The 69,312-nt window shown below is 48.5% G+C and overlaps 3 protein-coding genes and 1 long non-coding RNA gene across 6 annotated transcripts in view; 3 read left to right on the plus strand and 1 right to left on the minus strand.

Moving 5' to 3' along the window:
• The first annotated feature begins 7,690 nt into the window (after positions 1-7,690).
• Positions 7,691-30,347, plus strand: DMBX1 (diencephalon/mesencephalon homeobox 1). 2 transcript variants are annotated; one of them, XM_068690884.1, is made up of 5 exons: positions 7,691-7,815; positions 20,531-20,696; positions 24,725-24,903; positions 26,196-26,550; positions 27,006-30,347. In XM_068690884.1, the coding sequence occupies exons 2-5, from the start codon at positions 20,543-20,545 to the stop codon at positions 27,404-27,406; spliced, it is 1,089 nt and encodes a 362-aa protein (XP_068546985.1). In that variant the 5' UTR covers positions 7,691-7,815; positions 20,531-20,542; the 3' UTR covers positions 27,407-30,347. The 2 variants fall into 2 exon arrangements, with proteins under 2 accessions (XP_068546985.1, XP_068546986.1); XM_068690885.1 differs by lacking the exon at positions 7,691-7,815 and adding an exon at positions 10,429-11,071.
• A 24,456-nt stretch (positions 30,348-54,803) lies between these two features.
• Positions 54,804-57,368, minus strand: LOC137860364 (uncharacterized). The gene is made up of 2 exons (XR_011098861.1): positions 55,422-57,368; positions 54,804-55,084 (listed from the first exon to the last, which is right to left on the minus strand). It is a non-coding gene; the product is annotated as an uncharacterized lncRNA (long non-coding RNA).
• A 191-nt stretch (positions 57,369-57,559) lies between these two features.
• Positions 57,560-67,119, plus strand: LOC137860363 (fatty-acid amide hydrolase 1-like). Of its 2 annotated transcripts, none has more exons than XM_068690537.1 (15): positions 57,560-57,895; positions 59,106-59,219; positions 59,785-59,928; positions 60,241-60,374; positions 61,108-61,314; positions 61,716-61,756; positions 62,317-62,441; positions 62,582-62,767; positions 63,592-63,689; positions 64,062-64,161; positions 64,442-64,482; positions 65,010-65,049; positions 65,508-65,616; positions 65,819-65,964; positions 66,057-67,119. In XM_068690537.1, exons 1-15 carry the CDS (start codon positions 57,716-57,718, stop codon positions 66,183-66,185), a joined length of 1,794 nt encoding a protein of 597 aa, XP_068546638.1. In that variant the 5' UTR covers positions 57,560-57,715; the 3' UTR covers positions 66,186-67,119. The 2 variants fall into 2 exon arrangements, with proteins under 2 accessions (XP_068546638.1, XP_068546639.1); XM_068690538.1 differs by having other exon boundaries at positions 62,642-62,767.
• Positions 67,120-68,706: 1,587 nt separating this feature from the next.
• The window catches only part of LOC137860433 (vitamin D3 hydroxylase-associated protein), a 13,554-nt gene continuing 12,948 nt past the window's right edge, over positions 68,707-69,312 (plus strand). Inside the window, exon 1 of the mRNA XM_068690675.1 lies at positions 68,707-69,242. Within this exon, the coding sequence (XP_068546776.1) occupies positions 69,033-69,242 (210 nt within the window). The 5' untranslated portion in view covers positions 68,707-69,032. The remainder of the gene's footprint in view (positions 69,243-69,312) is intronic.

The raw sequence follows: 69,312 nt of genomic DNA on the forward strand, positions 1-69,312 counted from the left end.
TGCCTACATCCAGTAATAAAGAGCAAGTCACCTGTAGGTAAAACTCTTGTAAAATATATTTGATACTATAATAGTCTGGAGATAGAGTTATATGCAGCTGAGAGAGGCAGAGGGATGACAAATCATCTCTAATAAGGTGTTTACCTAACATATTTCATGTCAGGTGCTACCCAAACCTGCATGAGGCTCATTTTCCTTTCCCCTCCTCTGTCCCCTCTCGGAGAAAGGGGTAGGCACAGGGATGGCATCATGGTGCCTGCAGCCGATGCATCCCCGTGATGGGGACCTGGGCAAACCCCCAGCTGGTGGGGATGCAAAATTGGAGTGGGAATCCTGCAGAGCAGAGGCTCTGAGCAAAACTGGCCACCCGTTGCAGAACAAACATCACCAGTTCATCACCCCCATGGTCTCCAATGGTCTCTGATGGGGGAAAATGGGAAGAAATGTATCCTCCAGATGCTCCAAAAGCAATGCACAACTTCGAAGCCCAAACCCACTGGTGCTGGTGGAGGTGTTCACTGGGACTAGTGCCGCACTGCTGCTCGAGGAGGGAGGGATCACTTTCCCCAGCCCGCTCATGTCCTTGAAATTTCTCCTGTGGAAAATACGGCCAGCCCGGCTTTGTGCCTGGGAGATGGATTTTATCCCCCAGGAAACATATCTATCATTTTGCTCAGAGGTAGGTACGAAATAAATGCAGTCATGCATTTGAGCATCCGTTACCGAAGGACTGAACTTAGTGCTAAATGATGTAAATCTAGATAAATACCACCGCTTTTGAATAAATTACGTTGGATTTACACCGACGAAACCGCAGCCAGCTGTGCTGCCAGAACAGGCAGAGCTCGCACTGATGTCTGGAAGACCAATATGTGGGTATTTTCCTGAAAAGATGGGTGGGAAGAGCCAGTTCTGGGTGTGATGTGCCTGTTAAGGGCTGGATCTTCAGTCCCAATGTCACAGCCCTCCCTTGGCTTCAGTGACACGGGGTTGGGTCAAAACTCCTTTACCTTGAAGCGCTTCCATTACCTGCAGCCATACAGGGGTGCATTGTGTAGTTCCCAAAGGAAGCAAATCTCCCCACAACAAAGGTCTATTTCCTAAATTTCTGGGTACTGCAAAGAAGTGGAGCAGAGGTTGAGTTTCCTCTGCTCCTGGCTTGGGTCCGGCTCCAGAGAGCAAGAGCTAGGCCCCCAGTCAGGAACTGAATTTAAACACCCTTCTGGAGCTTCTTGGGTGTAAACAATAAAATAGAGTGCAGCAGCCATGCAGGTTGCTATTAAATATGTGAGGAAAGGCTTTTCTGGTGAGGAGGTGCCTGTCAGAACAGCACCCCTGGAGCCTCCAAGAACACTGCAGGACACCCAAACCACAGGGCGAGGAGGGACATAAGGGAGGTCCGTGAGGGTGGGTGGCTGGATGTGCTCCTGCCCTCCTCCGTCAGGACCTGGCTGAGCAGCAGGACATTTTATGGTGCTTCACCATAGGTTTTCTGTAAAAAAATTCTCAGCAGGATACGTCTGGAACTGGCTTTCCTCAGGTCTGGTGAATGCCTTCCTCAGAAGGTCTCAGACCCAAGGAGCTAGAAGAGGTCTATGGCAACGTGGTGGTGAAGGCCCAGCCTCTGCCCACAGAGCACTCAGAGGAGGAGGAAGAAGGTGTCTTGTGCCCAACTGCAACAGCTGAGTCAAACCACAACTGCCCGCATTTCAGCCCTGCTGGTATTTTTTTTTCCCCCAGGCTATTTAGTTACTTTGAAGGTGGCTCCAAATTCCTGATGGAAATCCAAATGTTCCAGAAGGGGGATATTGTTGAGCCATCTCCGCTCATTTAGCAAAACAACACCTGCCCTGGCCTTAGACTGATGGATAAAATTTGTTTAAGGATGAGAAGCAGCCCAGGCACTGGATGGTCCCAGAGCAGGGGAAAGCCACAGGTAAATGCACGACTTGGAAAAGAAAATTAATATTATTGACAATTAAAAACAGGAGCATTTCTACTACCTTATGGCAAAATTTCCATGTCAGCCAGGGGGTCACTGATTCTTTCTGGACAGCCTTTGACAAGAAAGGCAGAAAACCACCCGTGTGCACCTCCATGCTGGCTCTGCCACCAGCCCTGGCCAAGCAGTTTGCTGTTGCTCATCACCTCTCCTGCTCCCAGGCCCCTGTTGGCAGGAGGCTCTGAGCACAGCTGGGGTTCACCGAGGAAAGAAATAAGCAGCTCTGCCCGTCATAACTATACTTTAAATTCCCTGCACGGGAGAGACTTCCCCTTTGCATTCTCTCAGCTAACACTTTTGCCAAGAACCAGAGGCTGAAAAAATTGATCTCTTTGGCTGTTTTCACCTAATGCTCTTGGTAGATTTGATTCCTTACAGGTATATAAATATATATATTTTAAATAGGCTAAACTAAGAAATGGTTTATTGCAGTTACAAACCGCAGTTAATAGCAAAAAGAAATTCCCTTGGCTGCTTGTGAGAGAAGGATGAAGCCAAAGAGGCAAAATGAAGCATTTTTACTCAAACATACAGAGCTGGTTATTATCACAATTAACACAGAGCAGGAGCAGGAGAAGCTGAGCTTGCCCCACAGTTAGTGATATTCAGCTCACCTTCTTGAGGCACAAAATTATAAAACCACATCCTGCTGCCATCCAGGCATAAACTTCCTGCAGCAAGGTCTAGGAGGGAAGAGATCTCTAACTCTTGTCAGAGGGGTGAAAGCTTGATGAGGAATTGGAGGAGGTGGAAGAAAGAAAGCAGGAGAGAAGGTGTTGGGTTCCCTTTAAAGCAGGTACCTAAATCTGAGGATATTTTTTTAAACCCTCTTTAAGATGAAGGCTCTGCTAATAACATGTCCAGAAGATGGCTCCTGGCAAATTGCTTTGTTATTCTTGTCAAAAAAAAAAGTCCCTTGGAAGCAGTCAATTTTAAACCATATATCAAAATGATTAATTGCCCTTAAATGAGCAGATGTTGAAGTACCCTTGAATGGGGCTAACGCCTTTTTGGATTGCAAACATAATGTATTCATGGACTTGGAAAAATATCATTAGGGCTATTAATTAGCTATGAGCACCAAAAGCTTTGGTGACTCCAAGGTGTTCACTTTTTTTTTTTCTTCTTCTTTTTAAAACTTAAGGGGGAACAACTGGTTTTGCAGGAATACGGTTAGCAGGTATTTTTTAATGCTGTGCAGAAAACCTCGTGAAGTGGCTCAGGTTTGGGGAAGCTGTAAGAAATACTGGCTGACCCTTAAACATGGGGAGAAACTAGCCACAACAGCCAGTGTGTGTTATGGCAAAAGGACTTACAAAGGGGCGAGCACAAATGGAGTGGAGCAAGGAAAGGGAAAGGGAGGAATAAAAATAAAACCTGGTATCCAGGAGGCTTCTGAGGGTGTAATTCTGCTCTCATCCAAGGGAAAATGTGCTAAACTGCAAACATTGAATGACGGTTTGAGTCAATTTGGGAGCAAAAGGTGTTTTGTGTCCTCCTCATTTGGGGAGAAATGAAGTTTTATTACATAGTTAACCCCGGAGGAAAATATATATATATATAAATTCCTCTCCCCACTAATCTCACTTTCCTCCAAACCTCCAAGAGCAAAAGGAGAAATGTAGCAAGCTGTGGCTTCAGACTTTTTAGTAACAGAAAATCCTTAAATGTGAGCCTGTTTTGGTCTCTTTTCAAATACTGCATCAAATATATTTTCAATGAATTCATGAAAGAAAAAAAAAAAAAAAAAAGGAGGCAGGGGAGAGAAAAAAAAAACTTTTTAAATCTGTTTAAGTTTATAAACAAGATTAAAGAAACAATGTCAAGGGTCTTATGGAAATGGTGATAGTGCCCCTTTAAATAAGAGCAAGTGGAGATTTTCTATATCACTGTGCAGTTTAAATCTTTCTTGATGGACCGGACACTAGTCCTCCTTAAATCCTTCAGAAAGCTGCTTTAAGGAAAAAGGCTGCGAGGAATTTCTTCTCGCTTTAATTGCTTAAGAAACGGTTCCCACAATGAGCTGTGGCCTAGATTTGCCTCTCATTTAAGTTCTGATTTTTAAAAGTTCACAAGTTAATCCCCTTTCGGTCTCACACGAATGCGGTTGGCGTCGGGGACAAAGTACTGGACAATGTCTGGAACATTTCAAACCTCCCAAAAGATGCCCCATACCAAAAAATAAAACAAAACAAAACAAAACAAACCCCAGCAAAGTGGTCTTGATTTAGTTAAGTAACTATCTTAAGACCTTGTTGCCATTATAATTTGAGGGAAGAATAAATCGTCCTGCACTGTATCTGCCGTAGGTGCAGGGTAAGGAGGTTTCTCAGGGTTTGCAGTTTTCTTCCTCGTCCATCTTTCAAGGATGGAGCTTTATTTCTCTTCATTCCACATGAAATTAAACCTCCGCATCACTTTACTGTTCTGGCAAGAGGTGGAAGAAAATTCCCCAAAACTAAAAGGGAGAGAAGGAGGGAGTTAATGCGGTAGCTGTTTAAAACATAACCAGCTTGGCTTTGGTTTTAGTTGTTCTGAGCAAACAGCCACGATTTTTGTGCGAATGCAAGCCCGGTTACACTCCTTTATAGCACATACCTACTTACTTTGAGTGGGAGGAAAAAAATACCAAGATAGGGAAATAACATTTCTTCCTAAATAATATGAGCAAAGCGCAATTTCCTTCCAAATTTATGCTCTGATCGTCCCGTGGATTTTTTTTTCCCTCAAAAAAAAAATCACTTTTCAGCTGTCTTTCCCGACCAGCAGGTGAGGGTGCTCAGTGCCTACGTGGAAACCTGAAGTTCCCTGCTCATTTGGGGAAGATGCAAGAAATGGCTTTAGAGGGGAGTTGGGGGGACGTGCGGGGACCCAGGCTGTCGGCCAGGATTGTATCGTTCACCCCACGGCGGTGTAAAATGTCCTTTCTGCCTGGGGAGCCAGGAACCCCCCAGCCCACCCAGCGGGGGTGCCAGATGTGGGCACCTCTAAATTTCATTTTCCTCCGCGATGCGAAACTTCCGAGCAAAAATCGCCCGATTTCCGCCCATTTTCTCCACTCGGCTTTCATTTTTTTTTTTTTAATTCATTACTTTATTTACCGGTTAAATTATTATTATTATTTTACCGAGGGGGTGGGAACAGCCATTTCTCGCCCAGCAAAGCCGGGGTTTGCTGGCGGACTCGGTGCCAGCCGCAGTTTTGCGGAGCCCCCGGGGGAGGAGGGGGGGACGGGACGGCTGCAGGGGGTCCCCACCGCATCCCTCCCTCGGCTCCCCCGTTTTGGGGAAGAAACCCTCGGATTTGGGGCACAACTCGAGCCGGTCTCCGGATGTTTTGCCCCTATCGATACGTTGGGGAGGGGGGAGAACTGCGTGAAAGCAGCTGTGCGGGCACACTGGGGATGCTCGCCTATTTACTCGTTTCTGCGGGACTCGCTGAATTAACCGCAGATATTTATTTCGAGGGGCTGCTAAAAGCGCAGAAACCCCGCCGCTGGAGAGCCCGGCAAGATTTTCTGAAGACAGAGAGAAACTCTTATTAATTCTTCCGGGGTGGGGGGGAGGGAGGGAGGGAGGGAGAAAGAGGGGAATTAAAACTAAGGATTTTTCATCGAAGCAATCCCAAAATCTCCCGTGCTTAATAGCTCAGCGAGCAGAAAGGCGAGACAATGGTGTAACCGCGGGCGGAGGGGCTGGGATTTTTTGTGCCTGGGCTGCAAGCACCAATTCAGTAACAACAGAGGGGACCTCGACCCCCCCCTTCCCGGCACACAGGGCGGGGGGGTCCTTTCCCCGTTAAATTCAACCACGGAGCCCTGCAAAGTTTGCCGGCCGCTTGGGCGGATTTTTGCACCCCGGGGCTGCCTCCTGCGAGCTACAGGTCGGGGGGGCGGCTGCCCGGCAGGCTTGGGGGGGCTTCCAGGAGGGTGGCACGAATTTGGGGGGCATCCCCCGCCTGCCCCCCTCCCGCCCCCGCCGCAACTCGTTGTGGTTAGCGGAGTGGGGACGGTGCGGGTCGCAAACCCGGTGTGGGTATGCGGGGGGTTCCCTTGGCACAACCACCCCAAAAAGCAAGGGGAGCAATTCCCCGTGGGCTTTTTTGGGGGGTACCCACGCAAACCGGGCACGGAGGCCCGAAAAATTGCCCCGAAAAGCGCAAACCGCGACGGGAAAAGCCGAGTTTCGCCCAATCGGTTTCCCGGCCGAAAGCGGGCGGTTATCAATTATCGGGGCCGGGGGGCGGCAGGGCGAGGGGCTCCCCTCCTTCGTGGGCAGCGAGGGCTGGAGGAGGCTGGAACAGATTTAAATAGATTCACCCCCACCCCTTCCCCGGGACAATCACTTGGTTCCGCGTAACCCCTGGAAAAAGTCCTCATACAATAAAAATAAATACAAGAAAGTGGCACTTGGAGCCTCTGGTGTCTTGAGACAGACCGACCCCCTCTTTTTTTTTTTTTTTTTTCTTTTTTTTTGGTCAGAATTTGTACAAAATATCAAGCTCAAATTAAAAGGTCCTCTCCCCCCCTCTTATTCTTTCTTGTTCCCTTAATTCCTGTCTAAACGGTTTTGCTCTGGGAGAAGAAATCTTTTCTATAGGAGGGAGAGAGGAAAAAAAAACCTTCAAGAAGAGAAGGGTATTATTGTTTTAATCCTCTTACCCGCAGTCATTTTAAAACAGGGTGTTTTGGAGCCTGAAATGGCGTCTTGTCTCCCAATCCCATCCTAAATCCTTCTGGGCTGGGAGAGAATCTAAAGGCAAGGAGCTGGCATCTATTAGCAATCTCTCTAAAGGCTTTAAACTGCTCTTTCTGCTGCGAAGGCATGGCAAAGCTGAAAAGCAAATACAACCCCGCTCCAGTTAGTTAGCTCTGCCAGATAACCAGCCCGACCGCTGGACGGGAAGGTACCTGCGAAAATCCCGCAGAGAGGGGAAGAAAGAAAAAGAAGAGAGAAAAAAAAAAGAGAGAGAGAGAGAGAGAGAGAGACGGGTTTCCTACTTTTATGCCCCGAAAAAAATATGTATATATTTCGGGTGAGAGTGTTAAAATGAAATAAAATAGAGTAAAAGCGAGGTGATGCGTTAACCCGTCGTTTCTTCTCCGCAGAATTATCTGGCCTCTGCTCCTCTCTCTTCCCTTTCCCCCTCCGAGCCCCCCGCTCCTCAAAGCCCCCCGCTTTCTCCCCAATTTTTTCTGCCCCCTCCCGGCCCGTTTCAGAGACCAGCCGAGGGGTGTAGGATCAGTCTGGGGAGCTGCGACGGCTCTGTAATTAACGCTGGAAGATTATTGCCCCCACAACACACCCCAGCTCACAGGGGGATATCGGGGAGAAGAAAACTTCAGGGTCTGATCCAGCGTGGTGCTAACCACGGGGCGGGGGGGGCACGGCTTCCCTCCCCTATGTCTCACGGCCCTCATCACCCCCCCGGCCCCGGGTCTAGCCCTCCTCCCTCCAGCGGCATCCCATCCGCTCCCGGGGATTTAATTAGGCGTTTACACCTCGGCTTGGAGTAAATGACTGGTAAGAAGAGTTAGGGGGGGAGGATGGAGAGTAGGGGGGGGGGGATGTATCAGCAGCCCCGTTTTGATTGACAGGATGGAGAACCATTGAAAATCCTGCTGGGTAGCTCCCGGGTCGCTCTGAAGCTCCTTTTAAAAATCCTTCTTCAATGCAGCCTCCCGGTAGATGGCAGCTCCGCCGGGCGCGGAGGCAGCGCGCAGGCACCGCGGGCGGCCGGGGTAGGGCGCGCCGCGCTCCCACGCGTGGCGGCGCTCCCACGCGGGCGGACAGGCTGCGCCGCCGCCGCCCCAGGTAAGACCCCCACCCCCAGGCTCCGGATGTCCTTGGGGGGGGGGAATAGGGCACGGTCGGGGGGTCTGCTCGCGAGTGGGGAGCTCTCCGGGGGGGGGATTCCGCGGAGAAGCTCGAAGAGATGTGCGCACCGCGGAGAGGCGCAGCCAGGGCTATAGCGCGAGTCGCGTCCTCTTGCTGTCCCTTCTTAATTTTTAATTTTTTTGCTTTTTTTGGAGTATATCGTGCTTTTCACTTTAATTTTTTAATACGAAACCCCGACTATCAGCCCACACGAAGCCCGCTCCGGTGCGGGTGCGGAAAGCGCAGGGGCCGCGCATCCTTTCCTTTGCCGGGCTCTGAGGGGGGAGTGCAACTTTCCCCTCGATTTACATAATGATGTTTTAATAAGGTGAGAGCCCGCCGGCGGCAGAAACTGCCCCGAGTGGGGCCGGGTGGCTGTGGGGTGGCTGTGGTTTGCTTTTTTTTTTTTTTTTTTTTTCCCGGTGCCGCTGAAGTTGAGTGAGGAAGGGACCGCGTGGCAGGGCACGATTCCGGCAGCGCAAAGGGATGTTTCTACGGAAAATCATCCCCCTGCACCACCCTTTTGCAAGGTTAGATGGAAAAAAAAAAAAAAGGACGGGGACCCGCCTGCAAAGAGCTAGGGGCCCGACCCCCTCCCCGCTCTGACTTTAAGAGGTATATAAATCCCGGACCTGCGCTGTCAGGCTCGGGTGATAAATTAAGGGCTTCGCAGTCGAAACCTATTTACACCTCCATTATAGGGCTAACCAAATGGGGATCAGCATGCATATTTTTACCGCAAGAGATCTCATACATCTCCGCCAGAGTCGCCCCTCGGGCCATGGGATAACAGCTCGGGAAGGGGCGGGGGGGCGCAGCCAGCACTTGGTCGGGAAAAAAAACTCCGTGTCCCGGTGGGTGCCGGCTGCTGGGGCACCGCAAACCCGCCGGGGGGCGAGGGTGACCTCCCGGGAGGGGGGTCCCGCCTGGGGATGGGGGGGGGCACGGGCTCCTTTAGGCAATGCGAAGCGCTCCGGGAAGTTTCTCCGCCGTGGGAGATGCGGTTTAAGCCCAGACCCGCCGTGACTTTCTGCTTTTATTTATTTTTTTATTTCCTTTTTTTTTGGAGAAGGGGCTGGGAGCATTCCCCCCATCGGAGTCCTGGGGTCCCCCCAATCCCTCCAGCCCCCCGGCTTTCCTCAGCTGCTTTTTCCGTTGATTTCCAGGCGGATTCGCGGTTCGGGGGGGAACACCCGTCGGTATGGGGAGGGAGCGGGGGTCAGCGCATCCCAGGCCAAATTCCCGCTGTCCCTAAGAATCTCTTCGGTCGCCGCGAGTCCGACAGCAGAAAGGGGGAAAATCCTTCGTTTTCCAGGGGGATGCGCGCACCCCGCTCCCTCTCCAAACGAAACGCGGAGCCTGGGAGCCGGGGAGGGCTCGGCCCCAAAATCCCTGTCCCATAGAGGGGGGGCTCGAGGGGATTCGGCCCCCAACACGCCTCTCCAGCCGGCCGGGCTCCGGCTGGGTCCTGCTCTCGGGTTCGTCTTCCAGAGCCAGGGGAAAAAAAAAATTAAAATCTTCCCCCCACCGCCCCATCCCGTCCCCTCCGGCGGCCCCCTCCAGTTCCACTTGGTTAGCTCAAGTTTTCCATGTAAATGACAGTAATAAATATCTAATCATGTCCCGCAGCTATCGGCGGCTCGCCGAGCAGCCGGCATTAATGAGACATCCAGGGGAAGGGGGGGAAAGAAAAAAAAAAATCAGAATTGCCAAGAAAGAAAGTTTTTTCCGCTCTCCTTGAACGGTTGTTAAATGCGGAGCCGGGCGGGGGGACATGGGGAGGGGGCTCCCCCGTTCCTCCGTAGGGGTCACACCGGGGCTCGGCCCCCTCCCCTCCAATTAACCCCCTCCAATTAACCCGGCCCCCAGCCAAGCGGGGGGCGTGTGAGGGGGGTGCCCGGCCCCAGCCCCGGGGGGTTGCGTGTGCCCGTCCCTGTCCCGGTTCCCAAAAAACTGCTGGGGCCGCGAAGAGGTTCTCCTGTTTGGGGGGGGGGTCGGGGCTAAGGCTGAAATGAACCCCTGCGAGCTGGATTTGTTCCCCTAACGCTAAACAAATGGAGTGATTACCTTCTTTCCAAACGCATCAGTCATACTACATTAAGTAGCAGAGAGCTAATTATCCCAATTAGGAGGCTGATTTATAATTAATGGCTTGGACCAAGTGATAATTGGATGTTAATGGATAACTGTTTTGTCTGAAGTAGCCTCCCGCTTCCCCGAAGGCAGGGCCGGAGGGCTTTTTCCCCCCTCTCCCTCCCTCCTCTGCTCTCACCTCTGCCGGGAGCACAAACACACGAGGGGGGAAATCTGCATGGGGTTGAGGGGGGGAACCCCAACACCCCCTGACCCAACTTTCCGAGCCCCCCCCCCCGTGGGTTTTTCACCGCCTTTCCCCTTTTCGGAGCCGTGCCCCTGGGGGGGCTGCGCCTCCTCACCCCGCAGGCTGGGGGAGCCCCCCTACAGGTGAGGGACCCCCCCATAAAAGGCAGGAGGGGACACCCCAAAGGGCTGCCCGGGACCGGGGGGGTCACAGCGGGGATCTGCGGCTTCTCCCCTCTCCGTGTGACTCCCTCGCACCCGAGCAACCAAGAGCTTTTAGGGCCGAAAATTCGTGAAAGGGTAAAAGCGACTTCAGCTCCGAGCTCCCCCGTGACTGATGAGAGCTTGGATTGAATTACACCAACGCACTCAAGGCAAAAAATGTCTGAAATTGGGCTGTCGAGCCGAGCCAGTCGGTGTGGCTTTCCAGCTTTCCCTGCTAATTTCACGAGCCCCCGATGCCCAAATGGGATGTTCTCCTACCCGTGCAGCTCAGGGGGCTCCTGCAGAGATCTCCCCGGCTCAGGAAACCCAGCTGGTCCACCCAGCTGTGCAGATGCTGCTTCTCCCCAGCTACCTGCAGGGCTGCGGAGGCTTCCCGCTGCTCGGGGAGAAGGGCCGGGCAAGTTTGGCACAATGTAGGCGCAGGGGGAGCGAAGGCAGCGGGTTTTGTTCCCCGTGTCATGCCTTTCTCCTTTAAAAGAAAGCTTCGCTGGGAAAGAGGGGATGCTAATGAAAGGAAGCCAGAGAAAGCAGCTCCTCTCCCCTCTGTCCTCCCCACCACCGGTCCTACAAGACAAAGGTGCTGCAGGAGAGGTCCGGGACCAGGCTCTTCCGATGCGGCTACCTGCTGGTTTTGCTGCTGCAGCAATAGGTAAGCCCTTTAGAGAGAAGGAGCCCGTGTTTTCTAAGGCAGCACTTAAATTATTCGGTCTGAGGTTTCTCAGAGGCATCCCAAAATTCAGCTCAGGTTGGAAATGTTTCTGGCGAGGCAGTGACGGATGTCAGCTGGGTCTGAGCCTTTTCAAAAGGTTCCGCACTGATGTCCAGCGCCCATATCAGAACAGAAACATTTGTTCACCTTGCTTTGTTTGGCAGAAACATTAAGTAGGAGAAATGCTGAAGAGCAGGGATAGAATAAAACCCCACTTCACCAATCTGACTCAGCTACTGATAAACTGACCTGCTTCTGGGAAACATCCACTGCCACATGCTTGTTGCACAGCATGGAGAACTGTGAAACACAGCTAAATGCCCAGGAATTAATTCATGGGGCACCAGGGTTAGGCAAGATCCTCAGGTCTTGTTCCTCCAGTCCAAACACTGCTGGAATTGATTTTTTTTTATTATTTTTATTTTTTTAACATTGACTCCATTGGGTTTGGGATCAGGCCCGTGATTTATGATTTCTAAAGCATGCCTGGCACAGCCGAACCTCCTGGAAAGGAGAAGGTCACCGAGGGAGGGATGGGAGCTGGAGCGGGGCTGGCAGGGACCCGCGGTTCTGCCAGCGGTGGTGAGCGGGTGTTTGCAGCCAGGAGCTGTGGGTGGGCCACAGCACAAGCTGGCTTATTGCTGGTAGCTGCTGGCACAGCTCTCCTGGGAGAGGTTGCTTAGAGCGAGTGTTGACTTGGGAAACGCTGCTTCAAACCATCCAGATGACAAAACGTCAAGTATTTTTAGGGAGAAAACACTGCTTGGGAACTCCACTAGGATCCTCTGGGAAGGGGAGGCCAGGTGAGCTGATGGGGTTTGGAGGGGAAAAAATGCTCCTGCAAAGGGAGCTGCAGAAATCGGGTGTGTGCAGCTCCTTGATGCCAACCAGCGGGGTGAGCGTGCTGCAGGGCTGTGCATCTCCCCGCAAAACCCAGCGCTGAGCTGCTCTGCCCATCTTACAGCTCCTTAAGGCTCGGATCACCTGCTGGTGGCCAAAACGTCTTACTTATCTTGGCAAGTGTGTTTAATTCCGTGTATCTATCCAAATGCTTACGGGAAAGGCAGCATCGCATGCACCCATGGTCCTGCCCAGCTGCTGGCTCCAATTCCTGGCCCACTTTTAGGGGGACAAATGTCTTTTTCCAGCCCCTTGTAAAAGTCACAGAGCACAAATAGGTGTTTTTTGTTTTTGTTTTTTAAAGTGGTAGGAGGAAAATTAGTGTTATCCCTTGTAAAAAAGGAAAATTCAAATCTTTGGTCTTATTCTTTTAAGGTATTAAAAGTTCTCCACAGTTTTATGACTTGCTGGAGCTGCCTTTTAGGATTTATTCCTTTTCTTTTTCACTTGCCTGTCATTTTGCCTTATAGCTGATCCTAGTCTGAGCAGAAGGAACTGCCACCATGTATTTTGTGAGTGTAGTTTTCAGAACCCTGCAAACACCACCCACAGGGGCAGAGCCCGCCGTACCTGCAGAAGCGGCCAAGGTTCAGGCTTTCAGCTCCTGTTCCCTACAGAATTAGCTCCTTCTTTTGATCTCTCTAAAATCAGCTTCAAGCCAAATTGTGCTTGGTGTCACAGCCTTACAGCTTTTCAGCTAAGCAGCTGAAAAAGCACCCAGAAGTGTCATTTTTGTGCCAAGGGAGGCAAGCTCCGATGCTGTGGCACAAACTGCTGCGTGTCACAGAGGTGTGTTCCTCTCTTCTCCCATCGTTGACTGCTCCCAGTTTAGCACCCAGAGCTCATGGCTCACTTGATGAATTGGGAGGGGTGGAGAAATTGCCCTCCTGCCCTGCCTGCCCCTTCCTTGTGCCAGAAGCTCCTGCCCAGAGGAAGAGTGGAAGGGCCCCAACGTGTGTCCCCACCTCAGCCCAGCATCCCTGTCCTGGTCACATCACAGGTAGAAACCTCCAGGACATTGCTGCATCTTCCAGGGGCATCAGAGATTCCCCCAAACCCCGCCACTAACCCAAGGGTGTTCCTTCAGGCTACTCAATTTGACCTTGCAAGTGATCTGCAGCCAAATACACTGCAGAAAACTGTCTGGGGGGCAGAGAGCAAGGCGTGAGCCTCCTCTTGTGCTGCCCTGAAGGGCAGGGTTTGGGATTTCTGGGACCTCTCCTGTTGTCCACTTTGGAAAATTCTCTTTGCCAGCACTAAGGCGAATGAACTGATGTTTCTCAAGCAAAGCCATTTTCACTACAGCAAAAGGAAGGGCTGAGCCAGAAAAACCACATACAAATACAACTAAGCCAGAAACATGCTTGTTTTGGAAAGGGTAAGGGGGAAAGTACTTTTTTTTTTTTTTCCCTTCATATAAGCAGCCAAGTTAAACACTTTAAGCCGTTTGTGAAGTCAGTAGTTTGACTGCTTTCAAGCACTTCGAGGCTACTCCACGTGTGGGATTTGGGGAGATGCAGCCGGGGCAGGGCTGTCAGAGCCTGGCTGCGGCACGATGCTGCCTTCCACAGCCACGGACACAACACAGGCAGAGCTGGGCTCTGAGTGCTCCTGCTCCTCGGGGCTGGGCTGGGCTGTGGGCTCAGCTTTTCACTGCGATGTTAGTTGTAAGAAATCTGCCTAAAAATGTGTGCTTTATTTTTTTTTTATTATTTTTTTTTTTCTGTTGACTGAGCTGGAAGCAGACCAAGATCCTGAAACTAGACCTGAAGTGATGTTCAGATTAAGAGCTTTTCTTATTTACCCAGGAAAATTTTTCTGCTTCAACACGAATTATAAAATCGCTTATTGAGGGTTGAATGCTGCTATGAGGGAGTTTTCTACTGAGTCAATCTGCACGCACTGATCGTCACCTGTAAATTACAGCAAGTGAGAGATCCAGCACCACAGTGATGCTTGGTGATGCCAGTCCTGGCCCTATGCTGCAAATCACTGGGCTCCAGGTCTTAAAAATTGTGCCTGCCAAAAGAAATGACAGTGAGGGTGTCTTAATTCTATTTATTTTATTTTATTTTGGGCTGTCCTTCAAAGTGCACCTCCGCTGACACAGACACTAGAAATTCTTTTGCCAGGAACTGTCGAATCAATCACTTGGTGCTGTTATCTGGGGCTCTGGGGAGGGGGGAAAGCCAGTTTCACAAAAGCCTTAAATAAAAATCACAGCGACTGATGAGAGCTACCTCTGCCAGCCAGACCCTGCTACCCCAGCCGCTGGCATCCTGGTGCCCAAGCTGGTAGAGCCAGGCAATGAAGCTTCCCCCACCCCAAAAGGGTACTCCAAGGTTTTTTTCTTAAAACTGACACCCCCCTCAGATCCCCTTGTACTTCTGCTGCAAACAAACAAGCGCTGCAAATGCAGTTGCTGTACTCTTCAGCATCAGAGCTCTGAAAAAAAAAAAGAGAATTATTTGACAAGAACTGCTCTTAAACCGCAGTATTTCCAGTTTCAACTGCTAGCAATCTTCTCGGTTTTCAGGAGAAAAAAAATACATTTTTCATTTTAAAGGGCAGAGGAAGGTCCAGCTGGCTTGCTGCTGAAGTGGGGTGGAACAGTGATAACAAGGTCGGTCGTCGTAGCCAAATGTGAGCTCTGAGGATTTGTGTAATAAGTCAGGTTTTGCTTTTGGTGGGTTGCAACTTGTTCAAATAGACCAGGCGTAATTAAGATCTCACTCTGCCCTAAGAAATTAACTGCCTTTAGGTCCAGGAATGTGCACAGGTGTAAAAAATACTGCAGGTAGATTAGAAAGGGGGAATCGATTTTTAGGAGCTGTTCTCAATTCCTTAATTTCGGCCACGAGAAGAGCCCTCCAGAAGGCTGTTTTTCTGGTGCGTGTTGCTCCCAGACTTTGACGTCTGAATGAGAAAATATGATGTGTTGCAGTACTTGAAGTTATTTATATTTCACCCACTACAAAGGTGAGATTGCCGAAAGTCTGAGGAAACAATCTCACGTGAGGAACAAAAGAGATTTATAGCATGCTGGTTATTATCTTACACGACTTTGGACTTTTATATACCTTAAAGATTTAGGGACATAAGAAAAATAAGATTGAAGAAAACCTCTTGCAAGGATCATTTATTCAGCACCCCCTAGGTATGTAATTCATTTAGTACCAAATACATAGAAACCCTCTGTCTGTGCATAGATGGAGCCTCTTTACTTGGCTGTCAGATAAGCAGGGATGGATTCGTTATCCATCTTGCTGATCTGAAGCATTTCTGAACCAGGACTCAGAGCATGAAATCACACCACACAACAGCCCTAGGAGCGGGGGAAGGTTTTGTTGTGATTTTATTTTTTGACGAGGCTTATTGCCGGCAGTGGTAACGGGGACAGTGTCAGCACAAACCGTTTTCTGTCCCTCCCTGCTAATAGTGACCAGATTCCTGCACTCGGCACAGAGAAACGCAAGCAATGATTTGCACCAACCGAGCAGGCGTTGCCTGCGCTGTGCCAGGCTGGAGGACTGCAACTTTGCTTTTAATGTGCCAGGGCTGCTCCAATTTTTCTGTCACCTGCAGAGCTCCAATTGCCAAGGCACAGGTCACGAGTGAGTGCTGGGTTTTCTTCCACTTTTTATTTCCCCTGATGCTTTTCCCATTGCCAAGCTGTGTCTTGCTTCCAGGTGCAGACCTGACGTGGTGCAGAGCTCTTCCAAACCCCGCGTGCATCTCTGGCTCGTCTCTTTTCATCAGAAATGAACTATGGCATTGAAATTCAGTCCTACCAATGAGGTGTCAAAATCTGGATGTTACTTGTTTAGTACAGCTCATTTTCTACCCCAAACACTGTCCCTCCCCCCCCCCCCTTCCAACCCTCCCCAGTTTTCAGAAAGGTGAAATGACAAAGTAACACTCCATGAAGTCTACCAGTCAAAAGCAGGCTCTGACATGCTACCCCTGACTCCTTCAAGAGGAAAAAAAAACAAAAACAAAAAACAAAAAACAGTTTTCCTTTTAACTTCATAGGTATTATTGCCCCATTTTTAATGGTGGCATCTGAGCATCCCATATAGGTCAGTGAGTTTAGGCTCAGTATTATTTTGAGTTTGGGATGGTTTGGTACTGGGAGGAGCCAGTTGCAGGGAAAAGAGAAAATGGTCCAAAGCCCCTGCAAAGCATCAAATCATACACCCAGCCTCAAATTCATTTCACTCCATGGCATATGCTTGTGTATGGAAAATATGGCAAGTGTCTTGTCCTTGGCATTTTCTACTCTTACCTGGGAAAAATGGCCAGAATAAACACTTGAAGAAAATTCCTCAGTTTCAACCAGGGAGGGGAAAAAAGGGGACACGTGCATTTATTCCAGGATAACACACGGAACAAAACCACTGTCTTGGTTTAAAATTTTTTCCCTCCAGAGCAGGGCTGCTGTGGATGTCCTCGCCCAGGACGGCTCACCGTGGGGATGAACTCTGTGGCCAGCACAGTGACACCTTGGTTCACAGGCTGCAGGGATCGATACATTTCTCCCCTAATGAGTTTTGTCAGTTCTGTATTTTTGTTAAATGCCTTGTGCCGGCTGGCGTGTGAAGCCTGATGCTGACTGACAGCATTTTGTTGGGAGGGGGGTTAAGGGGTGAAATGCAGAGAGCAGCGAGCAGAAAAAATCACCCATCTCAGATTTTTGGGTGCAGTTAATACAGCTCTAGGTCTTTTTATTTTCTTTCTTTTATTTTTTCCCCTGTAGAGTGTAAAATGCAAGGTACTTTGCAGAAAACTTCAGTATTATATTTAAAGAATGTTTTATTGTCCTCAGACCTGTTTGAATTACATGCATACAGAAACACAAGCCACCAGGAATAGGAGTTTTCATCTGGCAAGGAAACGTGTGGCATTCCCCTCATTTCTCTACAGGAACCTGAGGTTTTGGGGGTTGCTTTTGGGGAGAGTTGGGTGGGAGCCGTGCTGCAGCTGGAGAAACGCAGCTCTGCTCCGGGATAACAGGGTTTCCATCCCCGGCTGCTATATGTGCACATCGTTTTGCATCAAATTAAGCATTATAAATGAATAAAGAGGGGTCTGTAGGGAGGTAGGAGCTATAGGTGAAATTTGGGACTGGGGTGGTAATACTGGGCTCGAGAAGGCGAGGAGCAGGGAGCTCGCAGCCTGGTGCTGCTGCACGCAGGTGGCTGCGCTCATCCTGCTCCTGGCCGCGGCTGCTCTGAGGCCCTCCAGCCACCCAGAGACATAAAAGATGCATTTGCAGATTTCGAAAATTAAAACCATCTATACAGCCAGTGGGGAGGGATCAGCTTATTTGGTTGCTTAATGAAATATAAAGATTATTTTAACCAGTGTAAGCACTATTCGACAGCTTGTGAAACACAGCGGTGGCTTGATGAATGGCTTTCTCCATTTAAAAAAATTGCTGCATGATGTCTTTTAAATATTTAATTTATTGGGGTTGGAGTGTGCTTGGAGCTGACAGTTAAGCAGGAGCCGTTTGCTGTCTCGGTTAACTTTGCCTATTAGGTTGAATGGTCTCGCTCAGTAAATGCAAGATATCTTCTTTTCCCCCGTTTTTATACAAAACCTAGGGTGATTTTTGTGCTGCACAAGTGGCTGAGAAGCTCTGCTCATCGCCTGCACCACAGCATGCCAGGCTGTTATCATGAAGGCTGTGATGCATATGGATTGCTCATGAGCCCATTGTTATCATTTTATTTATTTTAACATTTTTTTAATTCATGCACTTTCTCCTAGGCCACTCAGAAGAGTTTGTTCAAGCACACGTGTACACACAGAAGTGTTTTTAATGGTCAAATAACCTGAAATCTCCCTGGAACGAGTGTTTCAGTGGAAGCCTGGGCTCCAGGCACATCACTGGACTGGGTGTTATAGGGATATTCGCTTCCTCTCCCTGTTTGTTCTTCCCTGAATGTGCCAGGTTGGTGAAAAATAACAGCATACAAGGGGATTAGGAAATAAACAGGCATTTCTGTGAGCTGGAGAACCAAAGACACTTGGCCTCCCATGTCTCTCTTAGCCAGGCTGAGCCCTGGTGTGGATTCTCTGGTGTCTGCTAGGGACTGAGCTCTGGCAGCAGCCCAGGGCACTTAACAGGCTGTGTGTCCTCACACGGCTGCACAAAAAATGTGGGAGCTCCTCCACCCTGAGGGCCAAACCTGGCAAAACTGCCTCAGGCACCTCTAGAAGTATCCATGGTGGGACCTGCAGTGAGCTTCAGCCTGGCCTTCCTCCTGCAGGTGATGGGACACGTCTTCTGGTGGCCACGCTGACAACATGTGTCACTAGGACACGTTTTTGTTCCTTAGTACATGCCACAATTCTGGCATTGCTTTCATCTTCCTGTAGCTCAGATAGAGCAGAGCAGTGGCATCCTCGTGCATGGTCAGCATCCAAACCAAAAGCACCCATTGTCACCCTGACTCAGCTCAGAACAGCTTTGGCTTTCTCTTCCACTGGAATGAATAAAGCTTCGATAAGTGTAGATGAAGGTTGAACGAATTATTTTATTTGGGGATGTTTTTGCTTTTCCTAAAAATAAGCTTGGGTAAAATTTTGTAATAAAATATCTTGAAAATCAATTCAAAATTAATTGCTGGGATATGGTAAAGAAGATCAGATTTTTTCTCCCAGTTTTCGCAACTAGCTAGAAAATACGTCAGACCCCTTAGATGCATTTTTCAATAAATCAGCTATTGATATTAAAATTATCTGCATGCACTTTTAAGTAGAAGGTAGCTTTTTGCTTATACCCTTATATTGGATATCATAGGAAAGGCTGTGACTGGTAACATCCTCCTTGGGGCACAGGGATGTGCCTAGCATCCTGCAGAGTGATGTGGGAGGTAGGTGCTGGATAGCCACAGTGAGGCTGGATGGTAGATCACCAAATTACCAGCTTTTAATTACTGCAGCTTCTTGGAGAAGACAATACCAAAAGCTTGGGATACATCATCCCCCAGTTAAAAGGAAACATCCTAGAGGAACAGGAACCACCCTGGAGCTGGCAGGGCATTAGAACAAGCCCCCTCCGCATGGCTTCCTACCTCTGCTTCTGGGCTACAGCTTGGTCTCTGGATGTTAAACAAGTTTACTCTGTGTCCATATGTCCTACATTAAGGTTTTGGGGGAGATTATGGGAAATTGGAGCAATGGAGATAGTGGGACCAGTGATTGTCCAGTCCCAGAAGCTCACCATCACTTGCGTCCATTCCCCCTTCTTCACTGAGGGTCAGTCCTTCATGGTAAAAATTCTCTACATGCAACATGAAGGCCTGCAGGCATGAGTATGAGATTAAAGAGTCCCCACTACTGAAAAAAAAAATACAACATATAACAGCTAGGTACAAAATTTTGCTGTTTAATGTATCGGGTTCCTCTAAAAATCATGGGAGTCAAGCCGCCTTCCTCCAATGATCAAATGATCAATGACCAAAACTGTTTACTACGAGGTCGCCTAGATATCCTGTCTGCTTTCCTAAAACTAGTGCAGCTGGACCTGTTTCTCTGAATGACCATTCTTTGCACTGACTTTCCAGACGATGACTTGCTGGTTTAAGTGGAGTTTTTGGAATTTTCTTTTGTGGCAAATGTTTCACAACATCCTTTCTGATGTCTTATGAACCACAGAAACAGCATCCTGGAGGCCCTCGGTCATTTATAACACGGGTGAATGAAGCATCACTCAGCTTTTGGGATCAATATTAGCTCAGTTTTACAGATGGTCTGTAAAGAAAAACAGCTTGAAGTTTCATGCAGAGCCTACTGTAGAAACAAACAAAAAAAAATATTACTTGTTTTGTTTGTTTGTTTTCCAAATAATTTCTTTGCTATTGAGCTATGAGACTTCAGTATTTATTACAAACCTTAATTCCCTCTTTAACAATAACACCTTTGTCCCTATTAAGCTACAGATTTGTTTTACTTTACATTATAAGTTTTCCCCTATCATTTGGGCTTTGTTATGAAGACCCTTAAGAAGCATGGATGTAAATAAATGGCGTGAGTGGGTTCAGATAAAAAAAAGGGAAAGAGTTTGACATCAGAGCAATGGCAATATTGAACAGCTCACTGTATGCAATGATAGGAACAAAACCCTAGCTAGTTCTGGGATGAAGGTAAGTCAGTACATCAAAAGGAATGAGAATATTATGTCTTTTATTATGATATGTATGTAACAACCCTGAAAAATCCCTTCTCATTTTTTGTTCAGCATGTCGTGTACACACACAGTCAGATGCCAGCCTCTAAGCTTGGAAGCCAGACTGCTGTCTTTAACACGTTAGGTCTACAGGAGCTGTTTTTATTCCTGCCCCAGACCCTGCTGGAGCTGCGAGGCTGGAAACGAGCCTTGCACACAGCAGCTGAAGTTTCATCTCTGCATCTCCAAGGCTCTGCTGAGACACCGGGGCGCTGGAGTAGCGTGTCCCTCAGCACCTCTCTCCTCTGGCCGCTGTTTTCCAGGTTGATGTCGCCATGCAGCACTATGGAGTGAATGGTTACTCCCTGCACGCCATGAACTCGCTGAGCGCCATGTACAACCTCCACCAGCAGGCAGCCCAGCAAGCCCAGCACGCCCCCGACTACCGGCCCTCCGTGCACGCCCTCACCTTGGCAGAGAGACTGGCTGGTAAGAACAACTCATGGCTTTTGGGGAAAAAACAATGAGAAGGGGGTGAGAAGGAATTCAGCCTCACTATGTGGGGTCAAAAAGAGAGAATAAAATGACATTGATAACTGTTTTATCAGGGGAAAGACAAATGTCAGAAAGACTGATTTTGCTCTTAGGAAATAACAGCATAATAGATATGAGCATGCTGTGAGGCAGATTTCCCCACCGAGGGACACAGGTCATCCACTAACAGCCATCTTATGCCATCCCAGAATCGTTTGCTCTTCCACGTTGGTCCTTCTTGCAGCTACTTTTCATTTGTCATCTTATTAAACCTTCTTTTGCATCTTCTCTGGGTCTCACCTTGACCTACTTCTTCCAGGGGATCCCACCCAGCTTGGGTGATGCTTGCAGGTCCTGCTGGCTCCCTGTCAGCTGTTCTTGTGTTTTACCTTCCATAAAAGAGATTTTTTAGTCTCAAAGAAAGTCACATGTGGCATTACCCAGAGGCTGTTATTCACACAGTGTTGTTGCCAGTGGAATGTCAGGGCAGAAGCTGCTGCTCCACAGCATCTGATCTGTTTGGCTATGTTTGACCATGGGTGTAACAGCACTGCGTTCCTACTGTCATTAAAAGGAAGTGCAAAGTCCGTGTAGTTTTTTATGATTTGGTAGAGGGATTTGTTTAAATGGAGAGCTGAAAATATTTGGTATGGTAGGGCAAATATATCTACATTTCTTCGTACTGCAGAATCACCAGATCTGGCTGAGATCATCAAAGTCTTCTGCAGTGCAAATGGTCAGCAGCTGTCACATCACCCAGGTCAGGGCTAGGATGCGGTGTAGTAGACCAGACCTGATGACAGGAGAGATGCAGAAACACTGCATTAGTACCCTGAAGCTAAAGTAAAAAAGGTGCAATGGATGTGATTCTTGAAACCTTCCCAGAGTGGACACATTTTCCCTGACTGTCTAATAATTTCCCGTCTGCTCTGAGCAAGCTTTCTAGCTGTCCGATATTTAAGGAAAAAAAAAAAAAAAAAGGTGGAGTGACTCCTTTCAGCCTAGAATAGGTGAAAGAATTAATCTATCCAGACAAATTTAGCAGGCTAAATTTAAGAGACATAGGTTTAAGGCAAGGTGAGGAAGTAGAAGTTCCAGGACAGTCCTCTGAAGTGAGCAGTACACAAAGGCAAGGTGTCTATTTGGACCGGTGAACCACTGCTGACTCCCAGATCTTCATGCCAGTAATGTTTCTTTATCCATCTGCTAAAGGAGGAGTGACCACCTTACAAGGTTCCTCAGACCACTTACTGTGGCTTGTGGGATCTGTGGGGGGCTGTACGGCAGGGCTGGGAGTTGCTGTCCTCATCAAAAGGGATCCCAAATGGGATCAAGGAGACCTAGACTCTAATCCTGGCTCTGCCACTGGGGTGCAGACTGATGACAGGTGGACACTTTGCTTGTCCTGATAATCCACCTCCCCCTGCCCTCACCCTTTCAGCATGTAGGTGGTCAGAGGGGAGATGATGATCCCAAATTCCATTACGTGCCTCGCAGACCTTGAGTCTCAAGGTGCCCCTTTCCTAGACACAAGATTTTTGTAATCACCTGTATCTGTTACACTAGAGCATGGAGGACTTAACGTTTTTTGACCCTAACTAGGGTAAAAACAGAGGGAGATTTTCTTTAAAAAAAATAAAATAAAAAGATTAAAAACTCGTATTGTTGACTGGGAGATTCAATCAGTTTTCTGACCTCTTATCTTTAAAATTAATACCCCACCTGGAAACCTTTCTGAATTAAATCCCATAGTCCCCTTCTCTGCTTCTTTTTAGTGGGAAAGGCATTACATACCTACAAGCTGGTTCCTTTGCAGCTGCTTCACATTCTGTTACTTCTGAATATCTTTCAGTGCAGGGTTATAGATCTCATTTGCCTTCCAGGGACAGTCAGAATAAAGCAGCGCAAAAGCAAACGACCTTAAGTCAGAAAACAGAGGTTTCTGATTGTAACTGCAAGGCCTCACCTGCAATTTATATTCTCCTTCTTGCACAAAGCCTGAAAACATAGTTAAAACATTAAAATAATTGCTGGTTAGCTCTCGTTGGAGTGGCCAAACTTAATGCATGAGCTGCCGCCTCTGGGGAACTGGTAGGTCTAACCTCTACTCTCAAAATTCAGGAATATTGCAGCCTCCAGGTAGGGTGTTAAACCAACGTCCTTTCTCCTTATTTCTTGTACTTGAAACAAAATGTTAGCTTTGAAAAGCATTTCAGGGTAGCTTTGGTTTCTGCTCCTGGAAGGTTCCTGCTCCCAGCCTGGCTGCACGGTGCGCTGTGTCTCAGCGCGTGAAGGACACCGCTGCTGCCTCCAAAGCTGCAGCTATTACCAGGGGTTTAACTCCCCCAAGAGCCCCGATAACTCGAACACAAAGGTCTCTTGTATGCAACCAAGACTGTATTGTATTTGGCCGAAGACCTTTAGCCCGATCACGTCTTTTCCAGGTTGCCAAAACCACACTGCTTTGGCCGTAGCCCAGAAGGGCGCTACAACTGCTGACCTAGAATGGAACAGCTGGAAGTTTGGAAGAGGAATGCTCGAGCGGTGCAGAGCTGATTTGCTATGCTCGTTAGCTGACATATTTGGAACCCGGCTCTGTGGTTCTGGGACTGGCCTGGCAGCAGGTTTTGTTTTATTGTTTACATTCATGCCACGATGCTCGTGACAAAAGCGCAAAGAAACAGCAGCAAGAGCCTTCATCTGGCTCCACACATTGATAATGCTGATTTTTCTTCCTGTTAGGTTGTTTTCTAGTGTGTTTATCCCTCCCTTCTACTGGAAGTCACATTCTTAACCGAATTAAAAATGATACCAGACACTGCTAAAGCTCTTTCTGCGTTTTCCTCTTTGAGAGCAAACCTCTCGCCAGACTGAGTATTTCATTCCAACGCTGTAGTACAACATGTCCCAACTTGCATAATAAAGGGATTTTTTTTTTTCATTTTAAAATAGCTTATTTTCATTGATTTAAGATCTTTCTACTCCCACTAACTGTTGTGCAATAATAACGCCTGCGGTAAAATAATAAGCCCTTAAATGTGGGCCTCAGATTTTCCCCAGTCTGAATTTCTTCTCTGCCCTCAATTTTGCAAGCGGGGTTTGCAAAGTCAGACCCTCTGAGCAGCATCTCTATTGAGAAGGGCTCAGCGCATGAGCTCTGGGCTTGCAATCAGTGGAGCTGGGTTTGGTTCCTGGCTGCTTTTTCCACCCCAGATGCTGGAGAGTGTCTGTGCTCAGTAAAGCACATGCTTTCAGGCTAAACACATAAGCTCATGAGCTTAAGTGCTTTCCTGAACTGGAGCCCAGAACTGCTCTCCAATATCATGGCTTGAAGACTACGGCGAGCTACATACAAGACACTAAAGAAGGGCCAGCTCAGCCTGGTTTCTGGGAAGATGCATGCCTCCTAATGCAGCTGCAGCCAACAAAACAGGCTCAGGGCATCTCTATTTGAGCTGCATGGCCTCTTCCCAGTGATGAGCACACCACATCATGGCAGCATTAAAGCCTACCAGAGCTCTGCCCATGGCTTCAAGGAGAATATCACACACAGTGTTGGGCTCTTCTCATTACAACAGTGAATCTCCTCTCCTTGTTCTTAATTATGTTTATTAATGAAAGAGCCTTATGCAGTTTATGACACAGTGAGGTCTGCACGTATGCGTGTCCTGCCCCACTGACACTGGATCAGGTTGGCTCACTTCAACCAAATTTAGCATAGGAGTTTCAACAGTTCCCACATCTGTCTTAGGGTTTCTCACTCCAGAATAAGCTTTCTAGCCAGAAATTTTACCTCCTCAGACATCTCAACTAACCAGCAAAATGCATACATGGTTTTTATTAAATCTAGAGCCCATGAGAACACTATTTTGTAGGTTCAGGTTCATTTGGTATTAGCAAGTGCTTAATTCGACTGTTAGCATACAAATTCCAATAATTAAATTGGCCACTTTTCTTGTCTTCCAACGGCTGTACATTTCAAGACATCATTTTGGAGGCACGTTATGGATCCCAGCACCGCAAACAAAGGCGAAGTCGCACAGCCTTCACTGCGCAGCAACTGGAGGCACTGGAAAAGACCTTCCAGAAGACTCACTATCCAGATGTAGTGATGAGAGAGCGGCTGGCTATGTGCACAAATCTACCTGAAGCCAGAGTCCAGGTACTCCTATTTTGTGGGTTTGTGAGTGGGGACTAATTCATTTAATTAATTAATGAATAACCCCCAGAGGGTTGACCATCTCTCTCAATTTTTCAAGATTCTTCTAGTGTAACCAAGGATTTGGGGGGAGATAAAGTTGTCAAAGCGGTTGTCAAAGAGGACAGGAAAAACAACAGCCATAAATGAGAAAGGGAAAAAAAAAAAAAGAGAGAGAGAGAGGGAAAGAAAAGAAAAACCAACCCCTAAACCATTCAACTGAAGTCTCACATATGCTAAAGAAATTCTGAATCCACAAGCATATTTTTTAAATTTAGGATTGTCTGAAGTGTACACTGGTTTTCATTTGTTCTTTCACATTTCTTTGGGGGAAATTTTAGAAACATCAACAGAAGTCTACTTATTTATTTATTTGCAAGGCTTTTCTGGCTTTCTCAGAGGAGCAAAAACCCAAGTAATTCCAGCTGCTCTTTTCCACCACTGTCAATAATTGTAACATCTCAGGCCAAGGTCTGATTTTTTTTTTATTTTTTTTTTAGTTCCAACTAATGCAACCTGCTGGTAGGGAGGTTCTTACATTGTTGGGCTCTAAAACACTAAATAACAAGCTTCTCAATGTTAAATGGATAAGTAGTGTAAAACAAACAAACAAACAATTATTTTATATAAATGTCAATACATTTTGACCTTCGTCTAACCAACTAAACAACGCTAAGGATATTTGCAAATATGCTTTTTCCATGTCTACTGATTTTAGTTAAAAAATATGGATTCTCCCTCCCCTTCCTTAGATTTGGTTCCAAGATATCAGCCTATGCTTGTCATGACTTATAATTATAATGACTTACTTTGACTTTTCCTTCCATAGTTTTGGTGCAGTTAGAATTATTTTAGAATTTTTGCTTTTATTTTAGAAATTAACATTTAGAGCACAGTACTGTAAGCCAATGCAGTATCGTCATACTCAACTATAAGACGTCCTGTTTGGATGCAACAACCTGAACAATTTAGACAAAACAAAGCAGTGAAGTGGCTTAGAGAAGAAATATAAAGGCTGATTCAATATATGTATGTATTTATTGTGCTATTTGTAGAAGCACTAACAGAAGGTAGAGCTCTAAGATCCAGCGAAGTGGAATGATGTTTGGGCACAATGAGCTTGCAGTTTGGGCACAATGAGCTTGCAGTACCTCAGTGCTTTGGGGTCCCCTGAAGCTCCCCAGCTGAATGATGCTACTTTTGGCACTATGTGTGATTTTCACCATTTTTCTCCCATGCTGTTTGTGGCATTGAAGGTTTGGTTCAAGAACCGGAGGGCCAAATTCCGGAAGAAGCAGCGTAGCCTGCAGAAGGAGCAGCTGCAGAAGCAGAAGGACTGTGAAGGGAGCCACAACGAGGGGAAGACAGAGCCACCCGTGCTGGAGACCCAGGCCACAACGCCAGACACTGAGAAGACCCAGAGCCTCCCAAGCGAGGTAAGCACGGACCTCAACCTCACCCTGTCGGAGCAGTCGGCCAGTGAGTCAGCACCCGAGGACCAGACCGACAGAGAGGAGGAGTTTAAGAGCACTTTGGATGAGGCTAAAGTGGACAAGAGCCCTGGTGTGGATGGCAAGGCTTTGAACTGCAAGAGAGCAAGCCCGAAAGCAGGTGAGGGGATGAATCTTGATGGTGGTTGGGGTCTGGACTTGATGTTTCCAAGGGAGATGCTGGTGGTTGGGTACAGCCCCTTATTCCCTATTGTGTGAATGCTTGCAGGTAAGATGCTCAGATTTGTATTTTTGTCCCTGACACTAATTGGGGCCCATAGAGGGCATGATGTCCATTGAAGCAGGAGTGCAGAAAGGGCAAAAGCTTTCTGCTCAGATTAGAGCTTGGGGAGAACAGTGCCCATTAGCAGTGGCAAAGCCACAGTAAAGAGGTCAACCACATGTCTAGGGAATAAGATGCCCGGTGTGGACCAGACACGTTTTAGCCTTTCTGAGCTAGCACAACCCTTCTCTTTTGCACTCTTGGTGCAAGAGAGAAGACCGTGCTGCAGTGCAGATCATCACCTGCACCCAGCCTGTAGAAATAACCCCCATCCCCTCTGCCTCCTGCTACAGAGTCTCCCATCAGCGCGACGGTGACGCCTTCATCCAGCAGTGGCCTGGCTCAGACTCACTCCTACTCCTCCTCGCCCCTGAGCCTCTTCCGCCTGCAGGAGCAATTCCGCCAGCACATGGCAGCCACCAACAACTTGGTCCATTACTCCTCCTTCGAAATGGGGACACCATCCGCCATGCCCTACTTGGGCATGAACGTCAACATGGCTCCTCTGAGCTCCCTGCACTGTCAGTCGTACTACCAGTCACTCTCCCACGCTCAGCAGGTCTGGTCCTCGCCCATCCTGCAGGCCTCCAGCTCCCTCCCAAGCCTGAACAGTAAAACGACGAGCATTGAGAACCTACGGCTCCGGGCAAAGCAGCACGCGGCGTCCCTTGGGCTTGACACCCTCCCCAACTGAGCCACCATCGCCCGCGAGACGACGCACCAGAGGCTGGCACTAAAAGTGTCACTCCTTGACCCCCTGCCCACCCTCATCTCCTCCCGGAGTAAGGTGCTCCCTTTCAGGGAAAACTTTGCATTTGCTAACGTCTTACTAGCACCGTGATTGCGTCAGACATTGCTACCGGCCTGGTCTTTGCTAAATATTTAACGAGGAAGGGGGAGAGGAGGTGTTTAGGCAGATGAACTGTCCCTCTGGACTGCCGTGAGTTAAGCCTGTCACGTTCAGAAAAAGCCCCCCCTCCTCATCCCTGCGATAATGTGCCAACTGTGTTATATACACCCTTTTTTTGTTGTTGTTCTTGAGTTCTTTGGGAAAACAAAGAGTCATGCTTTGTCTTGTACATAGTTTATGATGTTGAAAGCACCCATCACCCATGTGTTACTGTCAGTGTTACAGAACTGTGACCTCTTTTGTTTTTATTCCCCTTTTTTTCTCAGTTTTAGTAGCTAGTATCAGAGTTACAAATCAGCCATCCTCCCGACCTCAGGTCGCAGCTAGTTGCTCTTCTTGGGTCAGTGTCCTAAAGAAAAGATTTGCAAAAGAAAAATGATTTTACATTTCAGCACTCCACTTCTCTCTTCTCTGCTAAAGCCAATTCTGTAACGGCCAGGAAATGATGCAAAGGTGAATTTCCTGCTTAAGCACTTCTGAAAAGGCAAGCGTTTTTCCTTTAATTTTTAATGGCACTTGTTCAAAGACAGAGGACAAAATGCTGCTGGCTAGGGAGAAAAGCAAAATCCAAATTCACAGGATTATTTTTTACTTGATTGTCTCCTCTTTGATCTTCGGTGAAGTGTAAAGTCCTCTGTTTACAAATTATGGGGTTTTCTTTCTGGAGAGCATTTTGGTCTAGCTTTGACAATAGAGAATAATAAAAACTTTGTATGAACTCCCACTGTGTTCATACACCATGAATTATATGGTTCTTTGACAAAACCATGATTAATGCAAGCTGTGCCTAGAAAAATGCTCCGATCACCAAACTCTACCCTCAAGCCCTGCAGCTTCAGAACCTGGTTAGCAAGTGAAAATGTAGCAAGTGAAAAATATCTGAAATGCTGGAGGCAAAGCAGGTGATAAGCAGGGGCTTTGTATTCTCTGGAGCTGGGGAGGAATAGGTAAACTTGCCAGAACAAGGTTTGCAAGTAACCAAAATTCACCGACTACAAAGTGATTTCAGTCAACAGCATGGGTCTTGTTTTACTGGAATAAGGTTTCATTTCAGGAATCAACCCAGAGTGGTTTTCCTTGTTGAGAAGCAATGTTTCTGCTGATCGAAATTACTTTTTTTTTTTTTTTTTTCCAAGCCAATCCAAATTATTACATTTTTTTCCCAAGCCAAAAAAATCCTTTGAACCCACTGCACTGAGCAAAGGAAGGAAGAAATTCACATCTAATCTGATATTGCCTAGGACCAACAATCCAGACCGGCTCTGTGGCAGGTGCTAGGTTTGAATCCAAAGGGTGTCAGCCGGATCTGCCACTAATGAACAGCAGAGCTGGGCTAATTTGCTGCAGACGATCATCTGGTCCATACTTGATTTAAAGAAGTGTAGATGCAGCATGTGCATAGCCTACAGCCCCTCTTGCTCCTGCCTTGCTTCATACCAATGCAGAAGCCATGGGTCAAATTACCTCTTTAAACATAGGGGGAAAAGAGTGTTTTTCAGCTCTACTAATGCCTCTTGAAAAAGCATGTAAATCCTGTAAATTGAGACGTAAGAATAGCCAAGTTTGGTGGGAAATGAGGGTTTTATCCCTCATAAAGCTGTAGCAAGAGCAGAGCTCTGGAGGGGCAGTTCTTTGACCACACCAGATTCCAAAGAAAATGGAACATCTTCCTTAACTAGTTCTGTTCTGCCAAATACTCTAGTTTTGGGGTTTTCTCTCCTGCTTTAGTTTTCCTTACTTTGTCAGATCAGGTCCCGTGACCAGCAGAATTCTTTGCTTTGCCAAAACCAAATGTATTTGTAGGAAGTAGATTTTTGGCTGCCACTTTCAAAGGACTCCGACTAAATTAAAACCTCCAAAGCACATTTACTGTCTCCAAAAAGATCCTTTGAACATCCCAGCTTTCACTTTTGTAACAGTGGGTGCCTGTCACCCAAACTGGGGACACCAGAATAAAGTTATATCATGCAAGGCAGGGGCACAGAGCACAGGAGAGAAACTCACTTGATCCAGCACTAGATTTGTTGTGATCCTCCCTGGGGAGACAGGACCTCCCCACCAAGCCATGGGAGAAGACTCTTCCCTTTGCCTTGGTGCAAAAAATGATTTTAATATTCATCACCTTCACACATCTCACACTACTCTGGTATTTGATCCCCTTCATCCCCTGTGATCCCTGCAACAGGCTGAGCAGACACCAGGAACTTCCCAGATGGAGCATCTGGACATTGGGATGGTGCCAGCCCAGCCCAGAAAGCAAATGGGGGGAAGGGACATCTGGATCTCTGTCATTCCCTGGGGACCTCAGTGCAGTGTTCTGCTCATCTGCCTCTGCCTGGTGCAGCTGTGTCAGAATATTTCTTATGTTGAGATTATTTTTCCTATTCTGAATCAGGATGAAATTATCTAATATTTAAAAATAATCTACAGAAAAAACACTCCACGCCTTAAATCTGTATAAGCCCACTGAAACATTTTATGCCAATTTTGGTTATCTTCTTACAGTCAAAATTAACCAAAATTTCCGCAATGAGAGTAAGCTTACAGGTAATGAGAAAATTGATTTGGAAATGCAAAAACTAAGACTTTAGGCTCCCAGCTTGTAAAAGTTCCATAAAGAATTATTGTCAAAACAGACTCTTTCCTGTGAATTGTTTTAATGCCTGTGGGCTTTAGGACTTTTTTGATTAAAAAGAAAAAAAAAAAAAAAAAAAAAGGAAAGAAAGCAGAACTCAGAAAAAGCATAGGGAGAAACTCCACAACCAATTCGAGCCTGTGTGTATAGTGGGAAGACCAAAGGGAGTGACACTACTTTGTCATTCTTCTTTGAATTTGAAAAACCTAAAAACTTTACCAGTGGGAAGGACCCATGCAAATCTCCCCTGACTTGTGATGGAGGTGAGGTCTGCCTGTTCCCTGCTTTTCCACCAGCCCAAGCTACTTAGAAAAGTGAAGCTGTTGGTGAGCCTCAGAAACAAAACAGAAGGAAGATTCCCTCCCCTCTGTCCCAGCTGTGATTTGATCCATTTTAACAAGCACTGAAGTTGGTGTAACACAGCTTCTTTCATCACAGGCATGAAATGCCTGGAGTGTAACCCCTAGATCCTACCCCATCAGATAGAAGAACTATTATAAAAATAACAATAAAAAATAATAATCCTATGTATCTCTTTTGGATGCTGCACCAACCCAATGCTGGGACATGGCATCACTGGTATGGTTTCAGTCACAGGCAGATAAATGCAAAAAGAGAAGCAACATTTTGTGTTTTGTAACGCAGACATTCAAAGTGGTTTTTTTTATGCATGAAAGGAACATTCCCCAAATAAATGTACAGCATGGCCTGGAGGCTGAGAAAGGATACGCCTGGTCCTTTAAAAACAGTGATGGAGAGACTGAAGAGAATCTCCCTAATTCCTATTCTGAGACAGGTTCTGTATTTGGGGCGTTTCCTCTGCCAGTCTGCTCCCCTCGCTGTGGCTTTGCTGCCATTCCCTCTCCTTGGTGAACCAGCTGTGGATCTAGATCCTGCTTACCGAATTTTTAAAGGTTTTAGCTATGGTCCTTGGAGGATCAGGGCCCACGAGAAAACAGGTTGCAATATTCAGGGTAAGAGTTTGCAGCAAAATTTCTTCTTTGCAAGAGATGCGTATTAATAAATAAAAGGGGTGTTTAAACCATACTCACTGCCAGAGAGAAAAGACCCATTAATGACGCTGGGAGGCAGGAAATAATGTGGTTTTTTGTTTGTTTGTTTTTGTTTTTTTTTTCCAATCCCCTTTTTTCCACGCCTTTTTCTTTTTTTTTTCCATCTAACAAGTTTAAATACCCTTGGTATTGAATATGGGAATAATGAACAATACAAATTTTTCCTGTACATCCCCCACCAAAAATCACCATTTACAGTGTAGGTAATACAAGAAATGTTCCCAAACATGAAAACAACCGTCAGCAAATGGACCCTTCCCTGCATCCCATTTCTCATTTAGGTATTTCATAATGAAACAAATTTACACCAGCTCTAGGGTTCTGCTGATGCACAGCCAAAGGGAGATGTGCAGCTTTGCTGAGGAAACGCCGACATACGTGGGCACAGAGGAGGGAGCTGGAGCTGTTTCTTGTCCCGTGTGCTTCCATTGGCATGACAATTTAAAGCAACTTCAGGACACTTCTGAAGAGTTCATATGAAAAGGATTAAACAAACCTCTGTAGAAAGGAAATGTAAATTAAAATCTACCATATTCTATTAGTTTAATTACAGTAGCTATGAAACATAACTCAATTAGGCTTAAAAAAATTCAATTACAGAAATTTCCTGCTGTTTTTTACAAGCTGTGTTGATTTTTCTATTTCTCCTTTCTTACCCCTCCATGTGCCCCTTGCTGATTTTTTATGATCTGTCCTAGAGCAACACAATACACCTCCTGTGTTTGCTATTGAGTTAAAAAAGCTATTTCTCCGAGTAGATCTACTCTTAACCCAAACCCATAGCAGAGGGGTACGAAAAGATCAGTGCAAGAAACAAACAAATTAAAAAAAAATAATAATCCAGCAAAACAAGATGAAACAACCACAAAATCCCCCGCAACAATGTGCGTGTGTGGACTTCCTGCTGTGTCCCAAATCAGCCTGGAGATGATGAAGCATCCCCTGCTTGCCAGCCCTCGAAGGCGCTCTCTTTCATTCCCAGCCACATGGGCAGCAGTGGCCGTGTTGTCCCCTGCTTTCTTGGGCTGCTTGAGGAGGAGACACACAGGCAGAGATGCCAGCATCTCTCTATAGAACCTCTATAACCTCTTCTATAAATGGGGGCCTCTTATTGATGACGGCTCTAATTAGCTCCAACACTGAGCGTGGCCTCCAGACCTTGTGAGCTCAGGATCCACCCCAGGTCATGAAAACTTTCTGGTTTCAAAAGAACCTACCAGGACTTGTAAAGTAAGACCCAGACACTGCTCTGCACTGCTCCGATGCCACAGGGGAGCAATTGCATCAATTCCAGTGGCACAGTGCCAGATTCACATTGCCATAGGACAGAGCTGAGCCCCAATATTCATTTGTAAAGAATATAAAATCTGTCATGTGTTAACAAAAGCGTACAACTGTTTGGAATAGTCTGGGTTACAAACTAAAAGCCTGTGCAAAAGCTGCGAAATACACAAATGAAACCCATAGGCTGCAGCTGGCACCCTACAAATGGCCAAAGCCTTTTCTAACCATTCTAGCTATCAAGCAGGGCCATCTCAAGCTGGAGAAATTTAGGCATGTCTGTACAATGGAAAATAACTTTTTGGTTTATTTTCTCATGCCTGGAGGCAGTCATTTATTTTTTTTTTTCTCAGCTTCTGACCCAGGATGTCCAGTTAGCTCCAATATGTAACTGTGTTTGTGTGTCAAACCTATATTGCAAAGGAACAAAGGCTTCTAAAGGAGAACAAAAGGAAATCAAAGTAATATACTGTACAGATCGCTGTAAAATTGAGCTGTAGTGTAAGAACTTGTGCTTTAGAATTCACTATCAAGGATCTCAAATGTGTATCATATTTATTTATTCTGGTAGGTAAAAAAAAAGAAGAAGAAAAAAAAAAGAGTTTATATTCATTTCCAAAAAGCTGCAGCATGATGCTATGTACCAATTGTGCCAGTCCTGCTTTCTGTAAAATTATTGCCTGTTTTCATACTCAGCTAATAAAAAAGGGGAAAAAAAATGAGGAAAATTTATTTTTGCACATCCTTCACAAACAAGTACCCAAGTGGATTGGCAGGGTGCAGTTGCAAGCAGGCGGACCTGTTTTGCATCCAAGTAGTGCCACTGGTGGGTTGTGAGAGGTCTTCGAGCCCAAAAAACCTGGGCATTGGGCAATGTTCGGGCACTGGTGCCCACATCAAGACCACAGTTCCCTGCAGATGGCAACAAGTGCCATTGACCACCAGCTGGGGAAGGCTGGGATGGCACCAAAAGGCCATCTGCATGGGGACAGAGGAATCAAATTCATGTGGTTGGGGTCACAGCCTCCAGCTGAGGTGGCAATGAAAAGCCCCCTTTAGCTGAAGGACACCAAAATGTTGGCTACAATACCTTGGGCAGGGCAAGCACAAGGGGCTTCCCTCTGGTCATCTTCCAGCACAAGACAGGAGACAAAGTCAAAGGAGACAAATGTTCTCAAATGATTAGGGCTTTCCCTAATTTGGGAGATTTTCTATTCCATTTGATGGAAGACCAGTCCCCTTTTCTAGGTCTAGCAAGACAGGGTGGGCTATGCTCTAAAAGACAGCAGAAAACCTTTTTCGAAACTCATTTCTCTGTAGTGCTGCTCCCTCAGGGTTTGTCAGAACATCATGTGGATGGTGGAGCTTCTGTTTGAGCAAGAAGTTGGTGGTGGTGTCAAGGGCTTTCCATCTTGGCCACAGGCCTAATGTGGTGCCTGATGAAGCTGATGGGGAAAAAAAAAAAAAAAAAAAAAGTGTTCTTCTGAAATTATTGAGATTTTCCTGGAGTGCTCTGTTAATGAAGCTCTTGAAAAAGAATCAAACTATTCAATTTCAGAACGTCTTCACTACAAACCTGACCAATATGATTTCCTAGATTCCTTCCCAACTGTAGAAAAATTGTATGGGGGGGAATGTAGTAGGGAAAAAGTAATTGGAAAAGAAAAGCAAGTGCATTTGTAATAATGATTAATAACTTTTCTGACATTCTCAAGAAAAGTGATTTTCTCTTAGACCAGGCAGAAAGCCAGGAACAACAGGAATATGGACATAGTCTGGGAAGCCCCCTGCCTGCAATATTTTTAGTTCTAATTTCTTTGACCCATTTCCATCAATGCCTTCAAGGACCATTTGATCACATGCACCCAAAATGTCAGTCATTCACGATTGTCTTAGACCACTACTATTGCTTTTTGTTTCCACAATGAGGGGATGGGCCATGTAAAATCTTATTAATCACTAGGTTTCCTTTTTTGGCTTGCTTTGAATATTAAAAACCCTGTGGTAAAGAGAATCTGTGAGCTTTGAGGCTGCTGAATATTTTGCTCAATACCTACAGGCACCCAGCAAGGCTGGAACACTGGTGTCTGTGGTACACGACCAGCATCCCTGTGCAATGCCAAGGGGAGTTGGTAACAAGCACCAGGACACGGGGTCAAAGTCAGGATGCGTGCATAAATTACCATGAGGCTTCCACAGAAATAGGAGCAGGTCTGCTCTGAGCTGGAGGTCAAAGCTCTGGGGGGGGGTCCAAGTGGCACTCCCACTGATGCATCCCCAAGGGACAGCATGCACTGTGCTGTACACAACGTGCCCACCTCTGTCACCAGGCTGTGCTTTGGGGAAAATGGTCCATTCCTGCCTCCACTGCGAGGGAAATGAATGGATGAGCTGTGCTCAAGTCCTCTCCCATCATTACATGCAATTAAGACTTGATTTTGCCTATGGCATAAGATCAACAAGGTAAAATCAGACACCCGCTAAAACTGGAAACCAAACTTCCAGGAAGTTCAAGGTGATATTTTGGCCTTAAAAGCCATTGCCGAAAGTTTGTTCCAGAAAAATACAATGTGAGGGGAAAAATAAGATTTGAAAGAGCTCCAGAGCTCAGTATTAACTGCACATGTGGCATTTTGATCCATTTCCATAAAGCATAACATAATATTTGCTAAAGAAGGAGGAGGAGGAGGAAGGGGGAAAAAAAGACCACGGTTAATATTCTGCTTCGGATCCCCCATTTGCTGATTACTCTGCAAGCTGTGTAATTGGGTGTCTCTGGCAATATGATGAAATGTGCCACAAACATCAAAAAACGGTGCTGTATTAAATCTGCTTTTCATAATCTCTTCTCATTTCCCAGACCTGAGACATTTTATTCAATTTCTCCTGACTAAGTTGATATGTAAAGCCATATAAACATATCAATGCAAATAAATACATATATATTTTTCAAACACTCATCGAAATGCACTCGTTACAAAGATTTGCATCAAGAGTCTCTCACAAGGTCATTACCCGAAGTAACTCATTTTTTTAATGTTGCATCGTTTTTAAAAATAGTTTATGGACCTACAGGCCACTTCTTTGTATTTCATTAACAACCCCACCTCTATCTATCATGTTTCAGCCTTATCTTACCTGATTAGAAAATCATTTTCCTGTTTGCATTAAGGGCAAAAATCTATGCAAAGTCCCCATAATGTTATTCAAGCCCTGGCATAGCAGTGCAGATCCTATTACACACTGGGGCTGTCTCTGTTTTCAGGAGCTGCAAGTCCAGAAGGGGCCATGCTGCTCTTTTATTCCAGCCTGCTGCAAGGCACATGTCAGAGAAACCCATCTCGCCTTTGACAACGCAAATATTAAAAACGCCTAAGCGACTTAAATACCTGCAACTTTTGTCCATATAGCACTCGAGGCTTTTGCATACATTTTTCTTGGTGGCTTCGGGATTTGTAGCCCCTTTCTGATGAAGGCTGGCTTTCTGTGCAGCCCTGGGAGATCCTCCAGCTCCATTCCTCTGGTCACTGGTGCAGCCAGCCCAGTGTCCCCAGGCCAGCATCACCCTCACTGCGCTGGAGCCCAGCCTCCATGCCATCAGGCACAGATGATCCTTTGCCTCTTAATTCCTTAATTCTTAATTCTTAATTCCTGTAGTGCCAGGATAGCATCCAAGTGAAGGATCCAAGGTAGGACTGCATCTTGCCTATGCTAGGCTTGCCAGGGTAGGCCCAGAGCCCCAAAGGTATTTAGCTGTCTGACTGCCACAGGAATCAGCAAAGTCAGTGAAACGCCTTTCTCCAAGCCCTGATTCACCAAGGACTCGTCTGGTAGGTTCAATCAAGGCCTGCCATCTGTCCCAGTCTCACATCAGCATTGCAGGACTGGGAGCAGGATGTCCTTGCAGCCCTAATATTGCTTGTCTTTCACAAACCTTCACCCCAAATAGTTCTCTGTGGGGAGCCAAGTCCCAGCTCCACTTCTGGAAGCCACCAGGGCAGTGGCTGTGATTGCAGACCTTCAAACCCCTGCTTCCAGCAGCATCAACTCTGCAGGGTCAGCGATGCTGAATTTGCAACATCTCAAGGAGCCCTCAGCAGGGAATGCAGGGACATAAAGCAGCATTAATTCACCAGCAGCCAGAGGCAGAAAGCATGCACCATCCACCAGCAAGGTACGGATTTCCTTCATTTTGGACTTCTTTCAAACACATTCCCTCTGCATTAGTAAAGCGAAATATCAGAGTTGGATTGCACCGTATCCACAAGAAAACACATGGGAGAACTGATAAACAGGGGTGCAAGGTTGTTTCAATAAACACAGCAAAAGGTCCAATAAAAGATGACGTTGGTAAGATTTTTCATCTCCTTGGAGATCAAACTTCCTCCTTATGTTCTTCAGAGGGACCGTAATGGAAAAACACATCATGGGATGACTGGTTCGCTCTAGGACGTGACCGAGAAATCTGGATATGTTTATAACAGCCAGCATAAGACAATGTAAATGTAAAAAAAGTCTTGTTTCCTAAAGTGCATTGTTAGCCAGGGAACTCATCTGCACAGAGCACTGGGAGGCTAAAAGTCCACGGGATATTGGAGATGGGGAAGTGCGTGGGGAAGGGATGAGGCTGGAGCTATTCCCTATGACAAGATGCCTCCTCCAGCTCAGGGAGCCCTGCAAAGCAGCAGAACCTGGGGACAATATTTTGGGGAGACTGCAGGAGGTCATGCTGCCCCAGGCCGGGTCAGGTGAGAGGATAACCAGCCCCCAACAGAGGCAGTTTCTGCTCTGCTTGGAAATTAAGATCTCTCTGTACTTCCACCCTGCCTTATGCTCACCTTGTCCATGAAGTCTGAGGACCTCTAGGGCTGAAGGATGCTTCCCTGTGACAACCTCTTGTGTTGCAGAATTAGGAGCAGCTATAGCTTTCTCCATCAGTTTGTGCAATGATGCAGCTCAGATGAAGGAAACAGAAGAAAACAGAAAATATCGGGTCTGAAATAAGGTTGTGAAAGGGTTGGGCACCCATGAGGTCGTTTCACCATCAGGAAGCCCTGGTGAGGCACCTGCTCTTCCCAGAATTACTTTGGAGCCGGGCATTTTGCACAGCAAACTTAACTTTACGCCACCCCTTATTACAAAGGCAGCTGCGAGCATAATTTAATCAAATCACAAGTGCAATATTTATGCTAATTTACCCATTCTTTCTTTTTTTTATGGAGTCAGTTAATAGGTCACAAGCACCACAAAGGCAGTGTGAGTTAAGCCAAGTGGCCCATCTCCATGGCTTGGGGCCCACAGCCTGGGTGGCTGTCAGGGACAGGAGACCATTTCTCCAAGGACTTCACAAAAAGGAGCAGAAAAAAAACAAAGCAGGTCTGAAAACAGCTTAAAACCTCCACCCGGGTGTTCATATCTGCCCAGGGAAACATGTGGGAAAAAGTGAAATCCACCGTGTTACCCTGTGAAAAACATTGCTGATGGATTTCCGTGTGTACAGACTTGTTCTTTAGTTAAAAAATGAACTTTCTCCTATAATAAGATAAATCACTTGCCTGGTGGAAGTGGCTCGGCTCCCTTCAGCTTGTGGTTGTTAAAGGCAAAAAAACACAACCCAAAAGTTATGCTTCAGCTTCAGTTTTGTTTCCTGTCGCCAAAAAAAAACCTCACTTGACACCCCACCCGCCCTAGCCTTCTCCCTTCCCCGAGTGAAATTGGGAACTTTTAAACTCCTTGTGATTGCCCTGTGGAGACCACCAAAGACGAAACCCTTCCCTCGGAGAGATTACCTGCCACCGACGGACCCGCTGAGGAATTAAGGACATATTTATTGAAGGGAGAAGCGTTACGGTTCCTCAACATCCGCCCCACTCCACCCCAGCCCTCTCCCCCAGCTAAGCCACCTAGCGTGTTTGCCTAACCTCCCCGTAACAGGCACCTTGAAGGAAAAAAAAAAAAGAAATCCTTCTGATCCGCTCTGAAACATGAGATATCTCTCAGCCCTCAATAACATCTTAATTTCCTCTCCCCGCTCTCCGTGCTGGAGACGATTGCTCGGGCAGGAATGTTTCTGAAGTAAGACAAAAAAATTACATTGGCGGGGAACAACGGAGGGGAGACCTGATGGAGCAGAAGAAGTGAATTAGTTTTGCCTTTGGAGACACCCACAGAGAAAAGAAAGGTGTCTGAGGTGCCTCAAAGTAATTCCTCCTTGCACAGAGCTCCTCTAACTGGCTTAAACAAAGGGAGATAAGTGACATGCTTTTGATTTTGGCCACGCTTCCCCAGGTCTGTTTGTTTGCTTTGCCCCCACCTGTGTTTTCAGGTCCCTCCACCTCCCAGGGTGATTTCAACCTTGGCTTCCCACCAAGAAGAGGGGAAGTGGCCACATTTTCGGTGCTGCATACAAGAAGATGCTGTGGGCTGTGGGCAGGGTGCTCAGCACCCCCAGGGGACCCAAACCAGCTCACAGGGCTGCGGGGGTAAGCAAAGGGAAATGGGAAAGCAGGGAATGCAGGGGAGGTTTTGTGTAAGGAATGTGGAAGGGCTGATATCCCAAACAGCAAGAGTGTTAACTAAATACTTTATAGGTCCAAACAGATTAGCACATATTTTTTTCCCCATTTCAGATCATTTTTAACTGAAAAAGTGTTTCTATCCAAGTGGTTCATTTTAGCATTAAGCAGAGCATTGCTGGTGGACCATTTTTTCAAACAATATCTGAAAAAAATTGCTGTGCTCCTGCCAAATAATAATAATAATAATAATTCACCCTCTATTTGCCTTCACGAAGCAAAATGTTGAAGCTAAGCCCTTGGAGCTTGCTGCTGAATGAGGACCTCTGCTCGGCTGCTCCAGTTGGCACTCAGAGCACCACTTTTTGGCACATCTCACAGGGGACAAGGGGCTGCTATCTGGTGAACCTTCAGACTGCCAGGGCCAACAAAAGCGAGCACGGCTCTCTTTTCTTAAGGATGAAGTGGAACACACACCAGCCAGGGCGCCTCGCACATTGAAAAATTCCTGTGCTGTCACGCTTAACTAATAAATCGTCGAGCTATGTAAACAGGGCCAGGGATGCTAGTTATTTATTTATTTGCTTGAAAGGAAAAGCAACTTGTCTGCAGGTTGCTTGCCAAGTGCATGTCAAGCAGTGGGCGGAAGAAAAATCAACAACAAAGGAGTTTAAAGACAAAATATTAAGAACCCCAAATTGGGTGAAAATTGCTTTCTGACAGATATCACCTATTGCAAACGAGACAGAAATACAAGTAATCTTGTAAAATGAAAGCCAAGGACAGACTTGTACCTGCCTTAGATGAATAAGTATCCCATTATCTTGAAGAATGAGGGCCTCGGGCTGTGATTATGCCACTATTGTATTCTAAACAGCATGGTTTGTCAAATGGGATAAATCCTAGCAAAATCAAATAAAAAAAAAGGGGGATCCAATTTGAAGCTCAGCACACAATTTATTATTTTGTTTAATGCCACCCTCTCGGTGTTACTGATTATTGGGCAAATAGCACCGTGTTTAAGCATGTGTTTAGAGCCTCCTGTCCCCCTTGCAGGCTCCCAGCTGTCACCCTGACTGTCACCCTGTGCCAGATGTTGGCTGCTGCCTGTAGCCACCGCCAAGCTCAGCAAACCCAGCCAGGCTGGCCATGGTACAGGCCAGCAACACATGGAAATAATTCAACATTTGGGTTTTGTTCTATTTGGATGAGTCCTGAGGTGACTTTGAGTGATGCAATGGACAGTGCCTTGTAGCACCTTGGCAGTACCAAACCAAACTGAAGCTAGTGGCAGGCACTTTTGTCATTCATTTATGAGGTGGAGGGAAATTTTCCACTGCTCTTGCTCTGTTTTATGGGTCTGGGGTAACAGCCCATATCCCAGTGATCGCTGAAAAATTTTCTCCTCTTTCAAAGCTACCGTCCCTTATTTTATTATGTCATAACCTTGGTTAAAAAAAGGAAAGGAGATGCAAAGGGCCAAGGAGATTACACACATCATTGAGTATTATAGAATAAATACTCCATATTGTTTATCTGCTGGAGTCACTGGGTGGGACTGGACATGAACACTGGAAGAAGTTGCTTAGAGAAGCTGTGGATGCCCCATCCCTGGAAGTGTTCATGGCCAGGTTGGATGGGGCTTTGGGCAACCTGGTCTAGTGGGTGGCACCCCATGGCCTTTAGGGTCCCTGCCAACCCAAACCATTCTGTGATTCTGCAACATGAGGATTGTGAGGAGTAAGGAGCCAAACCAATTCCTGCTTTGGATTCAGTTGGCTTCCAAAAGCTGTGCTGGTCACCTGTGCTGGTCACATGGAGAGCTGCCCACCTGTCTCCTCATTGCTCTTTGGCAGTGGTGTTTGGGAAAAGATGGTACAACCACAGTCAAATGTGAAATGGAGAGAAGGAGCAGGCTTGGTCATGGGCACATCCACAGGGAGCAGCTTGCTGGTACAGGTGCATTGATGTGGCTCCTACCCTGACACACCTGGACTGAGCTACTGGAATTTGTTGGCATGGTTTTGAAGATGCTCTGAGTTCCTCAACTGTGAGAGCAACCTAAGGACTCTGCCTTCAACCTGCAAAATCTGTACATCATGTTTTCATCTGTATAAACCCTTGGGTTACAAAATCAACAAAAAAAAAAAAAAAAAAAAAAAAAAAAAAAAGCGGAATGGGAGAAGGAATATGCAGTGATACACAGGGACACAGAGCATCTTTTGCCCAAATAGCCCTTGAGCTTCTGCCCCTGCTTCCCCCATGTCTTCCCTTCTGCTCCCATAACGCCACCTCCTCATGCTCACCTTCCACAAGGAGTTGTCTTTCATATTCTAATACTTAAAATGACTGAGAATTACTGGAAGTGTGAGTTTTAGGTGTGGAAATACTACAGTTTGTCAGCTCCTTGGGGCAGGAGCTCTTCCAGCACACAAGCAGATCGTGCACACAAGGGCTGACCACAGCAGGGAGCGGCGTGATGAAGCTGAGGAGCAGGAGCAAAGAATGATGGATTTAAAGAGTCGAAATAAGAGCGGGCATATTTTATTTAGGCAAAGTTCCAACTGAAATCAATAAGAACTACAGAATGTAGCCTTGTAGTTGGACTTGAAAGCGCTATTTGTTAAGGACTATGAAAAATGGAGGAATATTTAAAATCTAATTTATTTCACACTATTTTGTGTGGGCTGTTTAACTTCATTGAACCTCATTGCTTTTGGACATGGCAATGTCATTCATTCTCTGTTTCACTTCAGTTTCACAGTATTGCCAGCCATGAGCAACAAAATAGTTACTCTTGAATCCTTAAAATAATTAAAGAGATTTTGTCATATAAAGAACTCCTTGACTTCAGTGTTCAGCTGTCAAATTTCTGGAAACCAAAAGGGAGAAACTCATTTAAAAGCCAAGATGGCCCCATATTCACTGGGCTCCAGGAATTAGGCTTAAGCACCTTTGATTTTCATCCCTCTCACTCCCAAGAAACTGAATTCTGGGGAAGAAATTGTTCCTGCTGGATTTTTAATGCTTCCACTGAGCACTTTTTAGTCAACATGTCTCCTAACAAAGTTTTCCTGAAACTTTAAAACAAGCAAAGGCTGCAGAAAAGGCTCAGTACCTTGTTATAGAATAGCTAGCTACATGTGGTCATGATCCAGAAAGCCAATTTTCTCCTTTTCCCGGCTATTTTGATCAACCCAGAAATGGCATTACCTGCACGTCTTCCAACACAAACCAGGAGCAATGGCAAGGCTTCTGTTTGCTTTGTGCAGAACAAGTGAAAAACATTCCACACCCACACTGTCTAAATACATTAACCAGACAAAACCCAGATTTCCCTAAATGAATCTGAATATCTTACCAGAATCGCTTCTTTTCTACCAGGCTTCTGCTGGAACAAACATGATAGAGAGGAGCGATGTGGCACACCCGGTGTGTCACGGTTTGGGGAAGGTGAGCACCCTGACACCTTCAAAATCTTCCCCATTATCAGGTCCTAACCTTTAAAAAGGGTATGAGCAACTTACAGGTGGCAGCAGGAAAAGCCTGTGTGCCCCTGGCTTTCTGCAATGAGACAGGAGCGTTTCCCAGGGGAACTTAATCCCAGTTGATCCCACAGCCCAGGCAAGCTCAGTGCATTTGTTTTTTTTTTTGTTTGGTTGGTTTATGTGAAAGTGTCTTCAAAAGTTGACAAAATTTCTTCTTTTTCAGAAGTATTTTTGCTTCTATCAGCTTGCAAAATACATTTATTGATTTTATTGTTGTTTTCATTTTGTTTTGTTTTGTTTTTCCTTCTTATTTCCACAGTCTTCCACTTTGCTGGAACTTCTGTTTCTTCACATCTGGAACAGTAAGAAGCAAGTCCCAAATATTAATAAAATAAATAAAAATAAAATAATAAAATAAAATAAAATAAAATAAAATAAAATAAAATAAAATAAAATAAAATAAAATAAAATAAAATAAAATAATAAAATAAAATAACCCTCAAATGCCTAGTGAAAGCCACGAAATCACATGCAAAATAATAACAATAATAGAACAATAATAATAATAAATTATAAAATCAATAAGTTGTGCTCAGGACTTTCCAAAGGGAATACGCTCTCTTTACACAGAATTTTGCACCTTAAAACCTGCCTGCCACCTCACCATTAACCACCACCACCTTTTTTTCTTTCTCCTTCCCCCTGCCTGCAGGGGGGGAAGCTTGCAGCCCCCAGAGCAGGCAGCAGCCCCCCGAGCCCCCTCCCAGCCCAGCGCCCACCTCCCCACTGCGGGCGGTGATTGTGCTCCCACCGCCGCGCTGAGAGCCCCGTGCAGAGGGGAGGGAGGAGAATCCAAAGGGGCTCTGGCACCCCGGCCCGATAAGAAACTTTAGTCCCATTCAGCGGCTGACAGCCGCTTGTAGAATATGATCTTAATCCTGTTTCCAACATTCTTTCGCCGTTCGCCCCCCCCTATTCCAGGCTGTATTCTTCTGCCTGCCGCTTTAGCAAATCCCCCAAATAGAATTACTGGGGGAGATAAACATCAAAGGGAATCCAAGAAATCTACAGTAGGTTCACACAGTGGGGGAAAGAGGGGCAGGTGGGGGCTGGTGGAAAGGGCTGCCTCTCCCCTCGCCCTCCGTCCCTTGCTGGTTGCATTCCTAAGGGCTGCCTCGCTATCGCTCTGCAGAGCGGCCCCACAAACCTGCTTGGCAGCGTGATACTTCTAGGATTTATTTTTATCCTGCTTGGGTTTTGTTTGTTTGTTTGTTTCCTGGAAAACTGGAGATGTCCTCCAAAGATCCCTTCCCACACAAATTATTGCTCTAAGTACTCTGATTCAAGAGGAGCCGTCTTACAGAACCACCACTTGCAGCTTGGGAGATTTGGACTTAACTTTAGGAATTTCTGGCGTTGATGGTGGAACAGCCCAAGGGCAGGACACCAGGGGTGGTGGCGGTGGTGGGTGTCTCCATCCTTGGAGGCTTTCAAAACTTGGCCAGGCACAGCCGTGGCCAGCCTGGTGTTGGCAACAGCCTTGCTGCTGACAGGTCCTGCGTTTGGAGAGTCCAGAGGAGCCCCAGCACAACCCGAAGATGTCCCTCAGTTACTCGTGGGCCAAATGTTTAAAAAGCAGTTTTATTCTGAAAAAAAAAATAATAATTAATAAATAAATAAAAAATAAAATGGTTTGAAGAAAACGCTTCACATTCTTAGTTCTGGTTTTCCTGTTTGTCAAAGGAGGCTGAAAGCCCTGGTATGCTCATTGATGCTCAATGTTCCCAGCTCACCAGATTTACCCCAAGACTCGGGAGTCCAGCCAGATTGCAGTGTACCGTCACCTGTTATCAGGGTATCAGCCTTGGCAGAGGCTTTCCAACTCTTCTGTCACGCAATTGTATGTCAAAGCTTGTTTTAGTCAACGTACAAAACCTCTGAATCTAGCACACTGATGAAAAGGGCCACCTTACAACAGTTATTTTGCTTCCTCTTAACACATGTTGTGGTTTTGGCATCTCGCCTCTGCAGAGAAAGATGAGGGGGAGGAAGAGGCATTCCTCAATTTCATCACATCCAGCAAGGGGAAAAAAAAAATCACAAAAGCCTGTGCCATTTTCAGCTTGCACAACTGCTGCCACGAATTTTCAGTGTAACTGCTTGACTTTAGCTGTATGGTAACCATGAGGCACTTTTACAACCATGAACAACCCTGACAGAGCACGGAGGATGTGGGGATGCATCTTCTCTTTACTTGTCTCTGGCTAGACCTGAAATGGGAAAGCGTCTCTGGTTTTGAGCGCCACTTCAAGGAAGATGTCTATTAGGTGGAGAGAGTCCAGAAAAAAATAATGAGAATAAGTGGAAAATATTATCCATAAAGAAAACTAGGAATATTGATGCTGTGGTACCTGGAGAGAAAAAAGCAAATGGAGTTTCAGACAAGCTACATGAGGAACAGGCTGGTAAAGAGCAGGAACTACTTTCTTCACTCTCATCTCCTCAGAAACCAGAGCAAGTCCCAGGCTAAGGAATTTATTGTTTGAATTTTGCAATCAAAATTTGTTTGTCATTTGTTTTTATGCCCTGTGAGAAGTTCTTAGGTCTCATATCTTGTTGGGATATGCTCTCTCTCCCACGTTATTTGATATGTTGGGAATAGCTATTCACTTCTCACACTTTGTGTGGCCTGGAGACTCAGATATTGCCAGACCGTTCCCAAACCTCTGTTTCCAGATTCATAATCTAGTCTGTCACCCTGCACATCACAAGCCAAAGGACTTCACTGAAATAACTCCCCCTTGAAACTGGGAATCATTTCTCCAGCCTGAATTCTGCCAAGAAGGACAGGCTTCCCCCAGTTCACCTTCAGCAAACTGTTACTGTGGTTAATTACCCTCCCGTGTTAATCTCTCTATGAGATCCTGTCTCATCCTAAGGCTCACACCTCCTTCTCGAGTTCCTTGAGATTTCACCCCTGATTGCTGATGGCATCCATTGTCCTGCTGATTATAAAAAGCTCAGCTAGATCAGTTGCACGGGGAGGCTTAAGTGTTTCCAAGACCATAATGAAAATTCCTTTCCGTAGAAACTGTGACCCAGACATGAAACCCAACCCTCAGTGGGAGACTTCTAATTTCATAGGAGACAAAAGCCAAGCACACTAAAAAGAAAATAAAAATTGTCACTGGCTTGGAGAATGGGGAATTATCATTCAGGTATGAAGTGCTTCATTGCCCTCCACCCATGGCTTTGTTTGGGGCTGAGGTTTTGTTGTTATTCTTGGGATTTATTTTAAATCAACAGAGTGGGTTTGGGAACACTTTGTGTCTGCCCTGTCTGGACAGTGGGACAACTGAGAAGTTGGGCTGTTTTCAGGATCCAAGGCACTTTTCTTGTTTCATCCTGTAAGTGTTTATTAGGACCAGGGGCTTAATTTGGTGAAGATCTGGGAGATTTAGAGGGCCATGTGGGACAAGAAGTGCATTTGTCTCCAGTGACAAGGTCACAGCAGCCTTTCAGACCATGAATCTTTCCGGCTCACCCCATGCAGCTCTGCCTGATCGCTCACCCTGGCTCTGTCCAGGGATGCTGAGCCCTAATGTGCCCATCCTGGTGGCAAACATTCAAGGCTCCTTTTATCCAGAGACATTCCTCATCAAGCATCACTCCTAGGGACTCCACCAAATGGGGTGGCCACCACACATCACCCACGAGATGGTGCCTCTGGGCAGAGACCTACTGTGGGGAGCACATCTTATCCACAGGGACGAGGTGTTCAGCCACCTCAACTGTTAGTCCCATTTGTCATTTTTCAGCACCACAACCTCCATCACACAGAAAAGAGTGAGAATATCCATGTATAACTCATTGTTTGATTTCATCCATGACAGCGTTAGCTCTGATTTACATTTAAGTAGAAAAACATTCCCACGGGGGCTGAGCCAAGGGGGTAAAATAGCCCCCAGAAATCCTCAGCTCCATGTTCCTGGTGTGTAAGAAGGTGTATGTCCATGTTACATGTACTTGTATCTGATTTATTGAGGCAGGTGTGATATCAAGAAGCCAGGAATGTATTAAGAGGATAAAAATCACCATATGGTCTCCATCTGAGCAATGACCAGGCAGGGACAGGGGCCCTCAGGGGACATTCACACCCTTCTACCCACAAGTAACCCTACAGCCCATGGGAGAGAAGCAGGGCATCTGTAGCAGTGAAACCAGTTTAGGAGCTGCATGGGCAAAGTCAGGATTTGTTGTTAGTGCAATTCAGATCAAAGAGCCATGACCTCTAACATCTCCCACCCCACGGGTCATGATGAGCTTAATAACAACCAGGAGGAACCAGAGAAGCAGCACGGTGGTACAGTCCCTGTACCAACACCATGGTTTCGTTTTTAAGAGTCGTGGTGTAGCTTTTTTCCATGAAGTTCCCTAATGACCATCCTATTATATCCATTATCAAGCAGGGCAAACAAAACTGTGCCCATATCAAAGTGCTGTAGAAATGGGTTACAAATCTGGTCAACCAGCAGGTCCAACACGAGAGATTCCTTGGTATGGCCAGGGTCAGGACTGATTCTGCAAGCTCAGGCTCTGGCTACACCACATCCATGTCTGGATGAGTCCCAGGGTGCCCCAAAATTCCTGCTCCCCTTTTTCCAGAGCCTGGGTTTCCAAATGGCCCAACGGGATGGTTGGGGAGCAGGACTACATGCCATGCAGTGTGCTGAGAGCTGCAAGGATGTCCTTGTGCCTCGCAGCCTTTCTCCATACCAGCCCATTGCAAAATCAGCTTCTGGGAGGACTGCTTCTCATTTATTTCTCTTGGGCCCATCCATGCTTCCCCCATTAATCCTGCCAAATTTAAGTCAGTTCTTAAAACAGTTTCAATTAAATGGCTTTTCAATCAGTTTGATCAAAAGTGCTCCTGCCAGAAGTGCGGCACACCCGTGTAAGCAGGAATTTCCTGCAGGACAGCTACTTTCTGAAAAAAAAAAAAAAGTTTGGATTTTCTCTTGGAAAATGATCAGCTCAAAACAGAACTATGTGGCCTCGTAGCCAACATTTTCCTTTTTATTTCTTCCAGAATTTGGAGTAGACGCTCCCCCTCCCCCTAAAATTTCATTCTCATCAAAATATTTCATGGAGAAAAAGCAAACCAAAAGCACTCTGCCCTGGCTCAGAGTTCAAACGCGTGAGGATTTTCACACAGCCCAGACCTGGGGCTTGAAAACACTCTGCCTTCTGGCAAAGCCCATTCAGCAATGTAGCTCAGAGTGCCCACGTTTGTCCAAGGCACACCTCCAACCATCTTAACACCAGGGAAGCTACCCTCATTCTGATAATTTCCAATACGGATCTGCTGAGGCTTTGTTTTCCACTGATTTTTTTTTTTCCTTTTATTTTTTGTTAGCAGTGACTATCTGAGGGACATACTTTCAGGGTTGGCTCTTTCCCCCTTTCCCAGCCTCCAGACGACCACGTCTTGATTCGATGCTCCTCGTGTTTTCCCCTTGCTCGCCACACACCGGCCCAGAGGATCGCTGTGATTTATTCAAGCTACGACGGAGCGCCCGGCGTTTGTTCACCAGACCAGATGGATGCGAGATAGACAAGCCGGGCTGCGCGCCTCCCTGCTCCTAATGCTGGGAGATTAGATGGGGAAGCCAGATAGCCTGGGTTTGGAAGCAAGCAAATGAGCAACCCTAAATACCTTCCTAGACCCGGTGACCGTAAGTCCTTGGCGGTGGCTGGTCCTTGTGGGATAATGCCAGGAATAGGCATATTAAGCACATGAATGTCAAGTCCTAATTCATCTCTTTAATGTTGTACAGTAGCAGGACTGTACCCCCCTGCTGCGGTGTAATTTCACGCTGAGGAGTCTGATGGGGCTTCCTGCAGACTGATCCTTTATGGATCAGAAAACTCACTTTCCCTTTGTGTTAGAGGGCCTGGAGATTATCTTATTAACCTCCTCCCTGCCAGAGCAAACTAAGCACCGGGCTCTGCCTCTTCTGAGGACTCCTAGTTGTGTGTCTTTCCCCCTCCTATCGGTTCACATTGCGGAGGTGAAGAACATTAAAAAGCCAACTCACTGCCAGCAGGTCTAGCACTGATGTGAGCAGATGGGCTGGTTTGCATTTTCTTGGCTGAGATATGACACTCGCCTTGCTTGAACTCTGCATCAGTTCAAACAGCACGGGGCATCCACATTAGGGTTCCTGTGTCCCCCTTCCTGATTCTTCTTCTCTCCTCTCCCTTCCCCAATACAGGTGATGTTTAAAACTCCTTCAGAGTTTTCAGCCTTGAGGCTGCCAAAACCTGCACCAAGCATTGCCAGAGCCAAACCGAGCCAGCCCTTAGGCAATTTGCAGGAGCATCAGGCAGCCTGGTGGAGGGCTTGGCTCAGGGGATGCCATGGGCCAGCAAGACACGGCAGGGACCGGCCAGGACATCCCTGTTCCTCCAGAGAAGGTCAGGAAGGGCTGCAGGAAGGAGGCAGAAACCCCAACATGTTCTCAGGGACTCCTCAGATGGGAGATTTTCCAATTAGAGGAGACAAAAGCCTTCTGCTTTCACCTCCCCGAATGATGCCAAAGGGCCACCCTGTAGCCACGTCCCAGCGTGTAACAGGGGATGATAGTTTATAATCTCATTTTCTGGGCTGGCTGCCCTTCTGGTGCCCCTCATGCTCCATGTAAATTATCTGGAGTCTGATTTCTTTGGCTCACAGGGCTGTTTTCCCTTGTCTGCTTCTAACAGGCTCCTGGCTGAGCAGGGAAATTGTCAGCAAAGCCGTCCTGGTCCCAGGACAGTCCCACCAGCACACCTGAGGGTCGGCCTTGTGTGGATGTAGCACTGCAGCTGGGGCAGGATTCCCATCCTCACACAGTTTCGGCACAATGGGAGCTTCCTTCCAGCTGCCCTCGGTGAATTTCAATTTTGTTTTTTTTTTCAGATATTGTTCATAACTGCTCGTGTAGTGGCGAGCCACAGACCCCGTGGCAAGTTTCGCCACCACCACCGGCCTTCTTGTAGCTCATGAAAAATAACCTACTTTTTATCTGCAGAAAATAGCATCCCCTGGGTCTTATCACAGCAAATTCTTTAACAGCTCTCCAAGCATTGAATAGTCCTTACCTGTCTATAAGCCCCCAACTACAGCCACTGCTGCCCCCGTCCCTCCAGCAGGGACAGAGCTACCCCTCGCCTCGCTGCAGGGCATCCTGCATCCATCCCTGGATGCTGCTATGTCAGGGGCTGGTTTTAAGAATTTTGTCAATAATAGGGGTGGTTGGGTTTTCTTTTCTAATGCAGAGAGCTGAGTTAAAATCTATTGGTTTAGTTGTGATGGTATTCTCATTCTTGTTTTATTTTTCCATAGGAAGAAAAAAAGCCTGCACTTCTTTCTACCCCAGCTTTGGTTAAGGTACAGCAAGATGGAAAAAGGACAGCAGCTGAAACCTTCTTCCTTCCTTCCTTCCTTCCTTCCTTCCTTCCTTCCTTCCTTCCTTCCTTCCTTCCTTCCTTCCTTCCTTCCTTCCTTCCTTCCTTCCTTCCTTCCTTCCTATCTTTTTTTCCTGCAAACAACCTGCTTAAGAAGGACCCTGGGGGAAATGTGCAACTCAAACCCTTTATTTCTGCATTTTCTGTCTGACAATTCTCTCCTATGTCCATGTGACCTGGGTCAGGTTTGGCTTGGGCTTGGGGCCTTTATGCTTTTTCCAGCCAAGGATTTGAAGGTGACAGGGGAGGCTTTTGAAGCTGTGTAGGGTCCTCAGGTCCTGCGGGATGGAAAGCACAACCTGCAGCTGAGAGGCAGCACTCCGAGCTGCAGAAGCAGAGCTGAAGCCGTTCAATAGCAGAGATGGGTGCAGGTTACAGCAAAGTAAATGGGAAGGGAGGTGTAACGGTGGCCCATGTGTGTGCCGAGCTGCTCATTTGCTGCTGCTGGATGCAGATCCTGCCTTGCTGAGCAGCAGGTGTGGAGCTGCAGGTCCCCTGCCCAGGCAGCAGCGGGCAGGAAGAAAGGGACAAGCGGTGAAGGCAGCATCCCTGCAGCATCCCCAGGGAGCTCCAGTGCAGGCTTCACCCCGCAAAGGGGGAGATTTTCAGTGTGAATAGATGCAAAGCCCCCTGTTCTGCCTGGCACGGTGGGTTTTCCTGAGACTCAGCCCCTGCCTCAGGACCCTTTCCAATCCGCCAGCCGCCAGATCCCCGAGCAGCAGGGAGGGCTGTTTGTTCAGACCTCTGTGGGTTAGGCAGCTCAGGCTTTATTCGTGAGCTTGGCTAGGTCCCCGAATGAAAATCCAATCATATTTTAAGCAGAACGAGTTCCCATGAAAGTCATTTCCAAACCGCCTGGCTCATCCTACCTGTCGGCTGGATCCTCCATCCCCGCCGGGCTAAGCCTGGTGTAACAGCACTGCTCCTGGTGGTGTTACTCCTCGGAGCAGAGTCCGGCCCGCGGGACAGCACCCGCTCCTCCTGCCTTAATGAACACCGAAAGGGACGGGATGTTTCCAAGCAGCGACCCTCCGGTCGGGAAGTTCTCCAAAGCAGCTCGGAGAAATAAGACTTTATTCCTGGCGGTGCGAAGAACTGATAGGGACTGGCTAAGAAGGGTTCATGCAAATACTCCCGAATTAAGCTCCGTCTGAAGTGAGAAAGGGAAGATGATAAACACACCAGGCATTAAAACTGCAAAATATGCTTTGCAGGCATGAAACCGGAGGAGTAACAAAACTATCTGACATCACATTAAACAGCGAAGCATTTCTTATTCTCAGGGCTGCAGTTACCTAAAACCAGAGTCCCATTAAAGAGTCCTAACTATTATTTACATTTCTAAATCTTAAAACCATTAACAAAAGCCACTTAATTCAATTACTTTCCCTGGGCGCCGATGTTATTACATTATTGTCACGAAGCCGAGTTCGGCTCTGAGTTTCCCTTTTTTTTTTTTTTTAATTCATTCCGCTTTTCTCCGCTCCGAGAGCCTCCCCCACCTCCTCGCCTCCCTCTCCCCCGATGTCATTGTGTAGAACTAATGGGGTAAACTGAAATGGTATCTGTCCTCATTGACAGGTTTATGAGAATTTAATAAAGCGTGGCGCGGATAAAATGAGATATTACAAGGCCACACAAAGCTGATTGACTTCTCCACGTCAGCATTTTTATTCGGTTATTTATTTATTTCTTCCCAACGCAGGGGTGATCTCGCTAGGCCAGGGGAGAGAAGAAGGGAAGGACAAGGCAGGGGGGTCCGAAGGGCTGATCGATTGATCCACCTGCTCCCTGTGAGCACGGGCCTCAGTGCTTTGGGGTTTTCTGCTCCAGGAAGGGGACAAGTGAGGGCCATCCCCACTCAGCATCGGTGCCATGCGAGCCGTGTGTCCGTACAGGTGTGAGATTGGAGATGGTGATAAAATAGGCCCTCTGCACCCACCCCAGACCCAGAGGACACAGGGAGGTTTATGTCAATCGACACAGGGCAATCACAACCCAAAATGGGACTCTGAGGGTCCCCGAGGGGATGCCACCCACCAGCTCCAGCAAGGTGCCTGCTCTGTGCCTCGGTTTCCCCTCCTGCCCCATGCCCATCCTGTCTGTGTAAATGGGAATTGCAGAACGCCCCCAGGTCTGCACAGACCAAACCTTCCCTCCAGGACTTCTGAGGAAATCAGTGTGTGTATTTAAGTGTGTTTGCTTTCATCCCATGGCACACAGGGCTGGAAATTCGGTCGGTGCGGTAACTGGCTGGCTGGCTCCCTCTCCTGGCCTCTTCAGAAGCAAAGCTCAGTAAAAAATAAAATAAAATAAAATAAAATAAAATAAAATAAAATAAAATAAAATAAAATAAAATAAAATAAAATAAAATAAAATAAAATAAAATAAAATAAAATAAAATAAAATAAAATAAAATAAAATAAAATAAAATAAAATAAAATAAACCCCACTTAAATTTTGATCCCAAACAGTGGAATAATTTCTGTTTGGAGGAAGGCTGTCAGGATTGAACTTGGGGCTGCTCCTGTTAGACTCAAAACCTGGCTACACACACAAATAGGTGCAACCGTGTCTGCAACACTCAGTCAGAGTGGGTGGCAGAGACGTCTCTGCTGATCCCAAAGCGCAGGCAGTGTGCTGGATTTGAGGCACGATCCTGGGCACTAGAATAAATCCTCGTGGCAGTGATGCTGTAGGTCTCTGAGCACTGACAGATTTCAGGATCAAGCCCTGCTGAGATACCCTGCTTAGCACAAACAGCCAGGTTCAGACGGACCAACAGCAAATCTTCCATCATTGTATAAGAGCACTTAAAATCGCGTGAAATCAGAGTTCCTCCCCCAAAAAGCTTGAGCTGTCCCATCAACAAATGAGCCAGAAAAGAGCCTTCTGCTCCATTCAGTGCCCCTTGCAAATCGAGGGCACGCTGCAGGTTTTTAGGGCAAAAAAGCCCCCGGGCACCAGGTTTCCACCAGGACAGCAGCTCAATCCTGCTCTCTGGTGGCTCACACCCGAAAGGCCAAACGCAACCAGCAGCGGTGTCTTTCGAGCACCCCTTCCAGTCTGTGCCCCGATTTTTTTCTTTTTTGTTTAATTAATTTAGCTCATTATACAGCTCAGAAGGCAGATTTTCAAAAAAAGGTGGAGATCATCAAAAGTGATGATGGTGGGAGGGTCTCATGGGCTCCACAGAGGGGCTGCGACCTACCCCAACTCATTTAAAAGCCTCTTCCAAAATCCTTTGCACCACGGGAAGCATCCTGCTGCTCTGCACAGACTGCTCACAGCCCCTTCAACAGCCTTCCCAGGGCTGAGCCTGCCTGCGAGCATCCTCCCAGCGCCGTGTCTCCTTGCTGAAGGGCCACAAGGTGCAGAGCAAGCACTTCTTGCGAAGTTCCTCACCCCATCCCCACCAAGACGCTTATTTTCTGCCAGCCCCACTGATGTGGCAGCATGACACCCTCATTCAGAGGGCAGGGCAGGAGCAGGTGTCCCTTTTGGGGGTACCACCTCTGCTGTCCCCACCACCACCATCTCCCAGAGCTGGGCAACCACCGCTTGAGACCCCAGCTCTGGTTTTATCAATCCAACACACCACGAGGCAGCACCCATGAAGCCTGGGCTCCCCCCTGGCTGTTCTGAGAAGTTCTTGATCATCTTCTCCATGCTGGCTTCAACCTGTAAAGTTCTCAGCACAGAGATGACCCCCTGGTCTTCCCTCTATAATGCACATTAACAAAGGGGCCAAACTTGACCGCCCTTCACCAACTTTTCTGCTCCTGGTCCCAAAGCATGAGAGATGCTCAGCGTGAAAATATTTGCAAATCTTCGGCAGTATCCGCAACAGCCCCATATCTCCTGCTCTCTTTCTGTCTCCGAGCTGCTGGAGTAATTACAGTGTAGCAGTGCCAGCACGAGGCATTTCTGCTGATGAATGCACTCAATCTAAGCACAGTTTTATGTATCATTAATTCCTTTAGCATTCAAAAAAATAACTTTTTTGATGGCAGATAATACTGTAATCACTCACAATTGCCAATACAATTATCTTCATTCAGCTGTGTAAAACAACTACAGGAGTAATTTTAGCCACTAAAATTTTCTCTCATTTTTTTTTTCTTCCTTATTCTTTAATGTTCACATGAAATGCAAAGCTGTTTGGACTTGGGTTGCTGTAACACAGGCACTACAAGAAATTAATCCCCATCCCCCCATTTTTGTAAAGAGGAGGTTTTCAGAGCCTGAGCCCAGTGCTTGCAAGGTGCACTGTTTGCTTAGGGTGTTTTAAACAATCCTAGGGGGCTCTGAAAAGGTTCTTCCCATCCTGGGGACCCCACTGCTAGGACCTGCTCAACTTTTCCTTACTATCCACCAATCAACCATGCAACAGCTGCTCCATATTCAATACAGCACAGCTGATGAAGTGAGAACCACTTACCAAAATCCTGTGCCCTGTTCTAGCTAGAATAATTTGGCACACGAAATGGATGCCCCTGTGCCTAATTATTATTGTGCTTGCCCACCTGAAAGTCACCTGGGCTGGGATTCAGCCCTGGGAGAGCAGCACTCCACAAGGCCAGAGGGAACACCTACCACTAAGGATGTTTCTTCTTCCAGCAGGAATCAGCTGCTCTCCTGTAGGAAATATTTCCTGTATTTCAGTGAGATTTTCAGGAATCTCACTGGAGCCTGGCAAGAACCCCAGAGCCGGTCTGAACCCAGCTGGCTGCAGAGGGAGCAGAGCAGCAGAATTTCTGATCAGGGCAGCAAAATTTGCTATCAGGGAAAACCTCTAGTGGGCAGGAGTCCAATGTGAGCTGAGCCCCAGCTGCTCACAGTGTCCCCGGGACACTGGCCAACGCCACAGAGCAACCCTTTCTTCTGGTTTCTGACTTCCTGGCCACGTTGCAGGTAGCTGACACACAATTCACCTTCTGGTTGACTTCCAAGGTGTTGGCCTGGAGGCAGAGAGCAGAGGACAAATGGCAGTCACCTCTCTGGGCCATGCAGGCCACCTTCCTGAGCTTATTTTTTAAGATCATGTTAGCAAAAAGAGAAAACCCACTCCCATCTTCTGGGAGATTCTCTGCAGTTTCCCATTTGACCCCAAAAGTGCTCCACCTCAGGCGTTCCCTCTGCAGGCCCCTTTGAAGAACATCAGGAGCTGAACACTTCTCCTGGAGGGCTGTGGGTGATTCACCAGCCTGAAGCTGATCAGTATTGTTTTTAAAAACCTCCCTGAGCTAAACCAAGCGTGGCCATGGTAAATCTTTTGCAAAACACACCTGAGGTTACCTGGGCACAGCTCAGCGAGGAACAGGCTTCCTCATGCTCAGTCCGGACAATATTCCTGCAACCAACAGCTGGTGTTTGTTCAGTTTTGGATGAACCTCATCCAAGGCCCACAGCAGGACTTTTTTCCTCCCTGGTTAGTGAGTTAAGCGCTGTAATTGAAGCTTGGACCTGCCTGCAGGGGGGCAGGCCCTGGAGGGAGCTGGCAGCTGGTGGCAGGAGCAGGTTGTTAACCGCTGGGAAGCAGCTGAGGAGCACCGGGGTGAAATGGGAGAGTGGGAAGCGTGTCAGTTCTTGGCTGGAGAGAGCAGAGTTGCTTATTCTGACACGAAGGGCAGCAAACGAAGTCAGCCAAGGACAGCAAACAGGAGGTGTTGCTTCCTGCAGCGCGTGGATAAATTGTGGCTCTCCCCGCTGCAGGACACTGAGTGCCAGAAGGGGATTGCTTCACCCGAGAAGTATCTGCACACGCACAGAGCTATTTATTAGTCACTGAAGCCCAACCTCTGCCTTGAGAAGCCAGAGATCTCCAGGCGCCAGGAGATGGCGTAGGAAAAACATTCCTGGGTGTTTACCATGGCCCTGGTGCCTGCTGTCAGAGGGACCGGGGCTCGCTGCTCCTCCAGCCTGCGCTGGGCCTGCCGAGCTCGTGTGATGTGTGACGGCTGGGAGAACAACACCTTTCTGCTCCTCCTGTGGGAAACACGGAGTGATAACATCGCTGGGACACGGTGATACCGCCCGTCTGCATGCTGGGTGCTGGGGGCAATGGGGACAGAGGCTGCGCTTCTCCACCTGCCTTGCCCAAAGGCTCCAGCCCTGCCAGGCAGCGGGGGAGATGCAGTGGCAGGAGCATGTTAAAATCCCATATTAAAATATTTCAAGTGCACCTGTTTTTGCAGCCTGCAAACATCCTTATTTCAGCACCGTGCTGCCAAGAGGTGAGGCTGGTGCTGCAGAGGAGGGTGTGCCGGCTGCAGCACGAGCAGCAGGGAGGAGCAGAGAGCTGTCAGGGTGTTCGCCTTCATCCTCCCTGCAAGGGCAACCCCACCACGCCTGCTTCCCTCTGAGCAGTCTGCGTGCATGGGACTGCAGTGCCCTTCGAGCTCCCTTTGCTCTGTGATCCTCCGAGCCCCACGGTCTGAAAGAAGGGGAAAAAAATGAAAGGAAAAGAATGAAAGAAAGCAGGGTGGGGAGACCCAAACAGGCTCTGGGAAATAAAGGTTGTTCTTGCATGTAATTTGCTTGACCCAGATAAACAGAGAGCTGCTTGTCCTCGAAACGAGAGCAAGAGGCTGTGAGCGATGAGTTAAGAGAGCTGAGTACTCCCAAGGCTCCTACACCCGTCAGCAAAGCCGGTGCCAGGACTCTGTACACACAGGGCGGCATTGCTCACCACGAGAAGCCCAAAGGCTGAAGTGTAGCAGGTGGCCTGAGCAACAACAGGAGGAAAAATCAGGTTTGGGGCCACGCAGCCCTCCGTGGTGTTTCCTAGCTCGGCACTGCATCTGCCAGGGGTGGCTCTGGCACAGCGGGATCCTGCTGGGAAGCAGCAGGGAGATCCCAAACCCTTCCCAACAGGTTTTCCATGAGAGTGTGAAATATTCGGGCATGAACTTTTTTTTGCAGACGGTGAGGATTTTTAAGGTCAGACCCCACGGAAGGATGGAGAGAAAGCAATTTTAAGGGAGTTTCCCTGAAAAGTGAGCGCAGGGCCCCAGCGAGCACTTGTCTGCGGGTGTTTTCCACTTTGCAGGCTGCGGCAAAGCAGAGCACGGCCACACACCCGTGCTGTGCCCGGGATGAAGCGGGCTGGCCGGGAGGTTTCTTCTCCTTTTTTCTTTTTTCCCTCGCCCAGCTGCCTGGCTGCGGGGAACACGGAGGAGCCAGGCATCGCTCCTCCGATGTGCCCAGCCAAGTTTATTCCCCGAGAGCCGAAAAAATCCCAGCGCAGCACTTAGACAGCCGCAAATCCCAGGCTCGAAGCCACACCGGGAGAGAGACAAACCCTTATCAGAAAGAGCCCACCCACCAGCAGGGAGCTAGGGACGCCTTCTCAGCTCCTTATCCCTTTCTCTCCCAACCCTCCAACCTTTTTCCCTTTTTGCCAAACCTCCTCCTCCCAGCCCGTGCGGTGCCTCGAAGCGGTTAACACCCTCCCGAGCCCCGTCCAACGCTCGGCTGCCGGCCGCTCCTCCCCGGGGCTCTGCCTCCCCGTTCCCCGCCTCCCCGGTGACCGGAGGCAGCCCCGGGAGCCGGCGGGGAGGGAGCGCGGTGCCCCCGGGGCCGTGCCCAGCATGCGGCCGGCGCCGCGCTCCCTGCCCGCGCTGCTCTGCTGCTGCTCCGCCGGGCTGCTGCTGCTGCTGCTGCGATGGAGGCGCTGGAAAAGGCTCTGGGAGAAAGTGGAGGCGGCCCGGCAGAGGCAGGAGGAAGGCTTGGACAGGATGGACAAGGCTGTGAGAAGCTTTCGGGAGCAGGTGGGTGCCAGGAGCCGCGCTGGGCGATCCAACGGGGAGGGTGAAGGTGGGCGCTGGGTCGGTGCCCCGGAGCTAAATGGGGTGGGGATGGATCCTGGAGGGTGTAAGGGGGGGCAGGTGGGTGGTATTTCTTCAGGGTATGGGCAGGTGCTGCTGTGCAGCTCGCTGCAGAGGCTGTGTTTTGCCTGGGAGCGAGGCGGGATCCTGTTTTCTCATCTGAAGTTATCATTTTCTTTTTGACCACGTGTGCCCACACCCCCCGGAAAGGCAGCGATCCCCTGCAGCAGGAGCCCCGCTGGGGAACATAGCGAGGACGGGAGGAGGCAAGGCGTTATGGGGTCGTGTGCTGGGGGATAACAGGCAGCGGTGCAGGAGTCAGCAAAAAAGAAACGCAGGCAGTGAGAGGAGGAAAATTCCAGCCTGTCATTGAAAAGTGCTATTTCTGCTTCCACCTCTTCCGCCATGGCAAGACAGTCAGCCCGATTGTTAAGGAGGCTGTAGGAAGTGGCAGAGGTGGCGTTTTGTAGCAGAGGCCAAAGTCCAGCGGCACAGCCAGGAGGAACGGGGAGCTGCTCGTGCCGAGGCAGGCTGCCATAAATCCAGCTCAAGCGTGCCGTTCCCTCTGCGGTCCCGCTGAGCTGCCCGGCTTGTGGTTCAAGAGGGCTCGCTCGGGTTCAGCGCCCAGCTTGAGGGATGCGTATGATGCACTTGTGTGCTGTTTAGTAGATGGCAGGGAGGTTTCTGCCAGCCCAAAATGAACTCTCTGCTGTCAGCTGAGGCTCTCGCTGGCGTGCGCCTCCCAGTTTGGTCATTTGGTGGTGCCAGGGGAAGAGCTGCCTGTTTTCCTGCCTCGCTGGAGCAATATCGAATAATATAGCCAATTCCCACCGGAGTTCAGCACTGCACCGAGCAGCTCCTCCAGGCCCCGCCGAGACCTGTCTGAACAAGGCTGGAGAAAGGCTTTTTGCAGGGGCTGAGTAATACCGGTCTGGCCGGGAAGACGAGGCTCTAAAACACTTGGGCTTCTGCTGGCCCCGCAGGTTTCCTTCCATGCTCCCCAGCACTGGGGCAGGAGCAGGACTCCAGTCTTGGGGCAAATATTGCATTTGACCACTAAACAGCAGGCACTTTTAGGCTGGGATACACTGGGCACTATGGGGGGAGGAAGAGCCGGCAGCAGTGCTCATTCCCTGCTCATCGTTTCCCTTAGCATCCCTCTGTGAACATGGTGTCCATCCTCTCTCTGTCTCTGCCGGAGCTCTCCAGGAAACTCCGGGATGGCTCCCTCCCTCCAGAGCACGTCTTCTACGCCTACCTGAGCAAGGTGAGGAGCGAGGGCAGCAGGGCAGGGTCTTGCCCAATGTTAGGGCTGGTTCTCCAGGGAGAAGCCCAGCACAAGGTTCAAATGCTGGTTCGAGCCTGGTTCAGACACTGCTGAGCTGTCAGTGCTTGGGGAGGTTGTAGAGTGCTGCTGTTGTCCCCTCATCATCTCCAAATGGGTTGGCAAACCTCAAACACTCAGTGTGTGCTTTCATTCTCTAGCCAAAACGCCCTGATCACCTCCTGGGTTTGCACCTTGGGGTTATCACTTTATGCCACCCTACAAGCATGATCACGAAAACAGCCTTTTGTAATCTGCTCTGTTGAGTGCCTCTATCCATCATGCCCCAGCTGGTGCTGTGGCCCTCCTGTGTCCAGACAATGGTTTGGGGTTTGGCACAAAAACTTCTTGGAAAAGGCCAAAAAGGCCTGCCCTGGTGCCAGCTGCCCATGGGGAGGTGGAGAAGCAGGGAGAGGCAGGTGTGATTTGCAGAACTGCTTGTTCTGCAAAGTGCTTGTGCAGCACTGCAGGCTGTGTCTCACCCGTGGCTTTGCCTGCTTCCCCCAAGGCCCTCCAGATCACCAGAGAAACCAACTGCATCACGGAGTACATGCAAGAGAGCGAGACCCAGCTCCAGCAAGCCAGGCCACCGGGGAAGCCGGGTTTGCTTTATGGGGTGCCTGTCAGCATCAAGGACTCCATCAACTGCCAGGTACCAGGAGCACAATAACACGCATATCCTGAGATCCCTGGGGTTTAAATCTGGTGGGGGGGGGAGGTTTAACCTCAGCGTCTGGCTGGACTTTGTGATAGCTGATGGCAAGTGATAGGATTTGCTGCCCATCTCCCACACAAGCCAACGGAGAAGGCTGGTTAGGTTTTATTACCACCACACCATGTGGTGTGTACGTTCTGGATGTGTTGCTGGAGGTGCATGCACGTGTTTCTAGATTTAGATAAAATTACTGGGGGCAGGGAAAGTTGCAGTCCTTGATCTGTGAACCTGGTTGTACTCTGCTCCCAGGGCCATGACTCCACGTTAGGGTTCGTGAAAAACATCAACCAGCCCATGGCCGAGGACAGCGTGCTGGTGCAGGTGCTCAAGAGACAAGGGGCAATTCCCTTTGTGAAAACCAATGTCCCCCAGTCCCTCATCAGGTACGTGAGCGGCCCAGGTGCCCCCTCCCCATTCCTGCAGGAACAGCAGTTCTCCCTCTCTCCTCTCCAGCGAGGGTTTCTATCAAGTCTAATTCTCACTTCCCACCTCTTTTTCAAGAACAACCCCCAATCCACATCCCTAGCGTCTTCAAGTTTTAAGGCTACTCAGAACGATCATTCATTCTGGTTTGAAATAAAGAAAGAGAAGAGGAGAATAATTGCTGCCCTTCTGTCTTGTGCTGGCTGGTTTTGAAGCCACCTTTAAAAAAAAAAATCTAGTTAACCCCTTAGTGGCAGTTCTGTCAGCTATACAGTACCAATATAAATGTACCCAAAACTTCCTGCTGTGTCTGCCAAGACCACCCTCGACACCACTGGTGTGGGATGAGGTGAGGTGAGGTGTGCTCCCCTCGGCAGCCGCTCTGCTCGTGTCCCCCTGCCCTGCCAAACGACCTTTGGTAGAGCAGCTCCAAGGACAGCTATTGCCCAAGCCCTACGAAGTGCCTTGCCTTTCTTAACCGTAACAGGGCAACGACTGGACTGACCGTGTTTTTAAAAAGCCACACAGAGGGGTTGCCCCGGGGATTATCAGATTTTGCAAGTCACTTTTTTTTTTTTTCACACAGATTTTGCAAGTCAAAAAAAACCTTCTCAGGTTTCTTTTTTTGAAGTGAGGGGTCTACATCAGCAGATGTCCGCATTTCCCTTATTTGCACACTCTCTGTCTCTCTAGCTTTGACTGCAAAAACTTAATCTTCGGCCAGACGTTCAACCCCCTGCTCTACACCAGGACCCCTGGAGGCTCCTCGGGAGGAGAAGGGGCACTTATAGGAGGAGGTGGGTCCATCCTGGGCTTTGGGACAGATGTAGGAGGGAGTCTACGTTTCCCCGCTGCCTTCTGTGGGATCTGTGCGCTCAAACCCACCGGGAACAGACTCAGGTATTTCGAGTAATGCTGCAACCTCTCTGTGTGAGACCCCACGGTCTGCTCTGTCAGGATGCTCAGGCTGCTGTGGGCGAGGGGAAAGCTGGGAGGTAGCGGGAAGGGCTCACTTCTCCCTCCTGCCCAGACATCTTCTGAGGACTGAAGCACCAGTTCCCCCAGAACAAAAACAGAGGAAATCTCCCCACCTGCATGCTGGGGACAGGGGGGAGCAGTTGTTCCTGACTGACCAGACATAAACCATTCTGGCTTAGTTTGGGTCTCCCTTGGGCTTCCCCTTGACCTCTCCTTCTGCCAGCATCTGCGAAAGGAGGGCAGTGGTTTCATGAGCACTTCCTGCTGCTTGAAGCCTTGTCCTTCTCTGAAAACTCAGCTGCTGTCTTTTTGTCTCTTTGCAGCAAAAAAGGAGTCATTTCTGGTGTCCCTGGGCAGAAGTCAGGTAGGAATTGACGGTTGCCTTCCAGGGAGGGGAGAAAGGCCGGGCTGAGAACAACCTCGAGCTGGCTATGGAGAACCTTCTCCAGGACATGCAGAGAGGGAAGCAGGTTCCTTTTCGGGGACTCTTTCAGAGAGCTACCCCAATAGCACAGTTCCTGAGAAACGTGCTGATGCGTGCAAGAGCTGAGAGGAGCAGCTTGTGTAAGACAAACCCAGATCCACCCTGTAACCCTCAGGGTGCTGTGCTGCCTGCCCCAGCCTGGTGGGAGGTGGGGTTAGTGGTCAAGGGGGGATGTTCTGGTGTTGTGATTGGTAAAGCTTTTTGCTCACTTTGTAAGGCATGCAGTGGAGATGTCAGGGCGCATATCAATGGATAACAACCATGGGCCTGTTGGTGGGAAGGGACCTGTAGGCATCCCAGCCCCATTCTCAGAAGGGAGCTGTTGCTAACACTAGGCTAAGTCAAAGCGATGCTGAGAGGTCCTGCTTTAATACAGGACATGCTCCATGTAAGCCATAATCAACCCTCAGCCATAATCACACTCTCCTGGTCTCCTCCAGTGGTCGCAGCAGTGGGGCCAATGGCCAAAGACGTGGAGAGCCTGGCGCTGTGCATGCGAGCGCTCCTGTGTGAGGACATGTTCAACCTGGACAGCACGGTGCCCCCCCTTCCCTTCAACGAAGAGGTAAAGGACCTGAGAGGGGCTGAAGGGCTGTGAATAAAGCTGCTGTTCCTTTGGCTCGTAACGCTGGTGGCTCCTGGTGGCCCTGTGGGACATGCCAGCCTGCCACGTGGCATGTTGGTGAGGCGAGTGCTGCTTTCCAGGCCTGCAGCATGGGTGTACAGTTGACATCCTTCCAGCTGGAGCTTTTCCTTGCTCCGCAGGTGTATTCCAGCACACAGCCCCTCCGCATAGGCTACTACGAAACCGATTTCTTCACCATGCCCAGCCCTGCCATGAGACGTGCCGTTCGGGAGACGAAGAAGCTTTTGGAGGATGCTGGCCACACGGTAGGATGCTGCACGAATCCAACTGTCATGCCGAATCTGTGCTTCCCTGGCACCATGTGCGTTTACCCACGGCCAGGCCAAGAAACACACTGTGTTGGGTGCTGTACAAACCAGGTCCTGAGGCTGTCTCCTCGGAAAGCTTTCAGTCGTGGTCTGACAGTGCTGGTCTGAGCCTCAGGGAGCACCTCTGTTGGGTGGCCGTGATCAGCTGGTGTCCAAGTGTTTCTGTAGTCTCTTCTCAAGCCCATTTCATCTCTTCTGTATGATGGCCCTTGGCAAGCAGTTCCACAGGTGCATAGAAAGCCACCTACTGGTTGTGTATGTGGAAAAAAGGACCTAAGGAGAAAAAAGACAGCTGCAGGTGACAGCTCTCCTGTAGCCCTGTGGTCAGACCCATTCCTAGCACCTCAGTTTTCTCCTCTCCCCCATTTCAGCAAGTGAGCTGCTGTTTATGAGGCACCGTGGTGGCTGCACGCCCTCCCCTGCCCTCACATAAGGATGAGGAGGGAAGCAAGGAGCACAGACTCCTGCTCTCTGTCCTCCCCTGCTGGTTTTGGAGAGACCTTTGTGCCCTGGGGCTGTTCAGGTGATGATGGTGGCAGAGCCCACCTGTATCTTTTGACTCATCAGTTTCTGCTCAGAGGGAAAACTGCATTTTCAGGGAAGGATGAATGGAGTGGGAGAACCTGGTGGCCACATGCTGGAGAGGGCTCATGGCAGGACTCCTCAGCCCTTGCAGGAAGGAGCCCAGATGCACGTGATGGCTTCTCCCACGCAGCTTGGTTGTGCTTGCACCACTGACACTTTTTCCGTCGTCCTTCCAGCTGGTTCCCTTTGAAATCACGAACGTGGACTACGTGACTTACAACTTCTGCGTCAGAGGAATGTTTGCAGACGGGTGCACCTCCTTCCTCAAGAAGTTGTAAGTGCAGCCCAGGATTGTTTGTGTGATTGGTGCCTCTCTGGGAAAGCCCTCGCCGGGGGGGCTGGCCGGCGTCTGGGTACGGGTAGCAGATCCACTGGATACAGACAGTGGCTGATATGCAGAGGGATTTACTGGGGAGCTTACATTCAGCTGAACCTTGGGGCCATTTGGGACTGTTATCAGCCCTGACAGATCAAAGGAAACTGGGTGCTGATAGCCTATAAATACCACGGAAATGTGGGGAGCTGAGAGGAATGGAGAAATCCTTTTTGTCACTTAGGTATGCTGTGAGAGGGGTTGGTCCTCTGCAAGAGATCCACTGTAATTGCTTCCCAACACTGCTTGGCTAAACATCCTCTTCTCTTTCAGTGAAGGGGAGCTCGAGAGAAGCAGCGTGGGGACATTCTTCTGGTTGGCGAAGTTACCAAACTGCCTGAAAACTCTCGTGTCCTGGATTGCCAAACCCTTTGTAAGGCCCACTTCTTCCTACCATAATTGTAGTCAAGCAATAGGTGTCTCCTGTTGCAGTAAGACTTTACAAGAGGGAATTCTTTAAGCTTTGCTTCCTGGCTGTGTTTTGACACATCTCCAAACGAAAGAGATGCTGTTTCTGTTCCCCCTCTTCCCTCTTTGGGGAAAATCCACACGTCCTGCCTCAGCACCGAGCCAACAGCTTGCATTTGTGATAGAGCTGCCTGAGAGAGCAGAGCTGGGATTAATGTAAGGTATTTTCTTTATTACTTCCTCAGATGCCTCGATTGTCAAATATCATAAGAAGTATGAGAACAAAGTGAGTAAACCTGAGTCTAACCAAACGTGAAGATTTGGGTTTCTCCTCTGGAGCGTGGCAGTGTGTGCTGCATTAGGGATACTTCCCTAGCTGCATGCATCTGTGAAAATGCAAGGCAGAAAATACAAGGGTGGGAGCAAACTGAGAGCTGTTTATGTCAGCCTCATAACCCTGAAGGGTTTGGCCAACTGTTCTGGTACTGAGGATGGGAATAAGGGTGGGGACTCACAGCCTGTTGCTTATGAACTGGATGAAGCCTGTGGGAAGGAAATATGCTGGCAGCTTTGGTTAATGCATCTTTCATGCAATGACGTAGGGGCCCCAGAGGGTAAATGAGAGGTAAATGCACAGGGAAGGAGGCTTGCTCTTCCTTGCTGCAATGCTGATGTTGGGCAGTTAGGGGTGAGAAAGTACTTAAATCCTGTAGTAGAGAGGGTGTGTTTTGTGCTGTGCCGCTACGACACAGTACGTCTGTCTTCATGGTCAAGGATCAGGCTGTCTTTCATTGGTCTTGCTTCCTTTTTCAGCACAGTGGATGAACTCTGGGGTCTTCACCACGAAATTGAGGTAAAGTACTGCAATTTGGGCTTAGATAGTTCTTTTGTTTTATTTCTGGAAACAAGTTTCAGTGCTCACCAGCATTAGGAGATGACCAAGTCACTGATGTGAAGTAGGAACACGTGTCACACCCCTGAGCTGATCTCTCGTGGCTGTGCAAGTTTTCAGCACACTTAAAGATTAGAACAACAGCAATTCATTCATTCATGGTCCTTAATCAGGCCTGATTTTTTTTTCTTGTACACCTGAAAATGTAGGCCACCAGCTGCAGCACCATTTCTATTCTGTTTTTCTCAGAAAAAAGCCCTTATCCCAGCTTGTCCCTGCATTCTCCGCCTCCAGTTTTAGCAGGGGACAGGCTGCTTTTTGCTGGGGAAGGGCCAGGAGCCCAGCGGGGAGCTCAAGAAGAGCCTTAGCCCCGGGGCAGCACATCCACCCCACTGACCACCGGTGTGTTTGCTCCTCAGGAGTCTTGCCACCAGTTCATCGCCCAGTGGAAGAAGCTGAACCTGGATGTCATGCTTTGCCCCATGCTGGGCCCAGCTCTTGGTATCGGCTACCCCGGGAAGCTCTCAGGTAGGAGAAGGAAGCTCCCAGGCATGGCCAGGGGTGGGAAGAGCTCCCGCCTGTGGGGTGCACCCAGGAAAACCACCCTGGTGTCTGCGGGAGCCAAGGGGCCGCTTTCCGTCCTGCAGCCGCTGCCTTCCCAGTGCACACAGCTGTTAGCAGGAGGTGGTGTTGGGTGTTTGCCCTGCACTGAGCCCCTTCTCTCCCGCAGTGGCAGTCAGCTACACCATGCTCTACAACTCCCTGGACTTCCCAGCCGGGGTCGTCCCCGTCACGATGGTGACAGACGAGGACGAGAAGGAGCTGAAGGGCTATCAGGGGTACTTCCAAGACCGGTGGGACCGGACCCTGGCAAAAGTAAGTCATGTCACATCCCTTTGAGGGCACGAGCATCCCCACCCCACCCCAGGATGCCTCCCTGCCCTCTCCCCGCTGTGTTTTTGCCACAGGCTTTTCATGGCAGCGTGGGGCTGCCCGTGGCCGTGCAGTGCGTGGCCTTGCCGTGGCAGGAGGAGCTGTGCCTGCGCTTCATGAAGGAGGTGGAGACGCTCACCCTGAAGAAAAACCAGATCGTCTGAGTCCCCATGCTTGCTGAGAGCAGGATCTGGGCTAGCAGAGGTGCGGGCTGTCCTCTCGTCCAGCCCACCCGCAGGGCAAGCGTTCCTGCCTGCGAGGTGGCACTGATGGCTGGGGTGGCTGCCAGCCGTGGGACGCACGGGGAAAGCGAGACGAGCTCTGCTTCGGTGGAGTGCTTCCAACAATTGTCCTAATACAGTATTTTTTTTTTTTTGTCAGTGGAAAGTCTGTTATTTCAGGTGTGTGTTTATGTGGACGTTTGGGTGGAATTGAGCAATCCTCTGAACACCACCCAGGGAAGTGCAAGAACGTTTTCCTGTTACAAAACGGGGACACTGAGGCACGGGGACTGGTTTTGTCCAACATGCCCAGACTCCTACTGACAGTGCCATAGGGAAAAGTAGTTCTCAGCTCCACAGAAGCTCCCTGAGGAAGAAATTAAGTGTTTTCCCTGCCACACACCAGCAATTGGAGGTCTACAGCCTCTGGAAAGCAGGGAGGGAGCTGGACTGCTTCCCACACGGGGGACTGCTGACACCCTGCCAGCATGGGTGAGCATCAAAGGGAAATCTGGAGTGTGTAGCAACTCCCCCGTCCCGTAGGCACCTATGTTGCTTTCCACAGAGCAGAGGTATAAATTGCTTCATCCCAGTGCATTGCACTTACCAAGCAGCATGCCAGCCTCTGCTGCACAGAGGGAGCCAGGGCAGGTTTCCAGCGAGGTTCCCCAGCCGCTGGCAGGCACCCCCCCAGGATCTGCTGCTCCCCGCAGGTTTCCAAGGGTGCCTGAGAAAGGGGCTCCACAATGCAAAAGCGTCTTCCCAGAGCAGCAGTTCCCAAAGAGATCATAGCCAAAGCTTTGACAGGAAAAGGTATGGGTGTTTTTGTTTTGTTTTTAAATGTGTTATTGTTTAAACCGGAGTCATGCAAAAAACAGTTTTGTTTTGTTTTGTTTTCAAGGGCTGGGCAAAGAGTTTATCCTGGCCTGTCCAGGACCCTGATTCTCTATCCAAAGGCTTTAAAAAAGGAGTAAGAGAGGAAAGGGGGGGGGGGGAGGGGGGAACTCCAGGCATCCCAGGACTGAGTGCTATGTAACTGGTAGCTCCAGAGGATACTGGACTGAGTTTTTCACCAGTTGTAGGCAATCACTGCCCACACAGAAAAAGCTGGACGGGGATTTTCTGTTTGCATTTTAAAATCCAAGCCTGGCGGAGATTGTCCCAGGGGAGGCAACGCCAGGTGCTGGCCTGAGCTGGCTGCCTGCAGCCCACAGCCCCAAACAGCCAGAAGCTGCGTTGCCTCATTAGTTTAATCAGTATCTGCTTGGCGCAGAGGTGGGCAGGGTACAGGAGTCCAAGCGATGGAGATGGCAGTGGACCTGAACCAGTAAACACTCCTCTGGAAGCCCCGAGCAAAGACCTCCAGCAAGCTGTGCCCACTGCCAAGGATCAGTGCCAAGGAACAGTGCACAGTACGGGGCTGAGGCTGCTGTGTGGTTTTAGGGGTGTTTTAGGACTTGAGGTGGCCGAAAAGGGAGGTCGTGGCCACCAGAGTGGTCAGAGGGAGGTCAGGGTGGTTGGCGGCACTAAAGCTTAAGGCTGGGATGTGGGAATGAGAATCTCCTCCCCAGTTATTGGGGACAGGTTGGTGACACCCACATTGAGGTTGTTTGGCTCTGTTTGTTCTCCATCATGGACGGTGATAACATGACAGCAGTATGAGCACTGGCTTTCAGCCCCCAAACAAGACCCCTTCATCAGAGAGCACTAATTACCCAGGACACAGCCTCCTTAAGAGCTCTGCTGCCCTGCTGCCTGCAGCAGAGCCACGATCCTACACACCTGGCAATGCCGCCTTGCATCTTGGCAATGAACTTTCAGAGTCATCCCCAATTCTTTTCCATGGGCTTGCAGCCCCTTGCGGTTTGGGAGACGTTTGATATTCCAACCCCCTCTTTCCTCATGCACTCTTTGGGAATGATCCTATGGCTGCAGAGTACCTGTGGCAAGGGGGCAGCTCCTGGACTGCATGGTCCAGCTCCTTTGCCTCGTGCTGCCTGGAGGATGGCTTAGAAACTGGGGAGTACATGGGATGCTGGGCCCATCAGGGGGAATTTCTATGATATGGGTTGCCAAAAGGTTTTTTGAAGAGGCTTGACTTGGAAATGACACAGAGCAGTCATACTCCTTGGAGACATCTTCAGATAGCTCCATCCAGACTGCCTTTCTGGAGGCACCATGTCCTGCTTGTGCCTAACCTTCACTCCAGCCCCTTCATTCTCCTGAGCTCCCTGCTCTCTGAAAGATGTGATTTCACTCCCTGCCCTCTGATCGATGTGATTTCACTCCCTGCACCAGGTCCCCCAGGGCAAGCAGGGCTCTGTTGTCCCAGGCTCAGAGGGCTGCACATGCTGCTGCCAGGGGAAGAGTGATGACAGCTGGGCGCTTCTAGCTAATGTGCTTAACTGCTAATGAATTATTAGATGTGGGGAAAGCCCAGACCTGGCTTTTGCAGACGTTCAGCCCCATTAATCAGCTCTGTCTGCTCCGTGTAGCCAGTACAGCAGCAGCCAGTGGCCTGGGGAGCCACAGCCTTGGGGGATGTCCCTCCAAACCCAGAGTGATCCGAGCACACTGCTTGCAGCCCGACCCACAGTGGGCAGGCAGACCCTTTCAAAGTCCATGGTCTAAAAAGTCCATTGCTGGACTTTGTTAATGCAACGCTGTCTCAGAGCTGATCTTGCGCAGGAGGCAACGGAGAGGTCTGCATACATCAGCTCTCCTTAGGAGAAGGGGGGAGAGCCAGGCACCTGTAGCTGACCCAGAATAGGAAGGACTGGGGGAGAAATTATGACCCAGGAGCGACTGTGGCAGGTCCTAGACCCATCATGGGCAGACCCTCGCATCCTCTCAGCCTTGCTCTGCGGTTCAGCTGCAGCCATTGTGCTGCTGAAACGGCTGGGGCACAGGAGGATCCAGCAGAAGATGGAAGAGGCACGGAGAGCACGGGATCTGGCCCTGGAACAGATGGAGAAGGCAGCTCGCAGGTTTAAACGAGAGGTAATTTGGGGGAGAGTGTGTGTGGAGGGAAAGGAATGTATCTTGGGTAACTGAAGAAAATGGGGAGTCC

This window comes from Anas acuta, chromosome 8 (genome assembly GCF_963932015.1).
Source record: "Anas acuta chromosome 8, bAnaAcu1.1, whole genome shotgun sequence".
NCBI classification, from domain to species: domain Eukaryota; kingdom Metazoa; phylum Chordata; class Aves; order Anseriformes; family Anatidae; genus Anas; species Anas acuta.

Excerpts from the sequence above, each read along its gene's own strand:
- DMBX1 (XM_068690884.1), top strand. The coding sequence starts at position 20,543 with ATGCAGCACTATGGAGTGAATGGTTACTCCCTGCACGCCATGAACTCG. Across the intron at positions 24,904-26,195 it reads TACCTGAAGCCAGAGTCCAG|GTTTGGTTCAAGAACCGGAG; the intron begins GTACTCCTATTT and ends GTGGCATTGAAG. Across the intron at positions 26,551-27,005 it reads GAGAGCAAGCCCGAAAGCAG|AGTCTCCCATCAGCGCGACG; the intron begins GTGAGGGGATGA and ends CTCCTGCTACAG.
- LOC137860363 (XM_068690537.1), top strand. The coding sequence starts at position 57,716 with ATGCGGCCGGCGCCGCGCTCCCTGCCCGCGCTGCTCTGCTGCTGCTCC. Across the intron at positions 57,896-59,105 it reads TGAGAAGCTTTCGGGAGCAG|CATCCCTCTGTGAACATGGT; the intron begins GTGGGTGCCAGG and ends CGTTTCCCTTAG. Across the intron at positions 61,315-61,715 it reads CCCACCGGGAACAGACTCAG|CAAAAAAGGAGTCATTTCTG; the intron begins GTATTTCGAGTA and ends GTCTCTTTGCAG.